This window comes from Strigops habroptila, chromosome 4, assembly GCF_004027225.2.
Source record: "Strigops habroptila isolate Jane chromosome 4, bStrHab1.2.pri, whole genome shotgun sequence".
NCBI classification, from domain to species: Eukaryota; Metazoa; Chordata; class Aves; order Psittaciformes; family Psittacidae; genus Strigops; species Strigops habroptila.
In genome coordinates this window covers 22306666-22377308 of record NC_046358.1, presented here as the reverse complement: position 1 = coordinate 22377308, position 70643 = coordinate 22306666, and the positions used below count along the sequence as shown (strand labels likewise).

The 70643-nt window shown below is 46.6% G+C and overlaps 2 protein-coding genes and 1 non-coding gene across 13 annotated transcripts; 2 read left to right on the top strand and 1 right to left on the bottom strand.

The window, feature by feature from the left end:
* Window positions 1-11254: 11254 nt before the first annotated feature.
* Window positions 11255-52820, bottom strand: LOC115607398 (exocyst complex component 3-like protein 2). 9 transcript variants are annotated; one of them, XM_030484648.1, is made up of 12 exons: window positions 33766-34092; window positions 31455-32049; window positions 29681-29798; window positions 25574-25648; window positions 23348-23448; window positions 22779-22871; window positions 21308-21440; window positions 19982-20092; window positions 18356-18514; window positions 15204-15325; window positions 13463-13648; window positions 11255-11452 (listed from the first exon to the last, which is right to left on the bottom strand). In XM_030484648.1, exons 1-11 carry the CDS (start codon window positions 34052-34054, stop codon window positions 13468-13470), a joined length of 1977 nt encoding a protein of 658 aa, XP_030340508.1. In that variant the 5' UTR covers window positions 34055-34092; the 3' UTR covers window positions 11255-11452; window positions 13463-13467. The 9 variants fall into 9 exon arrangements, with proteins under 9 accessions (XP_030340508.1, XP_030340512.1, XP_030340513.1 ...); XM_030484652.1 differs by having other exon boundaries at window positions 18356-18511; XM_030484653.1 differs by lacking the exon at window positions 11255-11452 and adding an exon at window positions 52750-52820 and having other exon boundaries at window positions 13143-13648.
* Window positions 45079-68355, top strand: EIF5 (eukaryotic translation initiation factor 5). 3 transcript variants are annotated; one of them, XM_030484658.1, is made up of 12 exons: window positions 60694-60923; window positions 61094-61286; window positions 63351-63630; window positions 63893-63974; window positions 64200-64372; window positions 64651-64762; window positions 65447-65586; window positions 66046-66204; window positions 66408-66569; window positions 66846-67010; window positions 67280-67414; window positions 67956-68355. In XM_030484658.1, exons 3-12 carry the CDS (start codon window positions 63559-63561, stop codon window positions 68046-68048), a joined length of 1293 nt encoding a protein of 430 aa, XP_030340518.1. In that variant the 5' UTR covers window positions 60694-60923; window positions 61094-61286; window positions 63351-63558; the 3' UTR covers window positions 68049-68355. The 3 variants fall into 3 exon arrangements, with proteins under 3 accessions (XP_030340520.1, XP_030340518.1, XP_030340519.1); XM_030484659.1 differs by having other exon boundaries at window positions 60905-60923; window positions 61052-61286; XM_030484660.1 differs by lacking the exons at window positions 60694-60923; window positions 61094-61286; window positions 63351-63630; window positions 63893-63974 and adding exons at window positions 45079-45084; window positions 60143-60145 and having other exon boundaries at window positions 64155-64372.
* On the top strand, window positions 65125-65248 carry LOC115607773. Its single transcript, XR_003991339.1, has one exon. It is a non-coding gene; the product is annotated as a small nucleolar RNA SNORA28 (small nucleolar RNA).
* Window positions 68356-70643: the final 2288 nt, after the last annotated feature.

Sequence of the window (70643 nt, the reverse complement as noted above, 5' to 3'; positions counted from 1 at the left end):
GCACTGCTCTGGCTCAGGGAATGTATAAGCTGCAAATTGTTAGTGTCTGGGACAGCATATGGGGGTGGATCGTACTTCTCCCGTCCCTTCTGCTTTCCCCAGGCATCTACTCAGGCCACTGTCATGGAGAGGACACTGAGCTGGAGGGACTTTTGGCTTGACCCATGTCATTTGAGGCTTGTGGATGGTGTCATTTGGCTCCATACTATCTGGATTTTGTTTTCATTTGAATAATTTTGATGTAATGCCCAGAGGTTCAGGAGAAGCAGTGAGTGTCTCTGTGAAAGGTCACCCTCAGACTCTGCCAAACCTCATTCGTGCTCATTTTCAATCCCAAAAGCAGTATGGGAGGTCAGTTGGTAAATCAGTTTCCTCATAGTTCTTCCCCAAAAATATCTCCCATGCTCTTTCTTCTTGTCACCCAGCAGAAAAACAAAGCAAGGCTGAAACTATGTTAACTGTAGAAAATGTCTTTACAAGAGGAACATCACTTATAAATTTAAATCAACTTTAGCTCACCAAAAACTCCCAAATTCTTTCCCTGTGGAGTTCTGGTTTCAAGGGAGTCTGGAGAGCTGCCTCATGTCTTTGTGTGCAGCTAGGACATGTGTTTATGCTCCAGTCACATCAACAAGAACAAACATCCCGAGCAAAAATCACTTCTTAGTTCAATGCCTTGAGAAAGCAGGGCTTTGGGGGAAATTCCACTGTTGCCACAGGCTCTTGGAAGGCCTTGCTTCCCAGGAAGTGATACAAAAATGTAGGTCCTCGGTGTCAACAGGCTGCAGACTGGGAAGGACCATCTAATGGCACAAGGAAATTCCTGTCCTTCCACTCTGCTTTTATCTGATACCTGGCAAAGACTTTGTCCCATCTGGTTCCATCCCGGTGTGGTGTGTGGTGAAGAAAACAGACTGCGGACTTTGAGGAGATGCAAACCCCTCTAGTCTACTTTCAGTTATGTTTTCCTTCTCTTTGTTTACCCTTTCTCTTAGTACAACAGGTCAATGTTTAAAACTGACAGATGGGTGTGTTCTTCACCCCAGCTCTCCACTCCACCAACCTCTTTGTTATACCATGCCTGGGAACAAACTCTTCAGACAAAGCCCACAAAGCTTTCACCTCCTATTTCTTTTCAGGCAGCTGAGAAGTGATCATTCATTAAAAATAAGCACTCAGACAAGCTGTAAGTAAGCTTGGTCTGGCCACAGGGCTGCCAGGATGACAGCTCTGCTTGAAGGGGACTCTGGGGGCCTCCAGCCCAATCTCCTCATCAAAGCAGGGCCACTGCCAGTACCAGCTCAGGTCATCCCATGGTTTTGCCTAACAAAGTCTTGGAAAACCTTTAAGTGGAGAGTCCACTATCCCTCTGGACTGCATCACTTCCTAGGGAAGAATTTTTTCCCTGATGTTGAACCTGAACTTTCCAAACCACAGCCTGTGCCCATTTCCTCTTGGTGTATCACCTGCTGCTAATGAGAACAGTTTGACTCTGTCACCGCTGTAACCGCTTTTCCTGTAGCTTGCTATCAAATTGTCCTTTATCTTCTTTTTTACCTCTGTATATCAGCCACACTGTCTAGACCCATCCACTAGACCCTCTTATTGACAACACATTCATTACTGGGGCAACTGTATGCTGTGTGTGTTTTCAGACATGGAGGACTTCATTGGAGATCCTTCTGGCCAACAACTGTGGCTTTCCAAAACTACTGGCTGTTAGAGGACAGGCTGCTGTCCCCAAGCCCCCTGACACTGGCTCCCAGCACAGCCCTGGAGGAGATGCTGGAGGCATCAGCCCAGGCTGGAGGACAACTCTTTGGTGTGGCTGTGCTGCCCTGCCTACACTGGCAGAGCCCTGCAGCTCCAGGAGCTCCAGCCCTCACTGGCAGCCACCAGAGAAATACCCAGCTGCATCTTACCTGAGGCAAAAGGGGAATTTCATCAATGCTGAAACTATAGGAGCCCAGCGTTTTGCAAAATACTTGAGGCTAACATAAGCATCTTTGCATTTATGAAAATGGAAATCAGATAATGAAAAAGAGCCCAGAATGTTATTGCTTTGGGGCAGTGCTCTGCCATTTCCCCACGGAGTGAGGAGCTGCTCTTCTGGAAAGATACAGCTTTTCCAAACAAATGATTCAAGCCACCCTCTGCCTTTGCTAGTAGCTACAGCCCTGCTTTGACACAGTCATTAAAGCATGCAGAAATATGAGCTTGCATCATGCCTGGCAGCCTTGAGTGCTTCCAAAAGCTTGGGGAGACGTGATTTCCCAGAATCTCTGCTTTTCCTTGCAACCTTCCAGCCATGCCAGCCATTAAATATAACCCCAGCATTCTGTCGGGATAGAGAGGGAAAGTCCCAAACACACTGCTTAACCCCAGGGGCTTTGTCAACTCAGCCTCCGCTGAAGATCAGGACACTCACGAGCCAGACAGCAGTTTGTGTTTGCCTGCATGGCCTTGCAGCAGGACAGGACAGACAAACCCCCTGCACCTTCCTACAGCTGGGACACACACGGCAAAACGCGGGAGGGCACCTAGCAGCGGTGCTGCAGCACAGAATGGAAACCGAGGCACAGTGTTGCTGTCTGACAGCTCTTCCCAGGGCTGTGTGCTGAGGTCTCCCGGGGCACCCGGAAGCCTTTTCAGCCAAAGCTCAGTGGCAGAAGTGATTTGTCTGGAGTTCACTCACTCAGGGCAGTTCCTGTTTCCCAAAACAGCCCTGTGGAGCCCCAGAGGCTGGCAGCATTGGAGGTACCTAGGTGCATGAGGCAGCCTGGCTGCTCTCACCCTCCGGGCTATCCTCCTTCTCAAACCTCTTATATCCACATATCCCCCAGACTGCTATTTCGGAGAGACTCCCTTTTCCTTCCAGGGCCCTCCACTCTGCTCTCCCCCTCCCCCCTGGCTTCCAGAAAGGCTCATGCCAGACGTTCCTGTGGGCTGCCCTACTTTGACCCCAGGGATGCGTCTTGTGAGCCTGAGCCTCCACGAAGGAGCCTTGGGAAGTGCTCCTCACTCCTGCACTGAGCACACAGGGCTCAGCATTGCTTTCCTGGTCCCCTTCTTCATGGAGAGAGGAAGGTAGACACGAGGGATGGGGAGACTAGGGAGAAGCCAATTCTCAGGACAGGAGGAGCTGGGAAAATTAGGTCACTAGGGGCAGGTTGCAGCAGACATAGATGTGGCAGGAGAGACCCCAGGGCAGGTAAGTCAAGCAGAAAGTGGAATTTGGAGGGGCAGGCAGCTCCTCAGAATATAGCATCAAAGGCATGAAGAAATCTCCAAGCGCAGAAGGAGGATGGGAGTTCTGAGGAGGAGCACTGCAATGGGAGTTCAGCTGAATCATAAATTCCTTAATCCCCTGAAATTCAAGAAGGAATTACAGAAAGAAAACAAGTTATTCAGATTCCAGGAGACTCATGTAAAACTGTGGCACAAGCATCTGGGGAGCAACTGGAAGCTAAAGCATAGAGCCAGTACCAAGGGATAAGAATCACAATTGCAAGAGCTCAGATGTGCAGCTGCTCCAGCAGCAGCCTTGGCTTATGCTGCCTCTGTCACCCCCATCACCACTGCTCCCCCCCCAATGCCCCACAGCCGCACTATAGCACCAGCAGGAGGGACACGCTGCTTATGCCAACAGCGCTGCCAAAAAATAAATGAAATAAGTTCATGCTAACAAACTGTGCATCCAACTGCAGGCTAAATAAACGCGAGGCTTCCAGAGGTGGATTTCATCCACCCAACTGTCCCAGCACAGCATGTTTGGAAAACTGGTCAAAGCAATCTCTCAGCAATCCACAGTGATGGCCAAGAGGGAGGTGGCTCCCTGTGCAAAAGCAAGCATTGCCAATCTTAAAAGAGGGGAGGAATAAGTCCTGGGCTTATTTACTAAGAAAATATTGGTAGAATTAAAGAGTTTTAAGCACGAGAAGGATACCAAGACAATACAGCAAGATTGTTTTAATCAAATCTGTTCTGCATAGATTTTTTTGCTTTCCCTCTGTGGCAGGAGCTTCTCCTCCCTGAAAGCAGAGCAGCTGTGGATGTTGGGACTCTTCAGTAAGGTTGTTGACACCATCTCAAATACCATTCATATAAATAAGGGGGGGTAGGAACCATGGTCTCTGCCGGTGCCAAGTGCTGCCCCTGACAGTGGGATGATGCAGCAGAGCTGGAGGGATGTCACTACTGGCCGTGGTGTGGTGCAGGTCTGGAGAGCACCACAAATCTCTGGGCATACAGACCTTGGGCTGGGGATCTGCTCCTGCAAAGCTTCTGGGAGGCAGACATGAAACTGGATGGAGGTCCATGATCAGAGCAAAACTTCATGGGGTGTTGAGTGTGAGTCCACAGGAGTCTAGTCTAAGCCAGGTTCATTCATGGTTTGGATGCCGAAATGCAGAGGGTGCTCACAACATATTCAAGAACTGCAAGTGCAGTGGCGACACGCAAGGGGTAGGCAACAGGATCTGATCTTGGAGTTATCTAGAAAAAAAATAAATGAATAGGATGCCATTCAACCAGGACAAGAAGAGCACACAGCAACAACACAGAAGTAAACTGCACAAATACAGGGAGGAAACTGTCTGTCCAGTAATGAGTCTGCAAAAACCCAAACACTCTGGATTAATGAAGGGTCATGAACAGGTTGTGTCAACACCTGTTGTGAAAAAGAAAACTTCTAGCTGGGACTTGCAAATAGGAGTGACACCTGGAAAACATGGAAAGAAACTCCCCTGCTCCAGCTGCCATCCTCAGAACTCAGTTACTGCACAGCGTCAGCTCCTGGCACTCAAGTCCAAAACACTAGAGAGAGAATGACTGATAGTCCAGAAACATGATGTCTGAGTAAACACTGAGGGAATCAACATAGTTTAATTTAGGAAAGACAGTGGGGCTAGACAAGATGTTGGCCCTCAAAAAATTAGGGGAAGACAAGACAAGGCAAGGCAAGGCTGCCATCAGGGAAATTCAGCTCCATGCTGGCTTTAATACCAAACCCTGGTTGCATGATGGCAGCTCTTCCCCGATCACTCTCAGGAAACCACTCGCTTGCTCAAGGATTCCTCGTATGTTGTGAATGCACAAACTTTGCTGCCAGCTCCACGCTCCTCCTGGGCCCTGGGTTTTGAGCAGGCAATAGGGGAAACCTATTCATCTCTCCTCTCTCACTGTGGCAAGTGTCTGGTACTCAGAGACATTTCCTGCTGTGCCCACACAGCAATCCTGGTCCATGTGGCTATCAGGCAGTCTCAGGAAAAAATTATGGTCTCATAGACTGAGGTCCACCTGCCCGGAAGCTGCTCTAAGGTCTCCCCTGAGCCTTCTCCAGGCTGAACAACCTCAGCTCTCTCAGCGTGTCTCCATAGGAGAGATGCTCCAGCCCTCGGAGCATCTTCGTGGCCTCCTCTGGACTCACTTCAACAGCTCAATGTCCTTCTTGTGTTGGGGGCGCCAGAGCTGAATGCAGGACTACAGGAGGGGTCTCATGAGAACAGAGTAGATGGGGAGAACCCCCTCTTTCGACCTGCTGCTCACGCTGCCGGGTTCCCGCAGGTTTTACCCCCATCTAGTGGCAGGTCCCAGCTTGACAAGGGCGACTCACCGGCGGAGGAAAGGCATCCCAAGGGGGTGCCAAGGCAGCCTTCGGCTTCAGGAGGCAATCAGACCCTCCTCCCCGGTTTGGGGGGCGAGGTGACTACATGTAGGGCTATGTCTGGGATCTGCCCTGAGAGCTGGCAGCAGCAAGCAGCCCCCCTGCCAGAGGACCCGCTGGCACAGGGTTAAGGGGTGAAAAAAAACCCTATTAAGAGCTGACATGAACTCCAGGGGAGGGAAGGTTGCAGCACTCCCAGCCCGGGGTCACACCTTGGCAGGGGGGTCTTTGGAATTCCCTTCCTGCTGCTGCTCCAAAGAGAACTGTCAGAGCCCATTACCCATGTGTCCTGTCAGCCAGCCCAGGGCCACATCCCAAGCACCTGGACAACCTGCAAAAGATGATTCATGATGAAAGGGTCACGAAACATGGTTACAATAAGGCCCCACCTCCACCAGCACATGGGTTATTGGCTGAGAGGGCCGCCGCAGGCACCAGTGCACATGCAGGGGGTGCAAACTGCCAAAGGGTGAGGGGACACCAGGACATGTCCAGCCGCCCCAGCAGCAAGCACCTGAGCCGTCTCCCAATGTAGGCAGGTCACAGTATGTAGGAGAGGGGTCGGCGCTTTCCCATCCCCTACCCCGAACAGGCCCAAGCTGCAGACAAGTGCTGCAGTTGTGGCTGTGTCCTGCCCGTTGCAGCCCATGCTTTAGCCTCGTGCCCAGGCATCACCACCGCTGCCTCCCCATCTCCACCGACAAGCAGCCCCAAGCCAGGCCCTGGCTGCCCTGACCAAACAGCCCTGCCTGGAGCCGCAGGGGGGAGATGGGTGGGTGAAACGAGCAGCTCAGACCTGGGACGACAAGGGTGCCCTTGGTGGCCACAGCCCAGAGCTGCAAGCACAGACGGGTGCTGTCACCCACACCAGGACATTTCTGGTGTGTAGTCACCCATGAAGCAAGGGCGAGGCTGCTAATATATGTGGCAGAAATGCGAAATGCAGCCTTATGCAACGACAAAGTTTTCTCCACACTGCTCTTTACATGGGTGCTTCACATCAGGCAGAGCGCAGCCTGTGCACAGAAGTGGTCTTCCCTTTCCACAAGCTTTTGACAAATAACTCATGTTTAGCAGCTATCCCAGCTCTTTTGTGGGCTGCAACAGCAGCTCAGCATGGGCTCATCCTTCCCCTTGCAGACTCGGCTCTCCCTCCCAAGTTTGGTTCTGCTGGATGAGACCCCAGCAGACAGGAGCAAATGGCCTATTGGACCACATGGTAGCATCAGCAGGAGCTGCAGCTTGTGTCTGGGAATGGAGATTCAGATCTTCCCCAGCACTGGGCAGTCAGGAGGGTAATAAAATTACATCATTCGGCATAGCACAAGCCCATTTTGTTAGGCACAAAAGATCAGTGTGGAGAAGTTTGGAGGGTATAATCCAGTGAAGCAAAAAAATCTGACAGTCGTCTGTGAACCAAGATTTGCTTTACATTTTTTTTCTAATACCCTGCAAGGATATGAGACAGCAAAACACTCAAAGCAGCCTGCTCTTGCAAAAGCCCTTGCAAATACTTTGCCCCAGCCATGAACACAGGGGTTTTCCCAACAGCTATATTAAACCCAACCCATTTATTTTAACTGCTGGCAGACTGGCATCCCTTTTAGAACAGCCCATCTGGGCAGTACGTAATGGCCCCACACAGGCTGCCTGAGGCAGACACAGGCTGTCACAGAAGTGGATCCAATCCCTAAGGCCAATGCAATGGAGGTGGTGGGGAGGCACCCGGGGTGAGGGCAGAAACCCATCTTCTGCTGCCAATATGGCCTTAAGTCAGATTGCCAAGTAAAACCTTCTCCTGAAGCCCTTCACTGCTGCAGGAACCCCGACTGCTGCGGAGAGGGAAGAAATCAGTTCCCTGGGGCCTAGCTCTGCAGTTCTGCCTCTCAACCTCTCCTCCATGCACCCACAAGCTCTTTTCACAAAGTACAGACACATCCTGACAATTCTGCTCACCACTTTCTTTCACAATGTACCCACAAAACTGCTAGTTATTTGGCTGGCAGAAATATCTACATGTCCTGTGCACCTTACTTTACACCAGAATTCCCAACTTTCCGTTTTCCTGCAAGTCTCACACCCCAGAAAGGGGCCACTCACAGCCCATACCATTGCTGTCCCACACAGGCATATATCCCGATAATACCCCATAATAATAATAATACAAATAATAAACACAGAAGAGCCACGGCCCTTTCCGTGTCCCAGTGCCACTAGATGGCACCAGGCGTGTACCCTTTCCAGCCCGGGGTGTCCCCGGGGCCACTGCGGAAACCGGGGGGCCCAGCCCAGCCCGCGGTGCAGAGCAGGAGATGCTGGTGCCTCCTCCTCTTTCTTCCCGCACGGACCATGGGGTGATGGGGTAAAGGCGGATATTCAAGCATCAAAATCAAACCTTCAGCGATGGTTTTGGGTGTTTCCCCATGGGGGAATTACCTGTGGTGGCTTTTGTCGTGCTGCCATTCCCACCCAGGGGTCGGGCATTGCTCCCAGCTGGGTGCTGGCAGAGCCCGAAGCAGGGGAAGAAAACCCCAAAGGTGGGTGCAAGTTATTCCGGTTAATACTGGGATCAATGTACGAGTTTCACACCATGGAAGGCTTCCCTTGGGAAGAGGGAGGAAAGGGAATAAAACACAATTTACTGTGTCATTTTGGAATCAGCAAGAGGCTTGCCCTCTCTGAGGTCTCAGGGTTTTAGGGATTGATTCTCCTCATGCTCATTTGCTATCCAACAGAGCTCAAGTGTGTTCCAGATCCTCAGTATTACCTGTTTATTCACCATTAAGCCCTCCATTCACTGTCACGCACCCTTGGCAAAGCCACTAAGCAAACCAGGGAAGCGCAGGTGGCAGCTCAGCAAATGTCAGGTCTTTCCTCAGACCTTGCAGCGTAATTAAGGAGCGTCTGTTTTCCTCTGTCCTCAGCACTGAGCACTGAAGGTGACCCTCCAAGATGGGAGCTCAGATGACGGGGTGGCTGGCAAGGCTTTGCGACACGCAGCACTTCAAAGCAAAGCCAAGCCAAGCCCGGCCCTGAGCAGTGTGGGGGACATGGGTGACAAATCATTGCTCATCATACAACCTGTTGGCCCAGTGCAGAGCCAGAGGGGTGATGGACAGAGAGCAGCTCCCAAAAAAGCCAGCACATCAAACCACCAGCAGCAGCGCATCACTCCTTGCTGCCCAGGGCACATCCAGCTGGTGGGTGAGCATGGCAGTGGCATGACCCTGATACCAAGGGGAACCCAGTGAAACCCGGGGTGCAGAGGGAGTGGGAGAGGGTCTTTGTGCAGTGAGCCTCTGGGTGCTGAGCTCTGGGGGATCCTGTCCTGCTCACAGCAGAGGAGCCGCTGGACATGAGGACAAGTGGGAGATGCTCAGCATGGCTCCATGGTGGCCCTGGCAGGCTGAGGGCAACAGCAGTGCTGCTCCTGTCCACATCCCAAGACCACAAGATAATCCTGCAGAAGGATCCTGAGTATGACCCTGCTTCTCAGTCCTCTGCAGAGAGCAGCACAAATCCCACCCAAGTGCTTTAACCCCAGCCTAGGGTGAAGGCTAGAAAGGAGGAGGCTGGGTTGCTTGGGAAGGTCAGGGCACACAGCGGAGTGGCTTAAAATGCCCCCAAACAAGGGAAATCCCTCATCCCCCTTCCTTGCAGCCTCCTTCTCCTCCCTTATCACCCCAGATACCTGAGGGAGTGACCCAGCATCCCCTCTGCCACTGCCTCCCCTCCCGGGGAGCCACCCGGACCCTCTCCCCACACCATCTGCTCTCCCCAGGCGACCTGCAGGTGGAGGAGGACATCCCTCCCACACCATCTGCCTCCACGCCAGGTGACATCTCCTCATCACCCCCCGTGCCCACCCCAGCCAATGTCCCTGGGCCCTCTGGCTCTGAAAACCTCATGTGTGCCACCAGTGCTAAACCTCCTGGGAAAATTCAATTCTTTACTCACCCTCTTCATCACTGGATGCTAACACACAGGGTGCAGAAACTTGCTGCTAAGAAACCTTACTGAAAACAGTGCTTCTCTGCACACACACAGGGCACAAGGTGCTGCCCGTCCCCTGCCCGCGCAGCGAGGACAGCCAGCACAGCAGCAGCCGTGATGGCACGGGGCTGGTCCTCATCCATCTCATCCCAGCATCAGTAGTGCCGAGCCCAGCACTCCCTATGGTTCCCAACCACTGCTTGCAAGCAGAACATACCCTCATCTGACCATGGATGTCATCTGGCAGAGATGTTACACAGACATCGATGTGTATGTGGCAGGAGCCATTCACATGCTGTGGGATTGTTTTTAGCCCAACCATGATTGAAATGCCAGAGGGGCTTTTATTTTCTCCGGAAGGTTCATTGTTTGAAATCCCACCAGCAGAAGTTGACTCTGAGCCCGCAGTCCCAGTGGAGTCTGTCATCCTTCCTGCTCTTGAATGTGCAATAGGTGGTAGAAGAGGGTGCATGGCAGGGCTGGCACCCTTGGAGGGCAGGGTCCGCCCAGCCCCACAGCCTGACCCACACCCCCAGCCAGGCTGCAGCTCCACCAGCTCCCCACGTCCTGGAAAGGTGTCACTGAAGCTGCAATGGCCATATCCTCATATAAACTGCAAGGGACACAGGAGAGGAGCCTTTGGGGCAGGCATGCAGTCAGGCCACAGGACAGCTCTTGCTGACCTTTAATGATGTGAGGGATGAAGTGCAACAATGTCTAGGCCTCATAGTGCCCCGAAAGCTCACAGAGGGCACCCTGGATATAGAGCACCCTGTTGCCCCTTTTCTTGTTGGGGAAGCAGATTTGAGGGGGAACGGCTGCTCAGAAAAGCAGTGGCACTTCTGAGGTAGGAGAGCTCTGTTACTTGTTTACATGGCCAAAGAGGAGCGGTAATGGCCTACATTAACACAATAGCAAAGGAGGGCCTTGAACCAAATCCAGCTTGGAGGTTGTGACCAGTCCATAGATAACTGGGAAGAAAAGTCAGTGTTTTCCCAGTAGAACTGCCTATTTACATCTGAAAACAGCACAGACCTTGCCCAGAGGCTGGGACAAACATCTCCTTTCACTGCCTGCTTCCCATGAGGCTTTCCCCTCCCTCTCCAAGAGGAAATTTCCAGTAACTGAGGTATAAAAATCAATGTAAGACTCTGCTCCAGAGCTGTAAAACTCATATGGGAAGACCCTACCCCACAGCCACAGCAAGCCGCCCCCAAAGCAGGTCACAGCCTTCGTGTATGGGAAGCGAGAGAAGAGGCAGCTCTGTCTGCACCCCTCCTGGTGCAGGGCTTTGGGGGTGTGGATCTAGGTGCCCAAACCTGCAGGCACCACCAGAACTATGGCCTAGGCAGGACTCCCTAACAGAGGGTCCCGGGTCCCTGGGGAAGTCTGTGATGCCATGTCATTTGCCATGATGCTATGTGCTGCAGCAGTCCCTGGTTTCATGTGAGAGCGCATGAAACAAGGGATGGAAGCAAGAGAGAAATTTGGCAAGGGGAGAGCTCCCTCCTTCTCCACACACCACCATGCCATATCCTGGGAATAACTACCAGGACTCAGCTAAGTGCCAATCTCTAGGTAATTTTGAAGGAATGTCTTTCCACCATATTCCATTCATCTTCCACCTGGACTCTGCATAGAAGATTAGGATTTGGGCCAGATGGTTTTCCTGCAGAAGTGCAGGAATTGTTCTTCCATAGCTGTCAGGTTTCTCCATGCATCATGCTGCATGAGCTGCTGAAGATTTCAAGGAGCTGTGACTGCAGACACTGCACATGGAGCGAGACAGCAGGCCTGAGGGAAAGTAAGAAAAAAGCTGGGTAAGTAAGTATCACTGAGCAGAACGTGCAAGAATCACCACTCCTTCTATGCACAGGCTCTTGCATGAAGCTGTATCAACATTTACCTGCCGAAAATCTCCAGTTCTTGGGCTACTCTGGCTAACATAGTCAATGGGCCCACAGCTGTGGGCAACATCCCTGCTGCTTCCTGTCCACTCCAGCCAAACTAGCTCACTCCTTTTCTGGGGGTCATTTCATGCTAACATGAAACAACCAAAGACAACACTTTTCCAAAGTTTTCCCACTTCCACATACAGAAGGGACAAATATGAGCAACTACTGTGTCCCTGGCTGGGAGAAAGCAGATGATCCCCGATGTACCTGCAGGTCACACCCCAGAGTGGAGCAGCAAAATCACAGGGCTGGGATGGAAGGAGGAAGGTGATCTTCCTTTGAGCACATCCCATAACTGCTTTCACCGCTACTGCTACCTCTGAGCTCGGGTGAAGCTGCCAACCTGTGCTACACACGTGCTTCCACTACACTGCAGACTCGGCCAGGCCTTCTGGGGTTGAGAGCCTATTTACCCAGGGGATTTCAGCAAATAGGAGATTATCTGACTTACAGTGTTTTAAAAACACATTCCTGAATATCTCTTCTAAAGCGAAGGTGATGCCATGGGTAATTCCTAGTTAAAGGAGGGTATAAAAGGGGGTAGCTCATAGCCAGTTCATTATATCCCAATCAGTCTTGATTAGGAAGGGAAAGCTGTGCCCTTATTAATCATTTCTCTAATTGCTTTCTCTCCGTGCTACCAGGGTAGCCCGCTGCCTCCTTGTGCCTGGAGGCCCCGAGGTCAGAGCTCAGCATAACTCATCCCTGATCTGCCAACATGGAGAACTATAAATAAATGGTGACACCGGAGAGCAGAGGAGGAGGTGGAAAGGGACTGTGCTTCTCAACCTGAGATACTCAGTCTAGTCAGCTTATCCAGCACAAGGTGACTGGTGACAATCTGTAAATATTAATCAAGGGGGGGATATTTCTGATAGCTGAGGGTTCTGGCCTAGCAAAGATAAAACAAAATTCTCTGGCTCTTAGCTGGAGCTGGACAAATTTGGACTAAAAAGAAGTTGCAGATTATTTAAAGTGATGCAAACAGCTGCATGTTCTCCACTAAGAAGTAGTTTTAAAACCTGAGGACCTACTTAGTTTCAAGATCTGCTGCAGCTTATCCCCTAACCTCCCTCTCCTCACCCCCAAAAAAGAGCCCAATTTGTGACTGCGAAGGAATCCCTTGGGAAACTGAGAGGCGATTGCAGGTGATCCGAATGAGCCCTGGCAATTCATGCCAGGGGATTAAAGACCTTATAGCAACAGTCATCCCTCTGACTTTGATCCCTCCTCCCTTCTGCTACCGGCTGCTGCTGGCAGCATGAAGGGAGTGTGCTCGCCTCTGGTGCTCACAGCACAGTCACCTAAACAGGACCAAACCCAGCTTAATTAATACAGCTCTCATGGAGAGGGCTGCAGTGGGGCTCACATATCCCGTCCCTTGGTACCAGGGAAGCAGGAGGACCACTGAGGAGAAAATCCCACAGCATGCCCTGCTAGGAGGCAGCAGCGTTTGCCTGGGAGACCATGTGTGCTTATGCATGTGCTTATGCATCTTATGCACACATGTAAGAGCTGGGAGGGAAGAGATACTGCAGAGATACCTTGCTGCAGGGACACACAGACGGAGCAAAGGACAGGAAGGAAGAGCCCTGTCTTCTCCTCTGTCCCTGCTGTAATCTGAATCATACATCTAAGCATTCAGCACCCTGCACTGCCTACAACACAATGTTTCATGACGCAGAAATCTGCAGGTGGAGAGAGGGAAGTAGAACCAGCGTATACAGCAACAAGAACCTCAGCAGGTGATGCTACAGCCACAGTCGTTCCACTTCCCTGTAAGCAGGAATGCCTATGCCTGCACAGGTTCACGTGTTACACACAAGCAGGCTCACACTCACACACCTACCTTTGCTAACAGCAGAGGCAGCCACAGAGTCTGTATTTTCCAGGTTTTACTTCTATATCTGCAAAAAGCAAGTTTACTTCTGGTTTTGACTCCCTGCAATTACTGTGAAATGCCTCCAAGAGAGCAGCTCTGTCTTCTCGGTTGAGCGAGCCTTTGATGTCCAGCACTGCACTCAGATGTTCCTCCCTTTCCAAAAGGATAAGAAGGCAGGTCAGTGAATGAGTCAAGGAAAAAATCTTGCTTCCTACCACTCAGTTTTGCTGGACCAGACCCAAGACTGGAAACTGCTGAGCTGCTTTTTGACACCCTCTGGACACCTAACAAGGAGGAGGCCATATCACAAAAGCTGTGTGGGATATGGCTGAGTTCATGGGTCCCGAGCCTAGTGCCCACAACATCCCCATGAAATTGAAGGAATCTTCAGTTCAGGTTTCTCCTAGAAAAAGGTTGCATTTGAAATCTCCATTTGACCATTTGGAAGCATTTTTTATATCTTTCCTTGCCTCAAATGGAGCTACTTTTTGTTCATCTGGAAGGTTCTAAGATTTTTATTCTACATAGCATTGCTTTGCCGAGTGTGGCCACACATTTTAGTTTGATTAACAAACAGGGCAATTATATCCAAGCCAAACAGTTTTAAACATACAGGAATCTGCTGAAATCAAGGACTGTGCATCTACTCACACCAGGATGACCTCCTCTGAGATCTGGACCAAAATAATCTTCTGAGTACTTCCTATGCCCACTTCCAATGCTATATAACTATATATAAATATATAGTGTTATATATGTGTGTATATATATGCAAGAGAATAAGAATTGCTATGCTCTATCAGATAAGCAGCTTTTACTCAATAGCATCTTCAAAAGTAGTAAACACTTAGGAAAAGAATATAGAAACCAGATGAAGCATAACATGATCTCTCTGTCTTTCTTGGGGTTTTGCTTCTGGCAGTTTGCACTTTAAGGACTTCCTTCACTGGAGGTTATACCATGCCTGTCATGTTGAATAGGTACTGAAATAATTATCTACCACAAATTGTCTGCTTCCCATTTGAAGCTATTCACACTTTTGACCTTCACAGCATCCTGTGACAGAGCGCCCTATGCTGTAATCATGTTAACTTGGAAAAACACAGTCAGTAGCACAAGACATCAGAACAACAAATAGATGTAAGAAACCACAGACTTTGGAACAAATGCAGTTACTTGAGATCTCACCTTCTCTAATAAAAATTGGGTTTTCTTTCTGTGAACAGCTTCCTGTGGGAAATTGAAGTGTATATTCATGCTAAATACACCTAGAATTTTGTGGTGTAGTTACATAGATTACACTCAGAAAAGGATTGGTGAAGTATCAAAGCCAAACACCAAGTGCTTGGAAGGTATGAAATGCCTGAGTTAAGGATGTTCTTGAAACCTATATGTGGCACACGTGCGCCTGTAAATCGTCCATTCAGGTAGTATTCTTCCACAGCACTCCTGCTTTGTTGACAGCCATTTCATCCACCCTTCACCTTTACAAAAGGACATCTCAACTCCACTGGTTAATGCCTGGCAACGTTATAAACCATGTTAATCAGCATCTGCAAATAGGCAGCACTGAGTACATTCAAAGGTAAACATTGTGCCTGGCCCAGCACACTGCTAAATGTATCACAGGACTAATATTGCTGTAGGTCTTCTGGTGGCAGGTAATCGTGCAAGGACCTACAGAAGCCAAACCAATAGAAGACCTTACCTTAGATCAGGAAATTCTTTGAGAATGGGCAGAAGGGCTATTTTCATCCCCTCAGCATCGGAAGTTTGAATAAGCTCTAAAATTGCTCTTATAGGGTCCTTGAGGTGACTAGCTGCAGGACCCTGGGGAGAGAAGCAAAGGTGTGTTCAGGGTAAGGGAAGCAGCACACGTGTTAAAAGGTGGACTCGTATCAGACTGAGGATCTCGCTGCGTGGGTTAGGAGCTTTGCAGGACTGTCTGTGCATGTATAGAAGTCTGATTTCCCTCTAGAGTAGGAGACAAGAAACTGAGCTGTAGGCACAGACTGCTTCCAGGGTGGCTGGGTGACTGCCCTCAGCAGCCCAGAATCCCCTCCTGCATTTCCTTTGGCAAAGTGAGCAAATATACCTTACTATTCCCTACATTGCCTGCCCTGTCAAGGCCATTTTGCCCTTTGGGAAGTGTTTTGCTTCCAGAAGAGGTAAGCATAGCCCTGTACCTTTGTGAAAACAAGCTCTGTTGGCCAGACACGCTGGCATTTCTGCTGCCCTGGAGCAAGCCCAGGGATGGAAAAATGACCTTGGGGAGAGGCTGAGGGGACACAGATCCTCTAACAGCAAAACAGAAAAAATGGGAAGCAGGGCTGGACACTGTAATATGACATGGCTGGTAGATGTGTATGGTCAGGTCCCTCTAAACTGGAGCACACAGGAGAAAGCCTCACCAAGAAACACACAGCATTTTTAGCAAAGCCGGATAAAGCAGAATGCAGATGAACTGCCAAGAGAGAGCTTCAGGTCTTGCTCACATTTTTCATTGGTGCAGTAATGCGATTAAATTGCTTCCCTGAATTATTGATGCCATCACGTCAACAGAGACTCTGTGACAAAGCAAACCTGGAGAACGGGCTGTCAAACTGGGGCAGGAGAAGCCCAGGCTTCCCTGATCTCCAAGGGGCATTAGAAACAGCAGACCAAATTCTCTGTGGGGCTCACCTCCGCACTGAATATAAATTGAAAATAATAATAAAAATATTCAAAGACAGTGTTCTCTCTCTTCCTCTGCACTGCAGACACACAGCACATCTAGCTCTGTGCACCGCACAAGCTGTACTCAGCTCCCAAGGCACCGATACCGCACAGCTTCATATTTGGCAAGCTCACTATTACAAAATGCTAATTAATTTGAAGTTGTCAGATTTAGTTAAGCACTATATAGACAGGCAAGGTCAGAAGTGAACAGCCTGCAATCTAAAAGGACAAAAAAGAGGTGTCTTGTCAGCAGTACTTAAGTGCCTCTGACATGTACTGCTCATCGGAGAGAAGCAACGTATTACCTAATGTGCTTTGAGGACAGAGGGGAAGGAAGAGCCTGAAGAGAGGGCAGAGCAGGGCAGGGAGCAGGTGCAGCCTGTGCAGCAACTGCACGATAAATTCAGTCCACAGCAGAGAACATATTTTGCATGCATAACCATGTACCTAATTTGATTGAGGATCAGGCTGTCCCCTGCAAATCAGTGCTCCCACTTCAAGTAAGAAAGCAAGCAGGCTGGGGATGCAAGGGAAGTAGTGCCAACTAGATGCAGACTTTTTCCACCCAAGCTGAATCTAGGGATTTAATAGATAATTAGATTCCCTGTATCTCCTTTACACTATAAAACCAGCTTTCCGTGCACATTACATCCAAAGCTGATGCTGAGCACAGCATTACTGGTAAACTTCAGAGTTAAGATTAGAGAATCCTGCTGCTATTCCCAGTGGCTCAGTTGCTCAAAGCATTGACTCATCTATGACTGATGACCCCAGGAGAGGTGGGTCTTCAGCTAAAACCACTGTCAGCTTCCAGCTTTCCACCACGAAACTAATGCATTAATTGTAATGAGTCTGACAGCTTTTTAAAGGAGCCTACAGACGATCATTTGGATTTCATTTTACTCATTGGACAAAGTAAGAATTGCTGACAAATGACTTGCAGGGGGACTCATCTGGGTGAAAATAGATTTCCAGTCCCTAGCACTTAAATGCACAAGTTGTGAAAATGGCTCAGAATTTTTGAAAGTATTAAAAACAGTAAAGCTGAGGTCTTTTATTTGCTATGTCACTTCTGAGTCCTGCTACCAGACTGACTTTGCAAGCATTAGCATGGTGCTCGGTCCAGCCTCTTACAAGGTGATATGCCTAGGCACTCTCAGCCTGTATTTACAAAAGAGCTGTGCCAGGGCACATTGCACTGCAGTGATTCTCCAGCTTGATTGAGTGGCAGCAGGGGGGGATGCTGCTGGCATTGCAGTCCTTGCCCTTGGGTAATCAAGGGACCGATGTGACAGCCTGGTGGCATCCGCAGATGCTGTGTGCAGCACTGCCAATTACACCAGATTATGAATTAAGCAGAGAGACTTTCTTAAGCTTCCAAAGTCGCTTCTGCAAATCAGACCTCACATTTTTCCACAATTTTCTTTGAAGGTGTGGCTCTGCTTTTACACCCCATCTATCCCTTCTGCAATACATCTTTACCTCCTAATGGTGAGTTTTCTCCTGCAGGAAGACTCACGCCTCCCTGTGCAGCCGTCACCAACCACAACAGCATCAGCATGTTTCCGCCCATGAGGAAATGCTGCAGCACAGGAAAATGGCTCATGCAGCAATCAGCCCAGCTCTGAGGGGCTGGGAAAGGCCTGTGGGGAGGGAGGAGGCTGGACGGAAGGGTAACAATGCACACACCATGTCCAGGGAGGAGCAGTCATACAGGGCAATCCACAGAGAAGGTGAAGATGTGGGGCAGTGGATTTGGTTTATCAGTCCAGAGGCTAAAGGGAAAGTACGGGGGGGAACACAGCTCTTCCTCATCTGCACCCCCATGGCATGTACCAAAGGCTTGCCTGGGGTTTCTGGCGGCTTTGGAGTTGTCACACCGACTCAGAGGAGCTCGCCTCATTCTTATGTCAGTGGCAGGAGTGCAAAACTTGTCTCCTCTAGTCACACATTTCAAAACTACAAACTAACAGCTTCTGGCAGATCAGAAGGGCCGTCAGCACATCTGATTGTCATTTCTGTGAAGCTGGATACCACTGTGGTAAGACCTCTTAAGCTTTTCTGTTGCTTTCAGAGCCTTTTCCTCTGCTGGTACTGTTCTTGATGACAGAGAGCAAAACTGTAACCATATCAAAGACTTACTAAGCATTCTTTAAAGATGGCTTGCAGCATCCTATGATCTTCTTCCATCTTGCTGACAATCGTCCTCCTCTGCGCAGAAGACGGTTTCCTGAAAGTGGTCAGGAGGGCCTGCACATACTCTGCAATAACAATGGCGTTGACAGCCTTGACGAGGGCCTGCTCCAGAGCAAAGACACACAGATTAACTTCCCTGTACTGAGCAAGGACCAAATCATACCTATATGGCTCTGACCAGCGTAGACAGTGGGTCCATGCAGATGGCTGTCCCATTTCTTTGCTTAAGTATCTCTTTAAAATGCCTGGTCTAACACATGGAATACCTCCAAGCTGTATGCGGATGACATAAACATTGATGATAAGTGTGGAGGCATCCAACCAAAAGTAATGCGACCAGTTAGCTGACCCAGAGGTCACTCACGCTCCAGAGCAGCAGCAACACTTGCCTTAGCTAACCAACACATCACCTGGGGACAGCTTGGACTACAAAGCCAGATCCAGCCTCCCTGGATCATCCCCACCAGACACGGCCCAGGGCCATACCCTTGGGCACACAGTTGTGGCTGGGCACAGAGAAATCACATGGGCAACTCTGAGCCACCCACTACCTGCTAAGAAACCTGGGTGCCAAGATCATGCAGTGCCCAAAAGGGAGAGGGAAATTTCTAAGGGGAGATGGGCCGCTGCACAGAAACCACATTTCATTAGCAATTGAAATCAGAGGAGTGTTAGGCTGCAGTCCAAAGGTACAGGAAATCCCCAGCCCTGTCCAAAACAGACAAAGCAAGAGACAGACAGCTCTGGCACAGTGCTCCACCACCAAGCTGCTGCTTGCCCCAGCACTAATGTGACATCATGGCCAGTGATCTGTCATAATCTGACATAATGTCAGGATCTGAACAACACCAGAATAGCTTCTATTTTTTTTTTTTTTTCTGTTCCATTAGTTTTTTCCACATTTCAAACTGTTAATTAAAATCAGCACTGACAAAGAGCCTGCAGACCTGGGAGTCCAGTGCTTAGGGGACATGTGTGGCACAGGTAGCAGCAGCAAATCCAACCTGCATGCAAAAGAGAGTACCCTGGGTACCAGTCTCATTACTGAAGAGATAGACTCAAGGGTCTTGTGGAGACTCTAGAAAAAATGTTAATGCTACTTTAAAGGTCAAAAAACTCAAGTACTCTGTGAGCTTGTTCTTTGCCAACTTTCTGCCTGAGAGACTGTGTCCTTTGGGGATCTGGACCTTTCCCTTCTCCTTGTGTCCGCTCTCCATCAAAGGCATGAATACTCCTTACAACTAATGTTGAAGCACATTAGAAGCTGAGAAGATTTCCAATACAATGGTATTTGGGAAATACATTCATTTTCCACATCTCTCCACTTGGTTTCTCTGCTGAGAGTACAGAAAGGTCCTAGTTGCCACAGTGAAGACAATATCCAACTCCGTTACATAGAGGAACTGGACTGAGACCACTACGTCTTAAAAAGCTCTTTTAACAACAGACAAAACTGTAGTTTAGATTAATTTTCAAATACTGTGCCATCCAGAGGTTCAAGGACTAGGTTCGAGGAAATTTTGGTAATTTCCTGGGTAATATCTTGTTCTTACTTTCTTACTTATTTCTTACCTCATACATGTCTGTCTTTTTCTTCCCAAATGCCAAAAAACTTTGCTTTAAGGATTCAACGATGTTGTCAAAAGTGCTGTCACACTTTCTGAAGTGCTCCTTCAGTGTTCCCTGAGGAAAAGGGACAGACAGAGTCAAAGGGTGCACATGTAGAGACACCACACAGACAACAGACATGGACTATTGTGCTTTTGCTTTTTCCGCACTCGGAAACAGACTCCTCCATGAGCTGCAGCATCCTGTGCCTTCATTTCAAAGAAAAGAAAACATTAAAGAAAGAAACAATTCAAACTCAAGAAGGATATATTAAGTTCTTAAGCCCAAACCTAGAACACTGAAAACTATAAAAAATGGGTGACAATAGCTGTAATCTGGGAACTATGTAAAATGTGCCCCTATGGATGGTGAATGCAGGAAGAGCCAGCCATTCTGCACCCTTCTGCTCTGGCATCCTGCTCCCAGCATGGCCATTGCCTCTTATTCAGTGAGAAAGTATAGGGATCATTTAGCAGGCAGGCAGGGAATGATTCAAAGCCGATGTCAACACAGCCAGAGAAGGACTGAAAACCTCATCCCTAGGTCTGCTGTTCCTCCCCAGGGTTGTCCACGCTCCCTGTCAGAACCACCTCCAGCTCCCACCTTGACACATGGGCCCATGGGACAGGCTGGCAATGAGCTCTGGAGACTAAAACTGCACAGTGTGGCCAGGGTTTCTTTTGTCATTTTCCTCTTGCTGCCATCAGCATGCTTGAGGGAGCCTGTGCAATCAGCCTGAAGATGCTCAGGGGAGCTTCCCAAGGAAGCGTACACAACCACATGATATTAGGAACCTGCAATTGTGTGTTGTCTAGACATGGAGCACCAGATATGAAGATGGGCGTCTGGGCCAATAGTCTAATATTAGAAAGTATGAAGGGAGGGGAACTTATCCCAAGGGAGGGATAGATTTCTGGTCAGCCTTCTCTATCTACATCCTGACTACCCACCACAGCCTCGGGCTCTGTGACTTACCACTGCCCTGGGAAGATGCCCGGCTGCTGGGGATGAGTAGATACCAGCTGAAGTTCAACCCTTAGGGTCTGGGTGCTCAGGAACACCATGAGGTGCCCATTTGTAGCACAACAGCAAATACTACCAATAGTGGAACTGGGACCCCAAAAAGTGGTAAAGATGAAGCTGTCAATATACAGCTCAGACAAGGCAGAGGAGCTACTGGGCCTGAAGATCAAACTATGGTTTGACTCTTTCCAAATGAGGACATGAGAGTGAAGTGCATGTCTGCCAAACAGTCTGAAAATATTCAGTGTTAACATGGGTTTCCCATACCTTGACTTTAGAAGCAACTGTCTGCAGAAAATGCTCTGTAATCTCATCTTCCATCCTGTCTAGAAATCCATTTACCTTAACATCCTGACCAGTGCTGGCACTGCAAATGTATGTTAGCTTACACCAGACAGCCCTGTCAAAAAAAGGATATGGAAAGTATTGATTATATGAAATCAATGAAATCAGGCTGTTCTCTCAGATCAAAACTCTTCCTACTGTAACCAACACATCATTAAATTGAACAGACACATGCTCAGGTCCAGGTCTAGCTCAGTGGCTTGCATATGTGCACCCCCATCTTTTGGATGGCTTTCATTAAGATACTGCCACAAGGACTCAAAAGCTCAATGCACACAGATGCCACTTGTACCCATCAGTAGTGAGATTAGGTAAAAATTCAGTATTTTCAGAAAGGAGTAGGCATGAAAGGGCCTTGACAAATGAGGCTGGGTGAACACCCTGTGTGCCTCTGGCACCCTACAAATACAAGACAAGCAATTATCTTCCATCAGAACAGCCCTCAAGTCAGAAAATCCTGGTTAAACTGGTCACCAGCTTGAAACTGGACATTTTGCTGTCTGGAAAAGCTCAGTGTATAACTTCACTCTCAGTATCACTGTAAAGAATTACATAAAAGAGCCTCATAAGTATTCAGCTTAGGATTCAGGATCAGCAACATGCAAATACAACAAGCAAAACTCAACACAAGGCTCTGATGTCAACTAAGCACTGTGCATATGCTGGATTTGGGCATTTTGCTGACTCCAGAGATCCCCAGATAATTTTACACAGGAGGAAGAGAAACAACCTTTTCTCCATCGCTGCAAGGAATTCTGAAATTAGCTCATAGGTGCAAACAGCCTCCCCCATCCTTCTGCTCTTTATTGCTTCCCTCCTTCCTAGCAACCCCAGGGAAAGCCTGTCATGTTCAACTGGGTTTCTTTCACTCAGCAAAGCACTTAAGCTTGGGCTTACCCTGAAGTGCGCTAGCACACGCATCTCAGTGCAACATTTAAGAGGCTTTCCTAATGAAGGAGAATGAGGCCAGGGAAAGGAACCACACCACAACACATGGCAGGGCTGGCCAGGATAATGTCCCCACATGCAACACAGCATTGCTGCCTGCCTCAGTGGCATGGGCACCAGGAAGAGTGAGATGGTGGACCACAGGCTATGGCCCCTGCAGCTGCAGGGCCTGGGAGCAGGCAAGATGCATGATGCTGCCAAGGCCCTGCAAGTCATGGCCCTGGCCACAGGCACAGCCCCTACCTGAGTCTCCTTCTTGCTGGGGCAGCACTGAGGGGTCTTGCTGACCACAGCTGGCTCCCTCCATGCTTAAGGGCTGGTGTGCATGGGGTTGGATGGCCAGCTCCTCCATGGAGGCAAGGCTGACCCCATAGCCGAGTTAGAAGAAGATCAGACAGCAGAAAATTCATTTCATTTCCCATGCCACTGGACTCTGCTTTCTAACCTGAGAATGCAGCAGTTCTCCAGGATCCATAAGCCACTGCAGATCCCTGAGCAGCCATCGAGCTGGAGAAAGTTTCTTACTTCATTTTCATAGCTAAATTAAAACAGGAAGATACACCTTTAACTGGCGTGCTTCATTACTCATCTGACAGCATTAGCCCAGCAGTAAACAGAAGAAATATTCCACGACTATTTGTCTTTTTAGCATGCACAGTTTCACTTCCCAAGATGGGATCTACAGCAGGACCAAGCCTGGACAGTGGCCACATGGCTGCCCTTCTTTCTGGTTGTTTTTAGGTCTGAGCCTTTCCAGAACATCCCTCAAGGCTTTAACCTGCCACAACAAGTCCAGGTGAACTTTGTTCCCTCAGTTTTACTCCAACAGCAAACGCTGAGCACATAAACAGCAATGAAGTGCTGTCTCTCCAGCAACAGCTGGATGAGAAACCACCATCAAACTAAAGAAGGGCAATGGCAGATCCAGGTGAACAGCGCATTGCCAGTTGCTTTATCAAGATTTCTTTTCAGCACTGAGGAAGTTGCCAAGGAGGAAAACAGCATCCTTCCTACCTCTCCAGGAACCTCAGGCACTCCTCCAGGCACACAGCTTCCACCTTCTCGCTCAGGCTCTCACTGACACGCCAGGCAGCCTCCATCTTCTCTGTTAGTATCTGTGAATTTCAAGGCATGAGAAGTGAGCAGAATAAAGCCATTTGTTCCCTATGCAGTGAACAGGAATACATCCCATCCCTCATGCTGCTGCACATCCCTCTGCCTTCTAGGCAACAACTTCGGTTTCAGTTTTGAGAGCCCTTGTGGAAATCAGAGTAATTTTTAGGAGCCTGATTTTAATGCCTGATCCTCCACCTTTGCTACCGTTGCTTTCATTGCAGCCAACAGGCTGGAGTCAAGTCCTGTGCTTGGGGGAAAAGCCTGTCCCTACAGATGTTCTCTGCTAGCCATGTCCAGCCTGGCAGCTCAGCTCATACGAAGACCTGCTATCTGTGGGAGCACCCGCACTTCTGTGTGACACCCTGACAGATAAACTTGGGTGCAGATGCTATAAAGAAGGTTAGGCAGCTCTCACTGCCCTGCTCCTCTGCCAGGGTCCCCACCAGGGGTGCCTGAAGAAGACAGGCATCATCTCCCCAGCCACCACCGCTCCCGCTTGACACAGAAATGCATGTTAAACCCTACAGCACCCATCTTACCGCACTGACCCCAACTGGGTGGCCCAGGTGCCTGTGGGAGGTGGGCTGTGCCAGACAGCCGAAAATCTACTCCATATTGGGCAGCCTGGAGCAGGTGGGAACATAATGCTGCCCATTAGTTGCTCCATGGAAACAAAAGCTTGCAAGGGGAGAAGAGCCAGATGGCTAAAAGGAGACAGATGGATTCATACACTTTGCTCTCCCAATGCTCTGGGAAGCGCCAGCCACAGACAAAGGGTGACTCACATCAGGAATGGGTTTTTCCACTGCTCGCAGCAGATGTAAAAGTTCACCCAAAAGGACGGGATAAAATAAGCCACCCCATAGTGTCAGGAAACCATGGCTGATGAGTTTCCATGAAACCTTGTTCATTTTCTATCCGATCTGTGTCAGCCTGAGAAAATTGAGGAGAAGGTAATTTCATAAGACTTTCCTATCTATCCAGGCTTTTCCATCACCTGCCCCAGAGCGTCCTAGCCTGTCAGTTACATACACAACAGAGCAAAGTCACTCATGCTGAAGCGTGGCCAGATGTTGTAGATATGAGGACCACAGCATTCAAACCAGGCTTTGGCCTGATCCCTGTTAGATACCTTTGCTCTGTCAGTCAGAAGCAGGAAATAAAAACCCTAGAGGCTACCCTAGCACAGGTACATCCCTGAGTGCATCACTGCTCTGCCACTCCAATGGGCATGGGGCAAGGTGAGGAGGGAGCAGTCCCCTCTGTGAGCTCTGCACTTGGTGCCTGGGTCTGAGTTGGGCCAGAAAAGCCTCTTTTTGCCAGACAAAGCTGTATCCTTACAAGGAAGGCCAGCTGCTCTTGATCTGCAACGCCTACCACCAGCCTCCAATGGGGTGCCTGAGGTTGTCTGCCATCCCAAAAGACCATGGGGTTACTTCCCTCTCTCGTGACCTGAAACAGGACTGCCACTGTGGTGGTGACAGCAGAGAAGAAGGATACAGTCACGGCAGCCACAGCCTGTGTCTGATCTCTAGCATCACTTGAGTCCACATGTAAACTCCAGGATTCATTTTAAGCCTTCTGAGAGTCTTGATCTGAATGCCCTCTGGCCATGGTATGTACTGCTCATACACCAGCAGAGCATGCTTCTGCGGTGCCCTTTGTGCACTCACCTTCACTGTGCTCTGCAGTAGTCCCTTGCACTGCCTAGCCCATCAGGGCAGCAGTCACATTTGCACTGCCAGGTATGGGGACCTGCCATCGGCTCAACAACTCTCACTGGTTTTATAGAAGTGCTCTGCAGAACATACACCATGACTTCCCAAAAGGTTATATGAAAATCCAGGTGAATATATGAAAGCGCGACTTCAGCTAGAATCAGCTCGTCTCAGACTCATCCTTTTTTACTTAGCTTAGCTTAGTTCTCTTTACATATGCACAAGACAAAAACAAGTCTGGGAGCAAAGAGATGCAATTTAAGTATGGCAGCTAACTCGCAAACTTCTAACACATCAAGCTCAGCCCAAGTCATGCAAGACTGGGTCTTGCCAAATACCTACACAGTTGTGTGCAAAACCATGACTGCCCCAAAGTACGAGAGCTTTTCAGTTCCCTCTCGTTTACCTGAATCACTGCAGCATCTGCACAAGGGGGTTTCCCAATATCAAAGGCTTCTTTCAGGGCTCTCCCTACTTCCTTCTAAATATTAAAAGAAAACAGAAAAGAACAGTTGAGATACAATGGCATTCATTACGAGTTAGGTTTCCCAGCTTCTCATTATGCACTTGGACTAGATGAATTTCTGCCTCTATTTTTTTGGCTGTCTCATTTAAACCAAAGCCTGGCTATTTTCCAGCTGACCTAATAACATTGTTCTGTTTTGTTCTACATTGTTTGTTTGAGTTTAAACAATTCGCAGCTTCCTTTCATCCCAGTGTCAGCTCGGGTTATCTACGGTCCTCCATAGTTAGCTTAGCTCAAATGAAGGCGCCCACACAGCAAAACAACACTTAGACACAACTCTGTGCTGCCAGATACTGTAGCTGAGATTTTCCACCCTTCCTAGCTCCAACCAGCACACACATAAACCAGCCAGCGTTAATTAAAAGCATTCCCTCACTTGAGCTAGGGACTTGTGAGTGCCAAGAGGAGTTGGGTTAGTGTTTAAAGCTACTGTCATGGTGAGATAAGCCCCATGAGAGTGCATGACGGGAAACTTCCCAAGACTTGGCTGGCTTATGTTAGTTTGAATGGGCTGTAAAACCAAAACTAACACTGCAGGGAAAGGGCTCATTGCTTAAAACATGATCTGACCTTTATAGAAGCTTTAAACTCATAAGTCTGGGTCACTTATTTCTTCTTTCATTTCTCCATCTTCCTCCAAGGAAATAGAAAGAATGTAAAGTCTGATCTTCCCTTTCTGTCTTTGATCTTTACTGGCTGATGAATTAGGAAATTTGTGGCTGTCACTTCAGAATTTCATCAAAAGTATATTCAAAAAACTGCTCTGCATTACTCACTGAAAAGTGTTAATCAAAGAACATAAGCAGTTGTAAACAACCCAAGAAGAATTCCTTTCTCCCCGAGTGCCATCACCTGACTGTGAGCAACTGTGTGAACACAACATGCTGAGACAACACATCCCAGCTGAGCTGCACAAACACTTCTAGCCTGCCCCACTTGCACAGTAAAATGTGTCAGCTTAAGCCAACACGAAGATCTTGCTCCCCACAGGACAAAGCACGCATTTAGTTAGTAACTGCAAGGCAATAACTTGCTGAGCCACAGTACTTAGACACATCAGATGATGCATCTGAATTAACACGAGCACCTCAGGCACCAAAGCTCCAACGTGGAGAGGACCAGAATTTCTGCTGTAACAGGCCCAGTTTCCTCCTTGTTCCTCCCTGTCTGACCAAGACACGGTACCCCATGTTGTGAAGCTGCAGATTCATGGATGGCCAGCTCACTTGTGCTGACTGCCTCACCAACCACTTCCTCTCGGAAAATGCAGAGGGCTGAGTTATAACTCGGGTCCCTCATCTGTTTTAACACGTGCAAGAATTTAACATCCTTGAGACCCCTACATCGTTATCAAGCATGGTCAAAATTGGCTAAGATGCTCAACACGAGTCGGAGTGCACTGCCAACACACCAGCAGGCAGGGGGGCAGAACAACCACACAGCCTTATTCATTTGGGCAGCAGCAGGGCCTTAGCCCAAACTCCAAAGCACATGAACTTCTCAGTCCTCCTTTTGTCTACTTGAAAAAATGGAGGGAGGGAAAAAGACACAAACTCAAGTGATCCTTTGCAGGCCAGTGTAAACCCGCCTTGAGTTTTTGGCCAGGTGTGCATGTCTGGTCCTGTCATCTTCGTTTCTGGCCAAAGAGCCAGTTTTTAGCTGAGGCTGCAGAAGCAGGGGACAGAAAGTTCGTTTTCCACCTCTCAGTACCAGAACGAAGCCTGACATCATGCTGGAGGGTTTCCCTTATGCTCATGTCAAATTCCCCAGTACAGCAAGGGCACAGGTGACAGATCAGCACGCAATCAATGGCACCATCATTTCCAGTTCACCAACCTTGCAACCTCAGGAGGTGCAAAGCCCTCTGACCCTAGATATGTATGGGTTGAGGGAATGCCACCTGCATGCAGCACTGGCTGCATGTGAGTTCCCGACAGTGGTGTTTGGAAGTGGTTTTGAACCCCACGTGGCATCTGAGCTCTCAGCACCTTCAGATGCAGTCACAGTTCTCATCGCTCATTTCCGCTTAAAGCGCTTGTAGTTTGCACAGGTATCAGGCTGGCACTCCCAGTGACAAGCCAGGTATTCACAGGCAAAGCAAACCATAGCTTGTTTTGGTTAGTCTCTTTTCATTTAGAAAAACTTAGTCATCCACTGAAGTGACAAAACACACACCATGTGATTTACAGTCATGATTATACACTACAATCATGGAGAGATAACTGGATATTTGCTCAATAGCAGCTTCCTGTATATTTGGAATAATAAAGGGCTGGAGTATCCTGGAAGAAGAAAAAGAGGGATAAAACAGGTTTTATCAGCTATTCCACTGAGCTGAGTAAAGAGACATACATCATTTTTCCGTATGGAGTCAGCTCATCTCTACTTAATCTCATTAGCTTGAACCTGGAGCTGGCCAGGTTCAGCTGCCCAGGTTTGAAGCAAGCTGAGACTCTGCTGTGCTACACACTCCAGCAATTCCAGCTCTGTTTTCTATGCACAGCGTGGCACTGTGTAGAGCTGCAATGCTCTACATTCAAGGGGGCACAAAAAAAACGCGGCCACCTCAGGGCAGCATGGTACAACCATGGCCAGATCGAGGTGAGCCTGCTCCATGCATGGTGTATCAGGAGAACAGAAAGCCCATGGTTAAACAAAAGCTTTCTCCAACTGTTATATTGGAGTGAACTAAAAATATATATATATATATATATATAAAAAATTAAATTCCCCATCACAGTTAGTCAGCATCTTTGAGGGCTTGTCAATGACTCAGTGACTTGCTCTAAGGTAACCTTAGCACTACCCTGAGTAGTCATTTCCTTCAATGAAATATGTTCTAAAAACAGACCTTAAGAACATATGGTCTTCCTCAGGGTAATGATTAGAAACAGGCCATAGGGATGCTCAGTATTAAACCCTGAATTCAGCAGGTTTTAAGCATCCTGTCACCAGCCGGCACCTCTGTTTCCATGTTTTGTGACTACCTTCATGTTCTCCTTCAGGGAGTAGGTCTTGAGGAAAATCTCTGCAATTTAGAGTACTTTCCCTTGGGTGATTCAGCAGTTTGCCATGGAATTTCCCCTCCTCTGCTCCCCAGGGGCTGGTGGAAAGGGAAAGCAAGTGACACAAGTGTGGTAACTCCTGCTGCTGCATTTTGGCTTTAGCTGAATCTAAAAGGCCACGCTGAGTTTTCCAAATAGCATCGTTTCCCCTGGAGTTCTCCGTTGCTACAACACATCTTTCCTGCTTCATTTGTATTCCATGCACCTCAACAGCATTCTTCAAAGGGGGAGCTTTGCTGAGAAAAGAGATAGATCCTGCAGCCTTGGAGCTGAGGTCAGCAGAGAGATCACAAGGCAGGATGCCCTGCTCTGACCTTACTCGAGGGCTGTGCCGGGTGTGCAACAGCAGCACAATTGCTTGTGCTGGGCTCTAGAAATAATTGCTATAACCTCAGCAGTGTCAGTCCAGCAGGTTGGAGAGGGCTGTGAGGGGTCCACACACAGACAAAGCCTGCAGCCCCAATATCCTGCATAGCTGAGGCAAAGGGGATATAAAAAACCCAACCGTTGCACACTCTGGGCTCATTAACAGCTGGAGAGATGATGAATAGCATCTTGAAATGGCCCTCAACAAGGAAGTGGACTTCACCCATAGCCTCCCTTTCCTCCAGATACATTAGCTTCTGAGCAGAGTAGATTGCAGCAGTATGAAGGTGCATCAGCAGGATGAAGAGAGATTTGCAAATGTCCTACCATTTCTTTGCTAAGGAGCAATGTCAGGGCAGCATCTCTTTGGCAGAAGACAGTCATGGAGCTTCATTCTGGGCTCTGCAATGAAACTCGGCCAAGATGGAGAGCTTGGGCTCAAACACACCTGAGTCGAGCTAGCTCATTTAGCAAGGGAGCAGCTAATTTAACAATGGGAGTTTTAAAACCCTGGGAATAAATCAGGCAGATTGAGGTAAAACTCCTCAGTTCTTACCTGGGCAGCTGCAAGTAACTTTTCCTCAGTCTTCAAAACAATCCACAGGAGACACTCTACACCAAAGGAAAGGCTGTGCTGGGGGGTCTGCCTGGGTCCCAGACATGTCTCGCTGCCACTGCGTACAGAAACAAGAGCTCAGCCAGAGGGGCAGCTTCCCACTGGTCCACAGCCCATCACCCACTGGGCACCCCCTGCTTGGCACCACGCCAAGCAAATGGGGTGCCCTGCAAGCACCCAGTGGTGTTTGCAGTGTCAGGGCAGTTGCAACACGGTGTTTATCATAACCTTTTGCCAGCTACTCTTCTGCTGTTTCTTTTCCTTCTTCCTGTATTTGCTGCTGAATTACACCTTTTGCTCATTGTTTCCCTCTCCCCTTCCCTCATTGCTGCTGCTGAATTCCTCCATGGGCTTGGGCGGAGTCACCCAAGCACACTTTCATGGATGCACCATTTTACAAGTGTTACATATTCTCTCTGAATGGAGTAAGAAGCAGCTATATACCAGGACAACTGCAACTACACATGAGCTTTCATTAGGGTTACAACTGTACTCAAAGAGGAAAACCCAAATAGTTAAGTTTGGCATCTCTGTTGTTTTCAGTTCCACTCTCTTCACTACCTTTTGACCCTAATACAGTCATGGGCTGTTCTTCTTTTTTTTTCTTGAGGGAATTCAGCATTCGAATAACACATTTGTTCCTATCTTAGAGCTTTTCTTTATATATTTAAATTACATAATTATCCACCTCCAATTTCATGCAAGTTTTTAATATTTCATCAATCCATCAGTCTAAAATTTCACCATTTTAAAAGCAGCAGTAGAATGGATGCATCCTGGCCACACAACTCCCATGTTTCTGAGGACAGCACGCACCAGCATGTACCCACCACCCCGCCTCCCTCCTTCTGGAGCTGGTGAGGGGAAGACCCCACCTGATGAACTGCTAATCAAGCATTTATAAGTGTAATCAATACCAGGAACAAAGGATGGAATCTTGCATGGAAGCAATCAAATAACCCAAAAGGGCTGAAAACTATTAGGACATAAGTAGATTGGAGCTGTAAAATACTAAAGTAACCACGGACACAGAGAATCAAACACCTCATCTACCACTGTCAGTCAAAAAGACATCACAAGAAATCTTCAGGCTTTGATGACACCCACAGGCTTTGAATTCACATTAAGCCAAAAGGTCCCAGATGTGCCGCTCTTCAGATTATGGGGAAAGCCACATCCATTTTCCCAATCTTGGGCAGGAATTTAATGATCTGCTATATGTTTTTCCTGTGATCTGAGCACTAATGCAGGAAATGTGAAAACAACTGGTCAAACTACAAGCCAGATGATAAAGCTGCAAGAGAACCATGAAGCCAACAAGAAAAGTCCGCAGAGCACCATGCTGACATAAAGGCAAGAGAAAATTATTCTGTGGTAGCTAAAGCATCATGGACCTTGCTAAAAAAGGCTTAATGTGAGAACAGAAACTGTTGAAGAAAGCAGGACACTGTGCATGTCCAACAGGAGTCCAGCGGAGAAATAACTGCCTACCTCTGGTAAGCCCCTAAACCTGATACAAGGACTTAGAAAAAGGCAGTACTGCAATATAAGAAGGCTCTGATTCTGAGAGCACAGAAGATAAAAAAGGCAATGGGCAAGCCTAAATTCAGCAAGAGTCCTGAACATCACTGGCTTAACAGGAAGCAGGGATCATGCTCAGAACTGAATAGAGACATAGAAAAAATGTACTGAAAAGGAAGTCCTTCAAACATACCTTTTGTACATTTTAAGGCCCCATTCGTAAACTAAAAGGCATTGGCTGAAGCTGAAACAGCTACTGTCAGTAAGTGTGGCAAGGTGAGAAGTCCAAGAAGCACGACAGCAGTGTGTGTAGGTGCTGAGCAGTCCTGCGTCCTCAAAGACACCACTTCTGTGCTCCAGGATGGGGAGAAACGACGTTTCCAGCTGACTCAGATGCTGTTTTAATGCAGTCTCATTTGTGTTAGCAGAGGAACCCAGAGGGGGAATCTGGGCTGTCATGTACTGTATTAGTTGTTCCTCCAGATCTTTCCTCCAGAAGTTTGGACTCCAGGTGGAAACGGGCCCAGTCTCTTGGCTGCTGCCAAGCCACTCTGCTTCCTTCTGCTTCTCCCACTTCAGTGATTCCCCCACTGACTGCAATGACTCCAGAAACATCCTACCACTTCCACTGAGCGCTTCGCCCACCACAGTCCACATTCGTTCAGCCAGTAGCTTGTAAAGTGATTCAGACTTTCCCACCTCATCGTTTCCAGAATGCTCCAGATAATAAATATGGTCACAAGCTTCAAGAAATTTTCCTTGTTCAATGAACCCACAGATGGCTTCCTCTGCAACACAGAGAGTAACAAGACAACTTAATGTTTGTTCAATCCTCTATAGGACCCATTACTTTAATTTCTGAGTACTGAAGTTAGTAGTTTATAAGCATCCCAAAATTCCTCAGGATCTACTGAAGATCACCTCTCATAAGGTCTAGCACTAGCACCTCTCAGTTTCCTTGGGGCAAGCAGTTTCTTTCCTCTTGCTTTCGTCTTTTCTCCTGCAGACTAACTAAGCCTGCAGACTAGTCTTCTGCAGCTTTCTGTCATCATCCCAGTAGACCTCCTCATGTGGGCAATGCAGGTTCATTAATGACAATGAATACCTTTTGTGCAGAAGAAAAGCATTAGAGAAAAAACATCTTCTGAAAGAGCCAACAGGTGAAAGTCAAGCCTATAAGGAATTCTTTGTCTTCTCTGCAGAAAGCCTGGCAAGACCAAAGTGCTGCAGGCTGTCTTGTGAGGTCCCTCCTGCCTGTTCACAGTCTGGTAGGGTGTCACTCCTGCCAGCGAGCTCTTGGCTTAGACTGAGATTGCACAGCACAGTCCAGCGCCCTTTCCTTGCCAGGGCTTTTTAACCAGGCCAAATGGCCGATGTGCTATTTCACCCAAAGGTGAAAATCGGAAGGTGGGCTACCTACCTGCACTGTCTCAGCAATGGGAATTCACATAACTCCCATGACTTCCATGTCTGCAAGAAGCTGTGGTGACTGAGCCACTGTCCTGATCACCAGACACCCCGCCAAGACAGGTACGAAATCTTTGAAGTTTGATAGTTGGAAGAAGTTTTTCACCAGTGCTTGTTTCTGAAGTATTTTACCCCCCATAGCCAGCCCACCACTAACAGTTAAATGTAATTTCATAACAGCTGCACAGAGTTGCGGATTCTGTCCTGTGCATTTTACAGATGACAAAATTGAGCAACAAAGGGTTAAGATTTGTCCAAAGGTATCTGGAGCAGAGCCCAGAGGAAAAATCAAACTTGATGAGAACCCAGGAAAGTTAAGCAAGGCCAGAAGCAGTGGGACTCTGAAATCCATTCAGGATACAGCTTTGGGTATAGAGTGAAGAATGAGAAGAGTATGAGCTTCCATTATCAGAATCATAGAATAGGAGGTTGGAAGGGACCTCAAGGATCATCTGATCAAACCCTTCTTGGCAAAAAGCTATCACCCATACCCTAACTTTCATCTATAAAAACACCTCGTCTGTGTAGTAAGAATTAAATCAAACAGGACTGGAGGGAGGAATGTGACACAAAATAGAGAAGGATTGATGCAAGGATCTTCAGCAAAGCAATGAGCAAGCTGCTCAGGAGGGGTCTAGCAGGCTGCACTTTCCTACCTCAATACAGACAACACAGAGGAAATGTTTACTTCGAACAATTAGCCCATGTACAACCTACCTCCCCCTTCCCACCTGTGGAAGAACAGCACAGTCACACCCAACTGTGTGTCAGTCACAAGTACATTGTTTTTTTCACAGGACACATCAGGAGTCTTTGCAGGGATAAAAATAAGAACAGCAAAGAGAAGTACTTGTGAGGCAAAGGGCAAGTGAAATACAGAGCAAGCCCACAGTTCAGAAAGACAAGAACTCAGGTGAAGGACAGGGAGGAGGAAAGCGTAAAGCACCTACTCCAGACACTAACAAAACCAAGAGCCTGCAGGGCTGGCAGAGGCAGAGAAGGTCCACGACTGGACCCAGAGATAACTTCAAGGTTACCTGCAGGCATCCCACCCTCCGCTCCCTTCCTACTGGTTGCCATCTTCAGCAAATTTCCTGCAATCTCCACACCACCAGTCTTCTCCTCCGCTGCCTCTTTTCCACTGGCCACCGCCTTTAGCAATTTGCCTGCCATGGTTTTCAGCTTCCCTCTCCTCTTCACTTCCTGCTTCTTCCTCTCCTCATGCGTGGCCTTGGGCAGCATCCTTGCATTTTCCCCGGCCGCTTTCTCCCACTTGCTCCCTCTTCCTGCAAAGGCTCCCCAGAAATACTTTGTCTTCCTCATCATCCAAGAAGATTCAGACACCTTCTGTCCAACTAAGAACACTATCAGAAAACAAGAGTTAGAAATGTGAGAAAATTATGCAAGGTGGTCTTAGTAGCTGTAAGAAGTAACTTCTCACAGATTTCTTTCTTTTCTGTGCAGCTACAGACTTCAGCTGCCTTCAAAGAAGTGTAACCTGGTTCCTGCCCATGTTGGGTGAGGACATTTTTATAAGTTGCCTGCCCTTTTATATAATCTCTCTCTCTCTTCTAGGAAAATCATGTCAAAACCACGAGCACTGGGGGAAAGCCAGCGGGATTTTCAGTGTTTTCTAAATGACTAAAACACCCCTGTGTGCTGCCAGTTCTTTCAGTGATAATCTTTTCAGTTTAAGGGAGTTGATTATTAATAGTTTCTATGAAGGACATATCACTTTCCACCCATGCGCCCCAGCTGCACCTGAGCTCTTCCTTGGCAAGGAGATCATGCCTGGCTTTGTAGCCAAATTTTTCCTCACCTCCCAGCAAGCCTGGTGTTAGTCAACAGGGAAGTAATACCCCAGAGAACAAGCATTGGTCTTCATGTTTTAGCAGCACCATTCAGAGGAGGTAAGAGCAATCTCAGCCTTCTGGATTCTGCAATTTCACAGCAACTATATACACTATTTCATATTATTTTATATTTATAAACACACACATATATAAATGGCATAACATTGCAGCAATCTGCCATAAATGTGTGCGTGTGCGTCCATATGTGCATGCACACATATAGGTCTATTCACCAGCCGTCCACAGTGAAGAGAAAGAAGTATGCCCACTGAGTTCAAGGACCCTGTTGGCGAGTCCAGGGCTGCTAAAGGTTCTGACCACAAACCTCAGAACACACAGAAAACCTTTCCTACACAAGAATGTATTATTTAACTCAGGAGCATATATTTAAAATAGATTTTCAAAAAGCCTCTGCACTGCTGTTAGAAAGACACTACACTTGGAGATAAGCTGAACTGCTGCCCTTACTATGCTCTCTTTGCTAGGCAGTTACAAACTGGTTTTTATTTCTCCATTCCATTATTATAAAAATGAAATCAAGAACTTGAGGATTTTCATGTGCTGAGGACAGAGTCTTGCATTAGCCGTTACAAGCTGTACCGATTCAAAACCATACACTATTCAAGAATGATTTTGAGGGGTATGAATTTAAGAAGCATTTTTTCCACACAGCATCTAGGTTATTCTAAATACGTGCATTCACCTTTCTGGGTTTAACGCCTGCTGTTTCTTCCAGGATTTTCTACATTTTCGTGACGGTAAAATTTCACTAGTTTCCTACTTGGAAAACACATAAATGTTATGTTGTTCTGGCTCTTTTACTGAATGTTTAATTCCACCAGCATGTTATCGTGGAGCCATTTGATTCATTAGTAACGATAGGGAGGAGGAAATAAATACATTTCATTTGGAAGAACGAACAGAAATTCCAGCAGTGGTCATACATTTGAGCTGTTGCCAGTGGGAAATACTGAGGTTGCACAACAGTGTTTTCGCAGCTTGTGAAAAGAGTTGAAAGTTGAGAGGATTTATGTACATTCCATTTTGACCTTAGTTTTTAATCGGCTGAAGTTAAAATATTTCTTTTGGAATATTGTAACTGCACTGTGTATGAATACAAGACAGAGCAGGAGGGTTAGTACTGCAAAGATGCATTCCAGGCATGCCGAAATCCTTCACCAATATTTTCCCATGAAAATTCCAACACAATGTGTTTATGTTTCACTTCATCAGCATTTTTCCAACAAGCCCAGCTCTAACAAAAACCATTTCCCTAGGCTTCTCTGTGGAAGGAAATTGGATGTCAAAGCGCCAGTCCTGCAGGCTAAATTCTCTGCAGTATACAGATTTTGAACACGCTACAACTGCAGATCATGCCCTAAACTGGGGCAACATGATGTATGGGAATTGCTGCATTTTCCCAGAAAACTTCTTTCAAGGGAATACAATATGAGCCTGTGGGGAGTGACTGAGCAGAGATGGACAGACTTCTTGAGGCAAGGACCACCTCTTACTCTGTGGCCCACTTGTTCTTCTCAATCTAAGCCATGGTAGACACTCCCCAAGATGAGAGTGCCCTCAGGGTACACCCCTGAGTACTGCCACACCAACAACCAGATGGCCTGCTCTACCTTCGCTTCCTCCACAAACCTGTGGCAATGTGTGTGTGTGGGCAAAACAGGCAGCTGCCTAGGGGAGCAGCTATGAAGGGACAGTTGGGGCTGGACTTTCTGACCATGGGCGCTGAGCCCATCACCAGCATAAGGTGATGCCACATCCCTCCTGTGGCAGTGGGAGCAACAATCCATCGTCGCCCACTCTGCATACCTCTACTCACAACCACTTTCCAAAGGCAAGGGTTGAAGGATGGCAACAGCGAGGGGGAATGCACTGTATCAGGAGAGGACAAAGGAGCTGCCAAAAGGCCACCAGCAGCCTGCTCGTCTTGGTCTATGTGCCTTAACAGCACATGCAGGGTGCACAGGTCTCTCCCCCCTGTCTCTAATGCTATTTTACTGCCCAGGTTCTGCCATTAAACATGGGGTTGGTCTGATCTCCAGGAACACCTTCTACCACAGTGCTCCCACAAATGGTTTTATGCCTAGACAAGCAAAGTCCCCAGGGAAGCTACACCCTTACAGCAAGGGAGCTGAAAAGGGTCATGATCAAACTAGAACAAAGGTTTTTCACAAAGCGTTAACACAACGCAAAGGGATTGTTTGCTGTCCAAAACCATCATCTTGGGGAGGGAAATTGGGACACTGCTACATTTTGCCTGCCTCTTCCATGGGCTCCTGAGCTGCTCACCCAAGGGGAGTCCTTGCAAGCAGAAAGAAGGGCAGTAGGAAACCACAAAGACACAGCACCGTGACAAACATAGTTCTGCTTCCGAACAATCTCTTTTGTCAGGTGTACCTGGCAAAGCTTCCTCTTCCTCAAAAGGCACTTCTTGGAAGCCTGACCCTGCCCCTCCTTCTTCCTGGTGCTTCAATGGCTCTATTTATCCTCAGCGCAAGGTTCTGCAGGGGGTTCATTCTCCTTCCTGCCCTGACTCATGCTATGCTTACTGCAAAAGAGCAGTTTGTCTTCTGGGAACATCCCCAGTGTTCAGGAGTTTCCCTCCTTGCTTGGAGCTCCTGGAAAAGCCCACAGCCTCCCCACATCACTGAGGCTGTGTTTCTATCTCTGAAAAACTGTAATTCCTTTGTCTGTGGGATGCTTCACTCAACCAGTGAATATCTCAGATAAATTTTTATATTGTTTCTCTGTTGGCTTAACTCTTTATCTTGCTGCTTCCCGTTTCTTTTGCCTTTATAGATAAAATCTCTTCATAATAATTGGATGGTGTGCCTGACCTGAACAATAGCTGTTTGGTCTGGATGCTAATCGGATGAAGTCAGACTATTAGCACTTCAAATTAAATGACTTTGCAAGAGTCCAATTACACTAATATTCCAATTCCAGCAATGCACTGATGTCCCTGCTTGCTTTGCAGGGACTCTGCATGAACACAGTCAGGCATATACAATGGAAACTTTGTGCTCAGTAGCATCTATTATATGAAATACACTTAGGCCTAGCAGGCGAGCTGGATCTGCAGGATCTGGGGGTGTTTTCAACTCCCTCCTTGTTTCCAGAACATGCTGGCACTCTCCACAACTTTGAACCAAAGGCATAAATGACGGCAGAAAGGAATATTAATTATGATAATAAAACACGCAGAGTATGGCACAGAAACATGGTGGTTCCCTAGGATATAAATTCGTGCAAAACCACTTTGTGAAGCTATGCTCTAGTCTGACAATGCATTCCTCCACCCACACGCAGCATCTTTGATTTCGTCAGTAATCAAAAACCAGCCAGTCCATATTATAAGCAAGGAAGGCTTTTTGGAGAGAGAGAAAACAAACAAACAGAACAAAAATACCTTCCCCTCCAGTCTGAAATTGCAGCTGGCATTGCCATAGTGGTCATATGCAAGAAATGACTTTGTTAATTGTGCAAAATTAGCTGTTGACCATTCTGTGGAAAGCATATATTTATTTTTATTTCTTATAGAAATGCGACAATGCAGCCACAGGTTGCATGGATCTCTCTGTTCATCTGATCCCCTAACACACTTTGAGTGGCTTTTAAGTCAGGTCTAACCAATTTTAAAGCTAGTTTTAACCAAACTGACAGAGAGTGTCTGGCAGAAAATAGTACATCGTTACACACCTCATGAAAACATATGGCTGAGGAGAGAAAATAGACCTTCACTGCTCCTGCTGAGAAACAAAACACGGCACAAATAGCCTTTATCAGACATCAGAGACTCCACCCAGCAGCTCAGTCCTAAGGTACACAGACATGGTTTTCTCGCCTCTGTTCCTCGCCAAATCCCCTGTTGACTCTCCAGATAACTTCTGTGTGTGCAAGAGTAAATAAAGCAGCACAAATATTTAATACAAGCAACCTTTCTCATAGCAACAGCTAAAACAAAGCTGCTTCCTTATGGCATCTCCTCACCCCAGGCTGCACCCCCTCACCCCTGAGACCTATGCTACCCCAAACAGGCCAAAGAGCTAAGAGTTTTGAGCTAATCTGGAGCTGCCACTGCTGCCCAATGGCCATGGTTGGAGCAAAGGGGAAAGAAGGAAGTTTCTTCTTTCTGTTACTAAGTGTGTTCACTTGAGTAGCTCTTCTCCGCTCAGTCAGTGATTACCATCCCGTTTTGCAAAAGTTGATCTGACACTTCTGTCCTGCTCTGGATTTGTCTGAAACCAATGGATTTCAGTTTATGAGGAGGGGACAGACAGATGGATTGATGGACAGACAGGCTGCATGGTCCCAGCAGTTTCACAAACCACACTAAAATCCTAAGAATAAGTTCCCCTGCCCCTGCCCTGAATACTGAAATGAAACGCATTTGGATGTGATGTGCAATTTGCAATGCCTCTGTTTTCCTCCTGATTGTGAGGACCCTATTCCAAACTGACCTCAATTTTCACTTAATTGGTAACCTACTTTGCCATTCCTTTGGAACATTTTTAGCTAATTCCTGGGGATTTTGCCTAATTCTGGTCTTGGTTTGTTTTGGGGTTGGGGGTGGGGATTTTTTTCAGAATGAAACAAGCATTGCTTTAAGATGTTTCCCCTTTTGACAACAACCTCCTTGAGCCCATCACCTCCATCCCCTTGCCCCATGTACCTCGATTTGGTGTATGCCTGCCGCTGCTTGCTGCAGCATGGGCTGGGCAGGACGTAAATCTTCTGTAAAGGTTTGAGGGCTGTATTCCAATTTCTCCATGGGCAAGAAGTTACCAGGGAAAGCAGCCTACACGGAAAACATCAGGTCTGCAAAGTCAGACAGGCTGATGAAATCTGTTTGCCCAGGGGCACCGGAGTTCTGCATGGGCAGCAGCTGAAGAAGAGATACTACCTGACCTAGTTCTCCTACCATATATACCTCCACATAAACAATATAGGGTTTGTGCCAAACTGCAAGTATATTGTGCCAAGGAGGGGTTTGAAGGACAGGCGACCTGGCCTCTCTGCCTCAAGAGATCAGGAAAACATGAAGGCAAGATATTCCAGGGGTAGTTTTTGACACCTTATCTCCTATCGCTCAGGCTCCACCCTGGTCACTTCAGTGGTCAGAAAGCCCAAGTCCTGAACAGCAGCTAGGGGAAGTGTTTCTGTCACAGAAAGCACTACACTGCTACTGGTTGTCAGTCTGGTCACACCCCTAGAAAAGCAGCCACCCAACAGCTTGGTTTCTACTTCTACAAACTGCCTGAAGAGTTATCCAAGGAAGATCCCAGGGGCAGGTCCGGTAGAGGAAAACTACGAGTCAAACGCTGCTTGCTATCCTTGGGATGGAAAGAGCTCTCTTAAAAAATAAATTATGGATATTGTTTGCTAGTGTGGTAAAGAATGCATTACCTCCACCACCACCATGTCTCTTCTCAAGATGATCCATGATTTTATCCAGAGGGTTGTTGTTGGTTTTTTGGGGTTTGTTGGTTTTTCTTTTGAAAGCTTGTGTTATGAATATTCTATCTCCATTTGGACAGACAAGCCTAATACGGTTTTATTTGAGTCATTTAATTTGGCTTAGATTAACAGGATTCCTCTATGCATTTTTACATACATTCTTTTCAGCAGTAAAAATTTTATGTTCAGCTTTGCAGGAAACTTCCTACACACATCTGTACCCACAGCCCTACATGGAGCAGCATATGCAGAGATTTGGGACTGAAAATCCACATTACATCATTTGTATGTTTTTCCTGTGGCCACAAGAGGCCAGATATTTCCAGTCTCCCGTGTTTCACCCCCACTGTACTGACATGGCTCCACAGGCACATCTGCTGGACACCATCTGCAGGCTAAAAATCACAACTACAGATTGGCTTCCAAGAAATCCTGAGACTTCTCAGACAGGAGCTGGGCTCATTGAAATATTAACACAAGACCGAAACTCAACCATTTCTCCATTCCCGGCAGGTATCTCAGTGGCAGGAACGCCCCACACACCTGCACTGCCAAACGAGTTGTTATATGGGATGGGATACATTGGCAACACACCTCAGAGCCCTTATCCTGCTTGCTGAACACTCTGACACAGCAGGCAGGTTATTTAAGAGAGGGTGTAGGAGAACAGAGAACAGCTTTCATACAGACACCTAAATAAATCACATTTTCAGAAACACTCAGCACCTAGCATCTCCCATCGTCACTTCTGGACAGTTTGAGTAAGAACTCCATCCCCACTCCATAGTGAGTGGGCAGCTGGTTTAGCCACTAGCCCTGGTAAAGCTCAGGAGATCCAAGAAGATACCATTTCACATGTAAAAGGTCCCTTTTAAAAGATTTTTGCAATCTCTAAGTACTGGAGCTAGCTAGCTACAGTGAGGGGTTTGCTGCAGGAAAAGCAACCCAAAAGGATCCTAGGAGAGAGGTAATCATCCTTTGAAACTATTACAGAAAAACACTCCGGGGAGGAACTAGGCATGAACACAAAGAGAAGCATTATTTTTTTATCAGCATGAGTTCAGGCTGAATAAAGCAGGCCTCCGAAATACACAGTGATAAAACAATTTACACTGCACCACTGCGCTTTAGAGGAGATATCCCACTAGAAAATTCAGCACTGCTGCATGATGTGGAAGCTCCCTGAGACTCTTCACATTTTTCTGGCCCATTCTTATAGGAATTAAAGAAATGCCAACAAAGCAAGAGGTGAGCAAAACCTGGGGAGGATGGGGGGAGGCATCAGGTAAAGAAAAGGGAAGAGTATTTGTAATGTATTCATCTGCTGCCAGTATCAGGATGTAACTCATCTTCCTGCTCTTCCCACTTCTCAGCAATGTGGAGGGAGTGCTATATAAAGATTTAGAGACACTAACCCAGCTCCCGAGAGCTGCACAGCACCAATTGCCAGCACATTGGCAGTGTTCCTCTGCCGCCTTCATCGCAGCAATTCTGCCGGCGTTCATCACGCACAGCAAGTTTTTCCCTGCAAAGGAGAAAGATGTGGTCCTCGAGGAACTAAAATTAGGTAGTTTGTAAGGATGTTTCTAAATTATCAAGCAAATTAAAAAGGGAACCACTAATTTTTCCCATCCTGAACAAGTTATCTGTACTGTTATGACCTTAGATCTCCAGCAAATGTTATCTACTGGCCGTCAAGAGCTGAGACTCTTGAAACTCAGTTAATAAAGGAGCATTAAGGCCACATTCCAACAAAGAGTTTAAGTAAGTGACTATTTCCTTTAGTTTCAAAGAGAATATTAGCCTCTTAGCTGTTTAGTGAGCAGGAAATAGTGGTGTGAAGTGGTGTTTGTATGCTCCATGGCTACACAGCAACAAATGCCTTGGAGTCAATAGCGTCTGAAAATCACACAAACTGCAAACCAATTCAGTACAGCTGATCTTGACACAGCACAGAATCATAGGATTTTAAGGTGGCTGCCTTGGAGCTTGTTTGTTTGAACGAATGGGGTTTTAATGGTATTTTCTGCACAGGGTTTTAATGGGAAGCTTCCAGGCCCAATTATGGTTACATGTTCACTGAGGTCCCCTTGGCTGTTAACACACTCTTCACAGTTAAATATACCTTAGGTGGGCAAAATGGGTAAGATGGCAGGAAAATATAAGCTTTCATGCTCAAAGCCTGTTTTACATCAGGAAAAAGACTGCCCTGATTTTGTTGATGAGGATAAGAAGATGAACTGGGCACTCCCTAGCCCTGATTCCTACTAACCTTACCCTGGGTAACTGTTTAGGTCTATGCAAAGGGAAAGCCAAAGAGCTGTAAAATATCTTCTGGATCAAAATGGCTATGGGTCCCACTCTGTACAAGTGGGACCTGAGTCCTTTATGTCTGCAATTGCCTTCCCCCACCCTTTGCATGTGTAAATACAACTGAGAAAAAGCATATTAATATTTTCTTTCCTCTAGCTACCCAGTCTCAGAGGCCCATCACACACAGATAAATCAAGAACTCCAAGATGGACCATAGTCTTAACTAAAATATATAACACAACAGATGTGCTGTGGTACAGTTAGTTCCAAGAAGAAGCAGATGTACCTTGTGATATTAATTTATCCTAGCATTTTTTGAAGGGAAGAGATGGGGAGAGATATTGATATGTATGGCAGGTACTGACTGATATTTAAAACCTTTGGCATTACCATATGTGCCTGGAAATAACTGCCAGTGCTATTAGTTGCTGGCATTGATGACAGCATGTAAATGACTACCTAATCTGCATATACAATTAAATAATTAGATGCCATATGTAAAAGCAGTTATTTATAGGTGTGGAATCAGAGTTAAAATTTAAGCCCCATCTTCATAATGTATCGTCTCACAAATCAGATCCTCTTGAACAGAGGAACAGATCTTCATTACTCAGTGCTCCATCTTATGTTAAAAAAAATTCTAAAAGCCATAATCAATGTTTCATGTTATTGATTTTCCCCTGTGACGCACTGAATCAGTAATGCCTTCACCCAGCCTGCTGGCAGGAAGCTACAGCTGCCATCCAGAAAACGCCTGTCAACTTTCAGAGCTCACTATGAACAAAACAAGCTGGGGAAAAAAACCTGCCCTGCAGAAGGCCCATCCACTGCGTTCAATGAAGGCTTGCTCTATTCTTACCAACAGCTGACCTAGATTCTCTGCCTGAATGAGAGCATTTCCCAGCATCGAGGCTGTTCGGAGAGTCAGAAATTCATGTCATGGTGGGGGAAGAAAGAAGATATAATCTTAAGGGAAAGTGATGGCATCCATTAGTCATAAAAAAGCTTTATCCAAATCTGCACAAAGCACTCCCCAATATGCTTCTGTTCCCATTTCAGGGCCTGGAAAGGACTGTAGCCCTCATTTCAGCACACACAGCAGGCCAGGAAGCCAGTCTCCATGGGGAGGCTGAGATGTGCCAAAGCCACGGAGGACATGACCACACAACAGGGTGGCCAGCTTGCTGCTCCAGGGCCACCCGTAGCTTTCCAGCAGCTCAGAGGCAGCTCCTGCCCCTGGGCTGCCAGCAGCAAGGCTGTGCTGGATCGCAAACTGCCAGTTCACATCATGCCAAGAGGAAATGAGCCGGCGAGGTCTGCTGAGCCCTACACTGCCAGGTCGCAATGGGATCCAACTGCAGACACAGTGCACATCCATCACCCCTGAGACACAAAGGAGGCCTTGACAAGGCAATGCCATGTCCTGCTGGTGAACCACACAGGACACTTCTCCATCTGCCAGTTCTTCAAGAGATGGGAACTGCATCCTGTGGCACTCAGTAATGCATTTATGGTGGTATGTGGCTCAGAGGGACTGAAAGGCTGGTCAGCCCTGGAGTAAGGACCTACAAGTCCTTTTCTTCCTGCCTCTGCTACTGATCCATTTTGTCTACAATCATATTCCTCATCTCCTCAAGATCCCAGCAGGCCTCTTCATAAGCCAGGCCCAGTAATCTTTCATATTAACCAATAATATTCACCAGACCAGCGATCAGAAGACCCTGAGTGTGTCCATTGCTGTGAGGGAATGCTACCTTGATGCTAGCCCTTGATGGCTGCTGTCACCGTTGTCACTGACGCTGAGCTGCCCACAGGGAGCAGCTCCAGGCAAGCACTTGAGCAACATCCTCTTGGGTGGACTGAGAAGGAACTGGCAAGCAGGGGCTAGTGCAAGACACTCTTTGTATCCCCAAAGGTAAAGCTCCCACCCAGAGCTATGCTGGAGTGCTGGCCACTAGGGACAAACACAGGAGCACTGTCCGAGCCCCTGGGGTGGGCAGGAGCTGGGCAGTCAATACCAAAACATTTTGATCTGCATCACAGATGGAGCCAGAAAGCTAAATTCACATACATAAACTGAGGTCCTCTGACCACAGAGATATTTCACCCTTTCTCCAGACATGGACTAAGTCTACAGAAGAGACTTCTGCTCACGCAGACCCTCACTGACTGCACCACACAGGCGCAACCCACATGTCCAGCCCAACCAGAAGGCAAGTGACTGCTGAGGCCATGCTGCCAGAGAGCACCCCCCCTTCTCCTCTTCTCTAAAACCTCCAGAGGGGCCACCGAGAGGAGAATATGAGATCTAAATAACCACCTCTCAATTCAGATCTGGTTCAGCAGATGCAAATACCAGATCACGCAGTTGGGTTTTCCTCACCAACTTATTTTTCGCATGTGGGCAACATGCAAACTAGGTCAGTATTATTCCTACCGAACACTCGCTCTGGGTGTTATTTTTAGAAAACCATGTGATTGTCTGACTTTTATTTATGAGAGCACAGAAAGATCCACTGTATATTTTCCTGTCTGTCTTGTTTGGGGTGGTTTGTTTTTTTAGGTTTTTGGGTGGGTGACTGAGATCTCAGGCCTCTTTTTAAAAGGCAAAGTCAGACTCAATCAAGAGACCTTGCAGGTTGCATGCCTTGGCAGTCAACAAAACAAACCACATGCAGCAGTGAGCAAACCAAACCACACAGGAGCACAGAGAGGGTATGAAAAGCAAGACAGTGACCTGGTAACAAAGGACAAGGATATGGGGCAGAAAAGATGTGAGGAGAGTATGAGAGGTGGGGAATTAAGCAGAGTTTGAAGGATGATAGAAAACACTGCATGTATTTCTTCAGAACTCCCGAAAGAGTAAAACCAAAGTCTTGGCAAAAGTCCGCAGGAGAGCCAAGTTCAGCAACAGAAATCTTCCACCGAGATTCAAGTTTATTTTCTGAGACCTCTTCTTCCCTTCTTGCCACAAACAAAACAACTTGAGGCAACAAAATCCTGTACTAGCTTTTCATCCAGCAGGTTAGAGGTCACAACCCTGATGGATAGCCATCAGACAACCAAGCCAGGATGGATCCCCTCAAAGAGAAAAGGGCCCCTATGGCTGGAACCTAGCAGGGACCCTCCGTGTACAGGTCTTTACCTGCCTAGTTTTCATCTGGCCTGTCTGGAGAACCCGGAGACTTTGCCAAGTGTGTGAGTTAACAGGTGATTCAAGTTCTGGGGATGTGAATACTTTTACTAACTTTGCATGGCCATTGCGAAGAAGTGTACATCTCTGCTGATAATCCAGACTGCTTTTATAAACAGACAAAAAAGACACAGGCATAGGCAGTGCCCTTCCTTTCAAGCAGAAGCAGACATCGAAAACAGGCCAGTCAAACAGCATACCAGCACTGCCTAATTCTCTCCATCAACAACAGAAGAAATTCAGAGTGAGTAGCTCAGATGCCGATGTATGTATTTCAGAGCAGATGAACCGCAGGTTAAATTTCCAAAAATTAACCACCACAAAAAATGCCAGAAACTAGTCTCCAGGCCCACAGGTCTTCTGACTTTCCACTCACATGAAACAATTCACATGTATATGATCTGCAGGGTCAGCTGGATGGCTAATGAGCCACTTTATGGGCTGCACATCTGACAAGGGCCCCAGTTGCTGGGGCAAGTCACCTCGGCAGGAGGGAAGCCCTGTGTGGAAATCCTGCATGCCCACCTCCCAGGACACCACCACTAGCCCAGGGCTTCTGCACAGCTGGGAGGCACTGCTGGCTCTTGGCTTCAAAACTGGCTGCTTCGCAAGCAACATCAGATCTTGCAGATCTGGTGGATGAGAGATGGGCAACAGAGAGGATGAGAGCACGGGCACATGCTGGTCCTGCGACAGGGGAAAGGAAAGGGGTTGAGCTGGCTGGGAGGGTCTGGTGCTCACTGACACCCTTCCTGCCTCTGCCCAGGAAATGCTAACCCAGGAACTAGGGCCTTTTGAGGTTCCAATTGCCTCCCTGGCAATCCACCAACACGCTGCATACACTCAAATTCAGAAAAGCTGTTTTCATCTGTTGTTTGTAATTGATCTCAAGCCCTGAAGCTCCCATCCCAGGCAGCCCTCCTCCCTGAGTTAACTGCTTGTACCACCTAGAAAAAGGTGGTAAAAAGAAAAAAGAAAAAAGAACTAAAAAGAAAAGAAACTAAAAAAGAAAAAAAGAACTTCTAAAGAAACAACATAGGCAGAGACAGAGACAACAGGACCAGAGCCAACTCAGCTTCCAAACTACAAACAGCGTTTCTTTCTCCAGCAAAGACCATGCTGCCACAGAGCATTAGGAATGCACTGTAGGTAACGCTACACAAACTACGGCCTCCACGCACCACAGGCAACTGCAGACCTTCCTGCAAACAGAAACAGCACAAATGAATGGGGAAGGGGTAGGCCCTCTTCCAGGTGGCACAGCATGGGAACTAAGCTCTGTGCTTCAGGGGCGGTGAGTGAGAATTATACGCAGGGATGCTCAGGGGTGTTTTAGGAACATGGGAAGCATCCTGCAAACTTGCTGGCATGGCCTGAGAGTTAGCCATGCATCACTGTGCGGTCATCTAATGCTGCAGTGCCACATGATTTTAACATTGCTTCTAGGAAAACCAGCATTTGAGATAAACATCATGAAGACAACTTCTTATAACCCCAACTTTCCATTTTTTCCCCATTCCTCACAAGACTCTCACATGGGTCACTTCTGCTACCTATCACCTGCAATACATTATATGTGATGTTGCACTGTATTTTCTGTAAATATACTTTTTTTGGACCAATTCATATAAAAACAAAACGTACTTTATCAGTCACTGAGACATGCGTTCTTTATCTTATTGTTAAAACCAGCAAGTTAATGCTGCCTTAAAAAAGAACCAAAGGCAGCAATTATTCACCACACTCATTAGTAGCAAAAATTGGTTTCCAGCCATTTCAGTCACCCTCCCGAAATTACACAGTTAGTTCTCGGTGCCAGATTCCCATTTATCTCAAGAGCCTTTTGTAAGAACAACAAACAACATCTTCTTCATTTATCAGGCTTCCCATAAGAGGAAGAACTCAGGTTACAAAGGAAGGGCCACATAATCATGCCCTACTAGCTCAAGGGACATGGGACTTTCACAAGTCCCTTAGAAATTTCAGTATACGCAACACCTGGGAGAGTTATGAAAGGCCCAAGGAAAACAGTCTGATCTCGGTAACAGAAGAACTACTAATGAGTGCACAACAACAGGCACAAGCAGGCAGGCAAATAAAAAGCAGAAGGAGAAGTGTAATGAGAGCCAGGTTATCAGCTGTCCCGTAACAAGAGAGCGGGCGCGGTCTGCTCTGTTGCCCACCAGCTCCATGCTCTGTGTCACTGAAGCTCACGGAGCCACCCCAGAAGCTGAAGCTGTTGCAGAGGTAAGAAATGCAACTCCCCTGTTTCTGCTAACCAGAACACACGACTCCTCTCCTCCTCTATCTGAAGTGATGTTCCCCTCACTGCTGTTTCCTCACAGGCAACATGCATGCGTCATTCCAGTGCAAAGCTGCTGTGAGAGATTCAGGGTCACAACAGCCAGGCACACACACGACAGTCCTGAATTCCCTCACTCTTTAAACATCCCTTGTTAGATTTTTATTCTTTACACGCATGAAGACTTTGTGTCTTTTTCAGGGAGGGTAATGTTTTATTTATGATGGCCTGCTAGCACCATGAATTTTATATGACAGAAGATCCATTCTACAACATTCTTAAACCTCTCCATTAGTCAGCAGTGCCCTGATCCATCAGCCAGGAGATGTGGCATCTCCCACCGGGAGCCCTGGCATGGGGGCTGGCTCAAGTTGTTCAGAAGTGTATCAGTTCTCTCTACTGACCACCACTGAAAACACAGCCTGCCCTGAAGCATCATCACCTTAGAGACTGCCCCGGGAGACAGATCTGCTGCATCAGCTCCCCCTCCCAAGACTTCCCACAGAATTCCCCCCTACACAGGCTGTTTGGAGATACACAGACGAGCAGAGGGTGGGCAGGTCCAGCAGAGCATCCTATCTCCTGCAAGGCCTCTGGAGGTTGGAGATAAGCAAACACAGGCAAGAGCAATGCTAAGGGCATAGATCTATAAGCAAAACAAGCCAGGCAGCAGATCAGACATACTTTGCCACGATTTTGAGTCTAGTGCAAGACTCCGTTGATGTCTGTGGAGCTATGCCTGGTAATAAGTGTTCAGAAAGGCCAGCTTTTACAGTAAATCAGCCATATACAACTCTCAATTAGCTACAGAAGTTTAGCTAGGTTGGGGATTACCTGGACACTTCCTCCCCACAGCAACCATGGCTACATGACCATGCCACTTGCACACATAACACAGGGCACACCAGCTTGGACCCCAGAAGGTTAGAGCTGTCCCTGCTCAACACAGAAACTGGCAGGCTTATTACAAACCTTTCACAGGTGGAAGACCCAAGTATGTTCTTATCCCCTAACTAACATATAGCTTGGACTAGCCAGGATCTGGTTTTATCTAGGTTACCCATCCCACATTGTCTGCAATGGCTGAAAGCTGACAATATCTAAGCGAACCAGCCAACGCTGAAACAAGAACATGCTGCATAGCCTGCAAAAGCTGTCCCAAGTGTTAGGCAGCTGGTGTGCTGACATCGTTGCCTATGTGCTGAGTAATGATGTCTCACTGTTTCTTTGTGCTCCCTTACCATCTCTTTCCATCTGTTCTTCCTTGTCTTCCACTTGGATCGTATGCTGTTCATAGCAGGGCATTCTGTTAGCACCTAGCAGATAATCTGTGACAGGGCACCACAAAATCAGTCTGATTGATTTGTGTGAGAAATCAGTGAGTTAGAGTTGATGTTGTACAGGAATGTGTATATGTCATATGAATGGGTTAAGCATGGTGTGTCTGGATGGGAAACGTGACTCAGAAGTGTTACTAACGGTATTTTTTCTCATGTCCATAAACCTACGTAGGAAATGGAAGAAATGGAGTGGGTAGAAAAAGGCAGGAAGGCAAAAAGACAGCAGGCTGGTGGGCAAGCATCCTCAAATACAAATGCACTAAATTACAGGTACACAGATCAGACGCTGAGAAGACTGAGCATTTGCAACTCCTACACACACTCCCATTTCTTCTTTTATAGCTATTAACTTTGCATGCTTTTCCATTTTGTTTTTGCTTCATCTTTCACATAGATAGACCAAGACTTGGATCTTATCTTCATGACTTACTGGCATATCACGTGCACACACAGCTACACCCACAGGTTGAGGCATCTCTTTTGCTGCCTTCTGTACACGATGATAGTGCAACTATGCTGGTCACCAGGACAACAGTCACAGCCTGTCAAACTGATAAGAAGTTGGTCAGCTGGGTTCATGCTCTGAGAGAGAGAAGACTGAGGCAATAAATGTAATACACAGCAGTGAACTGCAAATGGCATTTGGTTTTCCCCTTAGGGAGTTGGAATGAGAACAAACATGAAAGCAACAAAGAAAGAAGAGGGTCTGAAGAGGCTTGCTGTTTAACTTTTAAAGCTCCACAGTTAATGGGAAATTGAAAACATTCAAATAAGACACAGGGCTGGAGCTCAGACATGGGGCTTATCTCAGCCCTCCTGTGCAAAGGGTGCAGTTTTGAGCCCACATAGTCCCAAATTTCCAAAAGTGACCAAAGCTACTGTCATGCCAATGGGCTCAGAGGTTGTCTCTGCTGGACACCAAAGCAGGAGCAACTAAAAGAAATAAGCATTATATTCTAGACATTCTTTGCTGCTAGAATTGCCTCTCCCTAGCAGCAGCCAGGACTACCCCATGCCAGCACCCAAGGTGTCTCCTGGCTAGATCCTCCCTGCTACAGGAGGAGGAAGCTACCTCTTCCAACAAAACAGCCCCACCAAACAGCACTGAACCAAATCCAGAACTGGGGCATGCCATTCAAGAAAACTATTTTGCCAAACAGGCGTGTGGTAAATATGGAGGTCAAGCTGTAAATCCAATCTTTTCAATGCTGCCAAAGTTCAGTGAAACACAGAACTGATATCTCTCATGTTCAGCCTTATGACTTCAAGGCCCACAGTCCACAGACCATTTCGCCAGTGCAGAAGTAGATATGAAAGACAGTCTGAAAAGAAAACCAGTCGTAACTGGAAGTCAAGTCCATTTTATCACGTTATCTATAGCCTATGGCAGGGGGGATGTTATAGACTGAATTTATCAAAGTGGTAAAGCCTTGTCAGAACAAGAAAGAATTGTGCATATGCAAGTGAAGTCCAAGAACTCTGACAAGGGCATTCCTTGTAAAACTGTATCCCTGTCTCTTTAAGGGATACTCACAGACACAGCAGGGCTTCTGCCAGAGCAAAGCTTGCATTAGCTAGGTTCAAAATGAGGTCTGGAAATGCAGGTCACACTGGTCAAGCTCTAATCTAAACGGGAACAAGGGAGCAATACAAATGTTGTCATGCTGTATGACATGGGATCAGGCAGACAGGCCAGCCAGTGCTGAAGGAGTAGGTGATAGTTAAAGGTCTCCTCCCTACCTCTGCTCCCCAGTCCTCCCTAGACACAGAGGAAGAACTTCAGCCTCCTTTTTTCTGTCTCCCAGATGTGATTCAGCAGTGAATTCTCTTGTTAGAAAGGCGCTTCAGCGCTCAGCTACTCTTCTCTACCCCCTAGCCTGCACATTAGGGAAAAGGCAACTGCATAGCCAGATGCACAAACATCTCTGCTTGGCTGGGGCTGATATAGATACAATGGTCCAACACATTCAAGGCCTTTCTGAGCACAACAAAGCAACGTCACAAAACAGAAAAATGTTGTCAAGGCCATATAGGTGGGTTCCTTGCATTTGTTCTGCATCTCAGTCACAACAGGCAGGCATAATGCAGGGAGACAAAGAGGCCTTTCTTGGTAAGCAGTGTGGCATTGCACTTCTGGGTCACCTCAGGCGGCTGTCTGTCTGCCCAGTCCCCTTTCCCCTGTTTTGAGTGTAGCTACATCCTTTCTGTATCAAGATGTGGATACTTAATGCACGCTCACCTTTGCCCTCAGCTACAAGCTGTTTCTGCTTAGCTAATGCTTTTCTTGGCAAGCTCAGCCAGGCAAGCCAGAGTTCAGTCTGCACCCTGATCAGCTGAAGCACAGATGACTGGCTCTGGCAAATGCTGCAGAGATATGGCCAAAATGAACTGAAGTCACTTAAATGGAGCTGCAAATTGCTCTGTGTTGGTACTTGGCCAGCTTGATTCCAGCCCATGACTGGGCATCCTGCCACAGCCAAAGGACAAATAAAATAAATAAACCAGGTGTTTCTTCTAAGCACATATTATGAAGAGATTTTCAAAGCAGGATTTAAGAACACAATCCTGCCTGTCCTCAGTGCCTTAGCATGGTCTGTGCACAATGACAGACCCTCTAAAAAGCTTTAAACACCTTTAGTGTAAGTAGGTAAGAGCAAGAGTGAAGACATACGGGGCTTTTCACAGTTCTGGCACAGCTCTCCCATGCAAGTGATGCATGCCAAGCTTTCAAAAGTGGTCAGAGAAAATGGCTAAAGCTTAGCTGGTCCTGAGTAAAGGCTTAAGAATTTTACTTCATTTTATCTAATAATTTTATTTATTCATTGGGAAGCAGCCATTAGTCAGTGCTCCATGAAAGAAACTGCCATGGGAAACCCATGACTAATAACTCCCCTTTGATTCACTCATTCTCATTAGCAGGTTTTTGGAAGAATATGTTTGGAAAAATATGTTGCACAGCCTCTTGTGCAACAGCCCTGTGCAGAGTCCACAGATGTAGGGAGACAAACCTCTCCAACACTGACCATGTCTTCGAAAGATCTCCCAGCAGAAATACATAGGTTGGAATCACGATGCCAAACACAACCCTGTTTGCAGACCTGGAGCACGGTAAGTAAACAGGCAAAACCAGCCAAATCTGCCACAACATGAAGGAAGTTACGGAACTGCCTCTTTAAGACCTTTGCTAGGGAAAGAAGAGACATTACTGAGCGGTTTACTCCATAGCAGGGGATAAGGAGGTTTGTGCTGACTCTCAAGCAACCCAGCTAGCAGGCTGTGACTTGGCAGCCCACCGCTGCTTTGCCCACTTCCCTGCTGCTCCAGGGATTGAGTAAGCTGTGAGTGATCTGCCTGCACACGTCACAGCATACGCCTCCCCGTGCACCAGAATTAGCGCGCTGCTGGACAAGGTGCGGGGCCAAGTTGTTCACCCTCCTGCCCACCCAAACGTTTTGCAGGGTGCAGAACACAGTAGCTCAGGACTTTCTGCAGAGGAAGCAATGGGACACCCTCACATCTGCGAGGGGAGACATTTCAGGCTGCATCTGTATGACTCAGCTATTCACCACAAGTCTCTCTGGGAGCAGCAGTGGCGCTGAGATTCCCAAATCGTTACTTGTAAAATGAAAAGAAGTTTTATCAAACATGTACTAGTAAACATCTTCCAGAGCACGCAGACTCACACAGAGACTTACCCTCGCAGCAGATAGACTAAACTATCAAAACCCCTTGTTGCAGCACTCCTTGTCTTAGTGCACCAGCAAAAAAAAAAAAGCAGGGAAAACAAGTCCCTTCTTTAGCCACAGTAGCTGCTACTAATTAAAAGAACTGGATATCTACAAATTAAAACCAACCATTTATAAGCATACATCTTTGAAGACAAAAGTATTATATCCATATGGCATCATCAGGGATAAGTGCACAAAGGTACTACCAAGAAAGACATCCCAGAAGTAAAGTCTCCAAGTTAAACTGGCACATTATCCACTGGTGTAAAATGGTGCATCTCCATGGACTTGAATGAGCTCCCAAGCATTTGCTTACGACTTTCGAGATCCCACCTGCATGCACACGCTCTCCCTAATTTCATCTAGAACAGAGAATTCATCCATCACCTAGTCATCCATTAATCTGTCCACTGTGTAAACAATCAGAAATAAGAGGACCTGTGTATTTATTACACATTCCTGAATAAGTCATGCCCAATATCTAGGACAAACAATATACTAAACCCTAAAGAACCCTTTGAAAGTTTTTTGCCTGCTGGAGACAACAGTGAAAGAGTAACATGATAGAAAGGGAACAGTAAATCATTCATGAGAATGGTTAAAAACAAACTGTGGGGAGGTACAGCAAAACAACACTGAAAACAGCCAGTGTAACTCTTCTCGAGTATCTCGTCTTTCAGAGGCTGGTGTGGTTGTGAGCAGCTTTAAAAGTCCTACTTTGTGAACTTTAGTGCAGAGAAGACATACCACATACAAAATCCATGGAGAACTGCACAGCCGTAAGTTACAGCTTATTCAGATGCCCCATGTCTACATCAGGCACTGAAGCAAAAATGTTACTGTGCTTAAAAGTATTTGTGCAAATAAGGCTTAACTTAACAAAAAGGCATGTTAAGGACATGAGTGAAGTCAGTATAAATTAGACTCCCAAGGGCCGAATAATGCTTTATACCAGTCATCTCACTTAAATGCACACAATGACTTTGGAATCCTAAAATCAAGTTCTGAAAGACTCACATTGTCAAAATGTTCACAGCTACCACCTAATGTAATCCAGTGGTTGGTACCATAGTTTCCTAGATGAGTGTCATAGCCACAAATCATGTTATTAGCATTTATTTTAGATCCCTTCAACTCTGTGAAAATGCCTGTTTCAGGAAAGCTTGTTTCCCAAAACTATCTCAGGTAAAAGGCTCAAAACCAATCAATGCAGACAAGATTTGTTCTTAAAGATCCTTGCACTTCAAGGCAAAATTCAGCCTCCATTATGCATTTGAGCATTCACTGACCCAACTGTGTATCTTAAGGCCTTTCAAACACTGATTTTAAAAGCAGTTCAAGGTGGTACTATCCTTGTGAGAAATTTCTGCCTTCAGTGTGTCTCCTGGGTTGATCTCAAAAAGAAAAAATCTACATTATAAAACCATGCTAGGCTACAGTCAACACTATGTTTGACCTGGATTCACATTTGAGGGTATTTTTAGCCTTGTTTCTTAAACAAGCAAGATTCATGCGATCGTGGTGTATGTATCTATGTGTATGTATGCACCTGCCTGTCTCTTCAGCCCCATCTACCTGTTCCTGAACCGCCTGGATAATTCCAAATACACTGACTGACAGGTACATGAGGCATGGGTAGATGGGTAGAGTGAGTCACTATTAGTGCTTTGAGTCAGCTCTTATTAGCCATGACAGAACCCCCATAGGCCAAAACCACACTTAACTGATTACACCACTCTTGGAAACCATGCGTGTTATCAGCTATTTTAATATTGCTACTAGTCTATGTAACATGCTAAGCATACTTAACACTTGGCATGTGCAAACCATAGAACAAAGTTTCTGCCTCTATTTTCTTATTTTAAGTACCACTCTTTTTTTTTTTTTTTTTTCTGTTTGGCAAATAATTTGCTTTAGTAACATAAATATTTGAGCTGCAAACCACCAGAGCATTCAAAGACTTTGGCACTGCACTTCTGTCATGTATTATTTGCTTCATTACAAAAGGTAATCCCTGTATTTTTATTGAGGCCTGCACCAGCTGTACTCAAGCTCAAGGCAGAACATATGAAACAAGCAGCAAATTATGAATTACAACATACAAATTCACATTATCCACTACAAAACCTATAGTGCCCTGCAAAATACCTTTAGTGTTTCAAGAGAGGCAACTCTGTAGCGGGTATAAAATCAGACTTTGGAAACAAAACTTTTCCTGCTGTATGTGTAGCTGTCTGTTTCTAAATGTATGGTTCTGCCCTCCAGGACAAGCAGCACCTTCGAAGGTTTCGTTCTGGAGAATATGAAGATCTTCCTTTGACTTCAAAACAGACTTTTCCTTTGCTTTCAGCACAAGCATCAGGGATACCTTTTCATCTACTAGAGCTGCCAGCAGAAGCACAAATGTAATCCCTAGCTGGGCCTCAGTACTGCCTCCAGACCCCAGCTCTCACAGCAATGCTCTCATATTATTCTAAAGCAAAGAAACTCCTCCATACTAAAATGAGCACGACAGAAGAGCAAAACATGCTGTAACCAGCAGTGCGGGCACCTAGAAACCAGCTCTGCAGCCACACTGGTTCTGCCCACAGGAGAAGGACTTTGAGAGCATTTAAGATCTCCAAGGTCTCCCTAGCCTTGGTGGAGGTTCTGGAGACAGGCTTTCAAAACCAGGGGCTACCACACCTTCCTCTTAGGAAAAGTAGAAAGCCAATAGGTAACTAAGCACTCATTTCTACCTTTTTTACTACTTAGAGTTAACATCTGCTGGGAAATCAATACTGATACTCACAGCATTATCAGAGGCCAAAGAAAATGGATGAGAGAGAACATACGTATACGTGAAGGTGCTGGAAAAGCACATGATAGCTGCTGAGGACCTGAGCAATTTTTTTAATGAAATGGAAATCAAAGCTTAAGTCACTAAAACGATACTGGAAAAGAGATTTAACTTAAGGCACAAGCAGACAGATTTTGATGTCTGAAGCCTGGCTGTGACAAGTAGCAGGGAAATGTAAATGCAGTGGTTGCTAATGGGCATAATGAACAGGCAGGCAGCTTTGACAGCATGTTCTCAGCTGGAAGCTATATGCTCCAGGGACTCCTTATCTTCTACATCCACTTCTTTCAGCAGCCATACAAATGTAGCAGGCAGATTCGCCAACCACAAGCATGCAACTGCTGGATAATGCTAGTGGTTGCCAGTTAGGCCCAAAGCCAAAACTGCTACCTGGACAAACTGAGGAAACCTGGCTTCTTCAATTCCTGCCACCAACACTTCCACATACTGCTGAGACACACAGAGAAAAGACAGCTCTCCAAGCTGGGGGCATCCCTCTTTCACAGGGGATGTGAAATGTGGTCCAAACTGTGATGTGCTGACTTAGCCTCCCGACTGAACTTCCACCCCATCTGCACTCTTCATTTGTTTCTGTGAGTTTGCCTTGTTTATGTGCCTCTTTAATCACAGACAGCTTGGTTTTATTTGCTCAAAAGGATGTTTTGTCTTTTCATCCAAACAACAACTGCCTGCAAAACTCCCAACAGACTCCTCCCACAAAGAACCAGCCAAGCACAATGCCAAATGTAAAGGTACACTATTGAAAAATTACCAGCACAGAAAAATACACACAAAGCAAATCGATGCGTTCATGTTAAAAAAATAAACACCATGATGAAAATCCATGGTATACTAGCAGACACAGCGAGACCACTCAAATGGCCATTGAGTACATGCAGCCTGATAGCCCAAACACCACCTTTTCTAATGCACTGCTGAATATATGCACTGCTTAAAATTCAGCGATTCACACAACCTTTAGCCCTTCTCTCAGCCCATGTGGTCAGGCATTACTCAACTGCTCAGAAAGCTTGCTCGTCCTTCCAGATATACCAGTTGGTGTAAGAAAATATACATTACTCCTATGATTTGAAAAGGGTATTCCAGCAAACACACATCCAGAAGCTCCCACACTAAGCAGCACTAACTGGAAAGCCAGGCCCAGCACCCCCTCAGCACTGCTCCCCAACCCAGCCAGCCTCTACTCATCTCCCATACTGCATCCCAACAGGGAACCCTGGGATACAGAAAAAGCATCCTTTTCCCTTAGCATTTACAGCAATCAAACGCTAGTTTAGGTTCTGCAGAGAAAGCTGGTTGCTTCTCCTTGCTGAGGCGCCTCCCTTACATAGGCAGACACACACTGGAGAGCAGGAGGGAGGGTAGGAGGGAGCCTCACCTTGTCTACTAGGATGATAACAACAGATTTGGGGCAGGGCCTGCCTCGTGCTGCCAGCTGAACACTGAGCCCTTTCAGGGCACTCACACCCAAACAATAGCTGGGAGATTTTAGCATTTCTGCACAGTAATAGAAGCCACAAAAATAACTACCATAAATAATGCCCATATGTGTATCTAACATCATGCACTTGCTCTCCTTTTTTCCCTGTTTACTAACTCCTGAACTAATAATACTAGCCAACAAGAACCATAATGTTACAGAGCATGGAAAGTAAGGCATTTGACCAGGTGAGTCTCCCCAAAATGAATACTGGCAGACAGCAGTGAACGTGGAGTTCCTGAACAGCAAACCCAGAATTAACCTCTGCTCTTGCTACTGATCAGTGTCTAGTGTCAATCCTGATGGATTTTGGACTCATGCTTCCCAAAGGTCGCATACTCAAACTTGGCATGTAAATAATTAAGCTTTCTTTACACATTGCCAAGATAGCAAGAAGAAAGGCTATTGCTAGTCAGGGTTCGGTGCAACTGTCCATGACCTTGGCCCTCCTTCTACCTTCTTAAATTACTGAAATTACAGCCAAAGCGTGAAGATGGCACAATGAGAATCAGTTACTCAGATGCTAAAGGTCCCTGCCTGCACCGGACAAAACAACAGCTCTGAACCAGGCACTGGGAGATAACATGTACAGCTTACAGCAGAGAAAAAACATTCTTCAAGGGCAAGGTTATCAAGTGGGTATTGAAATAGGGTCATGTTTATAGTCAACCACATCACTAATAGACAACAAGCTTGCTGAAGAATAAATCACAGACAGGACACAAAGTTGTCTATCAGAGAATATAAACACACGTAACTACAATGCCCAGTTTTGAAGATTTACATCTTAAATATAGACATATATTAAGACTTTCAATAAAATTCTTGTTCTCCTGCATTATCACAGGCATTGACTCTTTGTTATTTTTAATAAAAACTGACCAAGGCAACATAGAACAAACTTGAATTGTTCAAGGCTGAACTAATGATAATAAAGTATTCCTGTGATAAGGAAACGTGCCCTAAGGTCCACCGGGGAAAACTTCCTATTCTCAGACACGAAACCACTTCCAAAATGTGACTTGCTAATGCCATTCAAAATGCCTTAACTACAAAAGTATATCTAAAACCTGCTTAGCTCTTACCAATGAAATGCAAAGCACACAAGCAGTCTGTATTTTGAAGGTCACACAAACAATGTGAACGATGAACTTCAGGATTTGTGAAACCATGACATTTTAAAGTGGGAGGAGAGGAAATATTTTTCTGCCTTGTCCAAGCCACAAAACACTAAAATGAACAAACTATAAATATTAAGAATTAGTGAAACTATTTGGGATCCAACATTTAATATTAACTATTCTGGTGAGAAAAAATCAACAAATAGGCACCAAGAAGACAATAATCCACGATTTTAGTTTGTTTTGTATAAACCAGGAAAATATCATACAATTTCATCTGGATGGGACCGGCTTTTTTGCAGAAGGAACACTACCTTAAAAGGTAACTCTTTAACTTAATGATGTCGATTTATATACTACATAAACTACATATACTATATAGTTACTCATTATGTCGAACAGCAGCAAATCCAGGGTCTCATTTCCCTTTTGCTGCTCAATAAAGTGCTGTTGGCAGCAGTATGCTTTAACACTTGTGATTTATTAACCTCATAGGTGCTGTAGCATGGAACTAAAGCCACAGAAGGCATTTAGCAAGCCATACATGCTGTGGATTTTCAGAGGAAAGGAGTTCCTGCGGTGCTTTTCTTGCCTCCCACATTTTTATGACTTTTTTCCCCTCATGGTAAATGCCAAAGCCTCACATATTTTGGAGAAGGGTCCTTATTTTGCCCTAACCCTCTTTCTCATGTTTTACAAAGCGTTGCCATGTATTTATGACAGAGACATTTAACATATACTGCAGAATTTTTAACTTTTTCAAATGCAGACAGTGGAGTCCAAGACAGAGTCACATGATGTTTTAGAGGATGGTGTCCTGGCCACAAAGACTTGCTGTTCCATAGGCTGGAAAGAGACTATAACTGGGGCAGCAGTCCTCACACAGGAGGGCCTTGTTAGACAGCACCGAGACGTGCACATTTACCTCTGGTTGCTCCAGCTGAGAGAACAAGATTTTTATTGTCACTTGTCACAGTAAGTGTTCATAATGATAGCTCAGCTTTTATGATTTCTAGAAAACCTCATTTATCAGTCACCTTCATATCTGAATGCAGTACTTTTGCATGTCACACCAGAAATGTTCAAGATGTACTTAAAGGTTCAAGAGGAGGGGTGCTTCCTTTGACCACATCACATTAACAAAGTCAGCCGGGAAACCTGTTTCAAAACTAACTTCAGGCAGGAAGAGATTTCAAATGTATGACATTATTTCATTTCACTACTAGTTTTCTCTTCCTTCCCTCTCTTTTCCTCTATACACCCACACAGCCATCAAGCTTTACATTATTCAGTAAGACACAGTGATAGGAATTGAGGAGTTCCTGTTGGGGAGTGCTTATAGGGGTAAGACAGTTGGCTCATCACTCAATTGATGAAGTCAGAAAAAGTTCTTTGCCACTTGAACAGTATTCGCACTCTAAAATGTCCAAAATACATAACTCCTGTGATACTGGAAGAGTTAAGACGGAATAAGATGGGAAAGAATAGAGCAAAGGGAAAAAAGGAGCAAATTTTTCTGCTTTTTAATTGAATGTAAATCCAAATATGTATTTCATCCAGGGTCCCAATTTAGCAAAAGAGGGCTGGCAACATGTTACATTAAGAATAGAGAGGATATACACATGGTGATTGCATCATCCTTCACACAGTAACCCAAGCACCCAGAGCTACCCGAAGCTGAGTCTTTATGAAACTAAATTTCCATTAATAGGCTCTTTTCTGCACCCTGAAATCAGGCTGTACAGGAAGAACGCAGCTTATTCACCAACGTAATTGATTTTAATTATTCTTAATGCAGTCGCTCCGATGTCCCGCATTCAGTCATTGCCGACCTCTTCCGAGGTGAAACCCACTCGGACTTGCATCCCTACAGCACTGCAGGCTCTGCCTCCATCAGGAGCGCGGCTTCCTACGCCTCGCCCCAGCCCCGGCCGGCCGCGGGCTGATGAGCTCCCCGGCTTACTCCGCGCCGCCTGCGTGCTGTAAGCGAGGCAGGGAGCGGGACTCGGGCCCGGCCCGCACGGGAGGGCCCCTCGAGACCGCGGGGCGCCCTGCTCGCCTCCCCAGGAAGGACAGCGGCCCTGCGGGGAAGCGGCGGGGCCCCGCCGTGCCGCAGGGGCGAAGCGGCGCTGACCGCAGTGGGGTCGGGCCGGCCGCAGGGATAGATGGAAGCGGAATGCGAACAGGTGAAGCGCGATACGAACTGCCCCGCACCCGGCCCCGGCCGCACTGACTCAGCCACCGCCGCCCCTCCCCCCGCCCCGCGCTCTCTCGCGAGACTCGGCCGCTGTAGACGCGATGTCCTTTGGGGCACTGCCGGGGGGAGGGCAGAGGGGGAGGGAGGCGAAGCCAGGGGCGTCCTGATTGATAGCGGTCGCCGCCAGTGGGTGGAGGGGACGGCGAGGCCTCAGCCAATAGTTTCGCCCCAAGGCGAGCAGTGAGTCAATGGTGGGGCTGGGGGGCGGGGCGCGCCGCTGGCTGATTGATCCCAGCTTTGGCGTTGTTCAGTCAGAGCGAGAACATTCTAGAGGTGAGTACGGGGCAGCCATTGCTGGGGTCCCATCAGCCGCCCCCTTCTGCCTGAGCTGCGCGCTGCCCGCAGCCTCTCCCTCCCCCCTTCCCTCTTATCCCCCCTCCTCCTCCTCCCTCTCCTCACAGGTGCCGCCACTAACGATGCCCCTGATTGTGTCTTGCCCGCAGATTGCCCGGCATTGCTGTCCCTGCTGATACCGCCCGCCTCAGGACGCCGGGACCCGGAGGCTGCGGCGTCCGCCTCCGCCTCCCTCTTCGTCTGGATATAAGCGCCCCAACGGCCTCGTTCTCCTCGCACACTCGGCTTCGTCGCAGCCCGGGGCGAGCAGCGTTGGGTTTATGTCTTTATTGGACGAAAACGGTAAGTATCGGCGCTGGGCTTAGGGCGGAGTAGGGTGGCTAGGATTGTGAGGAGGATTTGGGTGCTGGGAAAGGGGGGCCGGGTGGGTGCCTTAGGTTAGTCTGGGGCGTCGGGTTGTCGGTTAAACGGTGGCTGGTGGGAGAGACTGTTTGCAGCGAATGGTCCGGGACCTTGCTGGGAGGGGAAGAGAAAGTGGGGGGGGTGAAGCGAGAAATCTGAAAGCCCCAAAGTTTCAGTTGCACCCGTTGGCTGGATTTTTTTGTTGGGATTTTTTACATTTCTTTAAATTATTTTCCTCCTCCCGCCCGCCCCACCTCTCCCCCCCCCCCCCCCCGCCATGCGATGAGACAAGATGGCGGCGGCCGGGCCGCACCTCCCCGCGCTGTGGGCGGGCGGGGAGGGGGCGCGGGGGGGGCTGTGGCGCAGTTAGACGCGCGGCGCGGGGGGGGAAGGAGGGGTGCTGCTCTGCCAAGGGTTAGCCCCGGGGATTGGGGGGGGCAGCCGCGGAGCGTCCCCCTCTGCCGCTGGAGAGCGCATGTGTGGCTGGGGGTGACTTCCCCCAGCTCTTCCAGGGCTGACTCAGTGCTTAATTGCTGCATTTATGACTCATCACAGGGCAGAATGGGGCGGGGAAATGGTGCTTTGAAGCAAGGAGTCTGTCTGCTTTCCCGCTTTTTCCTCTGTGCGTAGCATATGGGGGGGTGGTGCTTGGGATGAGGTGTCCTAGGGACCAGGAGAGGGAGCTTTAGTCGACAACAGACAAAAGCTGTAATCTGGAAGGAGGGGAAACGGCATGTTCTTTCTGAAAGCTCATGCTTGGTCACCGAGATACCTGCTTCCTTCATGCTTATTGCAAGCACGTGGTCTGGTTATATGGTGGCTCTTTTTAGACATCTTGGGAAAGGAAACCTCGTGCTTGAAAGGAAGCTTGCAGTGTACTTTTTGCTGAGGAAGGGCAAAAATGCATCTGGACTAACGTAGAACACCAGGCACGTACAAATCTGCTTGCTTCTTGTGTACAAGAAGCTGTAAATCTGACCAGAGGCGCTTGGATCACGTGGTGCCAATAGATGTGCTCTTATGTGTAAATACCAAGAAGGCTGTTTTAATGTGTCAGCGCTTCTGTCATTAATGATAACACGATGATGTGTCAGAATAGCCATGCTGGGGTCAGAGTTGCCTGTGTAGTCAACCAGTTGTGGCTTAAGTGCTCTTGGATCTGATTATAGAGACACATGTTAATTTAAAAATGTGAATACTGCTTAAGGCAACTTTAATAATAGGATTCATTCTCCTTCCCCTTCCTCCCCCTCCTTCCTTTCCCTAAGAAATCAACTGGAAAAGCTGCTGCACTGCTCTGTACCTCTGCATTGCTAGGCTTTCTGCAGTGAGACAACTTATGTCAGACTTTATCAGGCTTATTGTTAAGTCAAAACTCAGCAGAAGCTGCTATGAGAATCCATGAGTGAGAGGGAGAATTACCTAATTTTCAACTCTTTTCCACTTTAAAAAAAAAAAAAAAAAAAAGCCATGTAAAAACTTTGTTGGGTTACAGATGCTGCTCCTTCATCTTACTGTATTTATCAACATTCTGATAGACTGGTTTATGTGATTCATGCTATGATGTGGAATTTGGAACAGTTTTCCAGATGTTTCTTGTGTTTTCCTTATGCCTTGCAGCCTGAAATGTATCACATGACCCTTTTGGTGCAAGAGCTGTTGGTCTCTGTAATAAACCAAGCAGTGTTCCTTTCCCTTCCTTATTGATTGCAGCACTCCTTCAGGAGTTAATTGTACAGAAAATAGTCTTTAGCTTTTCAGTGCTTTTTGAGTAGTAAGAAAGGAAAGGGTGGAAAGCTCTGTTGTAGGTGAGGACAAGTTCTTAGCAGTGTAATTCAAGGCTGCTGTTTTCAGTTCCACAAATTGAAGACAGCCATAGCATAAATAATGTATTTTTTCTCTCTAGTTTTCACCCTAAATGTAGTCCCTTACATAGCTCTCTAGCAATATCAGGTTGGTGCGTATTAAGGAAAACATTTCTTTTCTGTTTGTTAACACTTGCAGAGCTGTTGCGCAGCCACTGGTACCTGTATTGGGGAAACATAGCATACAAGCAAGAACCTTACAGCCTCAGTGGCGAAAATTTTTTCATGTCAGAGACCGAGAACTCTTGCAGTCGTTTATGTCATCCCGTCTTCTCCAGACAGAAGATACCAAAAAACTGCAATCAAAGATCTCTTCATCTTATTGATAAAGCTACTAATAAGGCAAAATGTCTGTCAACGTCAACCGCAGTGTTTCAGATCAGTTCTATCGCTACAAAATGCCCCGTCTGATTGCCAAGGTAACTCACTGTTAGTGGTAAGTAGGTAGTGTTTCACACTGTCCCTTGGTAGAGGAGAGGTAGGCGTGAGGTAATGATGATGTTCAGCCAGTCAGAGGGCAGCGAGGATGCTTGCTCCTTTCTGTCCAGACTAAGCATACATTAGCTCTGCTAAGAAGACACACTTCAAAGTAGTATTTCAATGTAGTGAATTGGGGCATAGGTGCTGGGTTTGGCTGCTGCAGTCACTTACAACACCTTTATTTTTTTTGTCCCCTTACAGGTGGAGGGCAAAGGAAATGGAATAAAGACTGTTATAGTCAACATGGTTGACGTTGCAAAGGCGCTTAATCGGCCTCCAACGTGTAAGTAGCTTGGAGTGACACCGCATATTTTTTTCATTCTTTATGTTTGAAGTGGCAGTGCTTGGTGGCTGTTAAAGCATTAATACCATTCTTCCACGACTCATAAGAAATAAATGTGGTCATCTCAGGATGAAATAATGAGCAGAAAGAAACTATGTACTTGATGTTTAAAAAGCACAGTGAAAATGGAAGGGCAGTGCTTGATTAACTATACTTTCTTTACAGATCCTACCAAATTTTTTGGTTGTGAGCTGGGAGCACAGACCCAGTTTGATGTTAAGAATGACCGTTACATTGTCAATGGATCTCATGAGGCGAATAAGCTGCAAGACATGTTGGATGGATTCATAAAAAAATTTGTTCTCTGTCCTGAGTGTGAGAATCCTGAAACTGATCTGGTGAGTGCTCTGTCTGTATTAGTGATAGCACTGTGGAAATGCTCTGTTAGATGTTTATGGAAGTGAAGTTGATAGCTGACTTGAGTATCTATGCCCCCTTTGTAAAAGTCTTACATTTATAGCAGTTCAAAACTTCCCAGCTAAATGGCTATTTCACATACTTCGTGTCACTTCCAACAGAGCGAGTTTAAAACCTCTGGTGTTGAAATCAGATTTAGGCTTTAAATCATAATTGTTCTGTAAGTGGTGTGTTAACTGGAAGATGTTCTTTCTTGCAGCATGTCAATCCTAAGAAACAAACTATAGGTAACTCTTGCAAAGCCTGTGGCTATCGAGGCATGCTTGACACAAACCATAAACTCTGCACGTTCATTCTCAAAAACCCACCTGGTAAGTGTGTATCCTTATTTGTTGGGGGTAAAGGGAACCTCTTCAGTGTGAGTGCTGCTAATGAAGCAAAAAACCAAATTGCTTATGTGTAATTCAAATCTAAAAATACCAGTATGCTCCTAGAGTATGTTTAGGTCAGGATGAAGTATCTATGCTCATAGTTTCAGCATGAGCAGTGTCTTCCCTTGTGATCCTGTAGCCTTCCCAAGTAGGAGTATTTGTGAGGAGTTGGGTTTGCCTATGCAGAACAGATCTGAGGAGGAGGAGAGCTAGTCAACAGGAGCACATGGCAGTTTTGCCTTAATGTCAGAGTTAAGTAGGAAGCAAAAGTGAATGCTTACTGCAATGTTCTTGAACTGTGCAAGCAACACTCTGTAGCAAGCATCTAGTTGCCTGCTGCAATTTAAGCTTGCTAGAATAGAAGAGTCTAACCTATTCCAGGGGTCTCTGCTATGTGAGGTCACCTGTTATATAGACTTAGACAACCTTATGTCTTGATGATAAACAAGACTCACTGAAACTGGGTTTCCCAGTAGACACACAGCTGCCCGGAGTGTATGTGGGTATGAGTACTATATATAACTTGCTGCTGAACTTACTTGGAGATTTGGTAGAGGTGTGGTAGTGCAGGGACTTGTTTGCTTTCTCTAATTCATAGAATAAAACATTAAAATTGACTTGCAGAAAGTGGCGACACTGGTACAGGAAAGAAAGAAAAGGAGAAGAAGAATAGAAAAGGCAAGGATAAAGAAAATGGCTCTGTGTCCAGCAATGAGACGCTTCCACCACCACCACCAGAGGAGATAACTCCTCCACAGGTTGTGGTAAGTAGGAGGGAAAGCAGGGAGATAAAGGTGTGTGGTGTCTTGCTCTGATATAGAACTTTGGTGCAATGCTGACTAGCAGGGAGCAGCACTCATCTAGAAGTTCTTATTGTATCCAGAACTTCGCTGCTGGAATAGAAGTATCTTTGTGTTTCCTCTGTAGCAGCTTTATCAACTTTTCAGAAACAACCTTTGTGCTGCTTGTCAAGTGAAAGCTGCATATCCTTTAACAATCCGGCTCCCTGAACAGGAGCATCTAATGAGTGTGTTAGATAATGGTAGAACTGCTTGAGGTAACCCTGCAGATGGCTACAAACTCATGTCTAGCTTCCATTTGAAAACTGTAGTGTAGCACTTTCCCTAGGAAAAAATAAATACTTGTTTAAAAATGCTCCTCAGCTATTACTAAGCTTGTTGTAATGTTATATGAATCTCATGGTTTGATAATTATTTTTTTAGGAGGAGGAGGATGATGATGACTGGGGTGAAGACACAACAGAAGAAGCCCAGAGGCGTAGAATGGATGAAATCAGTGACCATGCAAAGAACCTCACACTTAGTGAAGACCTGGAAAGAACAGTGGAGGAAAGAGTCAACATACTGTTCGATTTTGTGAAGGTGAATAGTCTTGCGTGGTTTACTTAGCGTAGCAGCACAGCTGTAGGTGCATAAGATGTTAGTAAGGAGACTGCAAGCAAGCTGCATAAGCTTCTACCAAAGTACTGGCTCCACCACTGATGAAGGAGGAAGCAGTGCAGTGGAGTATTGATGCAGAGCATTTAAAGCTACCTCAGTAGATTTAAAGTGTTCCTGTCTTGCAGAAAAAGAAGGAAGAAGGTGTCATTGATACTTCTGACAAAGACATTGTAGCAGAAGCAGAGAGACTGGATGTGAAGGCCATGGGCCCGCTGGTTCTCACTGAAGTCCTTTTTGACGAAAAGATTCGGGAACAGATAAGGAAATACAGGCGTCACTTCCTTCGTGTAAGCACTCCTTCCTTGTGCACCCAGGGTAACAGCTGTTGGGTTGAGGTTTTGGTAGCAGCAGCTTGGCTTGTCTGGATTATTTGGTACTGTAGGGACAAAGGTTTTTTGTAGTTGCTTAGTTCTAAGCCACCCCTTAAGCTGGGGAGAACTGCTGAGAGGGATAGCAGGGCTGCTGTAAATGTTATGTCGTTGAGATGAGCAGAAGCCACAGCTGTGACTGGAGAGGGGGGGGAAAAAGGCTAATGACATCACTTGTTTTTATTGTAATTCTAGTTCTGCCACAACAACAAGAAAGCTCAGAGGTACCTTCTCCATGGCTTTGAGTGTGTGGTAGCCATGCATCAGGCTCAGCTTATTTCTAAAATACCACATATTTTGAAGGAAATGTATGATGCAGATCTTCTGGAAGAAGAAGTCATCCTTGGCTGGGCAGAAAAGGTAAGGGGTAGTATCTCACATACTATACCAGCTAAATACCTGACTGTAGCATATTGCATCTGGTTTCTCCTTTATGTGTAATAGCTTGTGCAGATGTCTTCAAACAGCTAATCTGAGGTAAGTTATTGTCTGGGAGAAACCTTTTCAGAACTGGCTGCTCAAGGCAGTGGACTGAGTTTACAGTTCTAAGTTAGGCTCTTGCTGTATGTGGGTATGACCTGATGTAAATTCCTTCAGTCTTCAGGCAGAGCCTGTCCTCTGTCTTTCAGGCCTCAAAGAAATATGTTGCAAAGGAGCTTGCCAAAGAAATCCGTGTCAAAGCAGAACCATTTATTAAATGGCTAAAGGAAGCTGAAGAAGAATCTTCCGGTAATGAAGAAGAGGATGAAGATGAAAACATAGAGGTAGGAAAGGCTCGCTTACTGCAAACTGCTCCAAGGTTGCACTGCTCTCTTTTTGTCTTGTTCCTGGGCTTACTGCATGTTTAACTGAAAGAACGCCTTGTTTCTAATGCTTTGTCAGTGTTTGTTAGAACAGCTGATTAAGAACAAGTGACTGTCTTCCTCACAGTTCAGGCCCTGGTAACAGCTTTTAGCTGTGCTCCAGCTGATTGGGGCTGGGAGTTCTTTTTGTATGTAGGATGTTTTCTCCCAGTAGTACTTACTCTTGTTCCTGGGCATGAGATCCTGCTTCCTACAGATACACATGTATGCCTCTGCCTTCCAAAGACAGACTAGTTGTTGTTTTCAGCTTGCTTGAACTTGGGTTTCCTACACAGTATTCATTCTTGTGCTGGAAGGTGCTGTGCAGTGCATTTCGGAGTGTGTTAAACAGCTCATGGCAATAGACAGGAGGGCTGTTGTACAGGCGGGTGTTGCAGCTCCTCATGTTAAAATTAGTGCTCATGTCAGTACGTGCCGTAGTAAAAGTGTCTTGTCTCCACAGGTGGTGTACTCTACAACTGCCAGTGTACCTAAAGTTGAAACTGTGAAGCCTGCAAACAATAAAGATGACGATATTGATATTGATGCCATTTGAAGTGATGCAGCATAGCTTCCAGCATAGTAATGCAAACTTCTCTGCGTTTTCTGCCAGAAGTGTGACTTGTATGTTCACAAGCTGAAATGGCTTAACATCCTGCTACTCTTTGTACTCTAAAATGTATCTTTTTACTGTGACTGGTCATGTGTAACTAAGCCTAATACCAAGGAGTCAGCACGTCAGTGGACTGATCTAGTTTGCAACTGGCATGTTCTATTTTGTTTTTCTAACTTGTGTTGGACACATACTTGGAGCACATTTATACCGTTGTGGAAATAAAGGATTTGGTTTTGGTCAATCTTCATTTGTGACTCTGAACGCCCTTATTTCTCTTCCAAGTAAGTATTTGCACAACTTGGTGAGATGTGCAAAGTTGGGGGGGAAATGATAAACGTCAAGACAATCTCTTGAATGAGACAAAAAATAAAAATAGCCTTAGCTTGAGGCTGTTGCAAATGTTGAGATTTGAAACCTGGGCAAGAAGCAGGTGTTGGGTAATGTACAGAGCTACAAGGGCCAGCTCCTTAAACAGAAGCCAACTCTCTCTGGATTCTGATCTTTGCAGGGTTTGTTTTTGTTTGGGTTTTTTAACAAGGATTTCCACAGGTTTTTACTACATGAGTTGTTGGTTTTTTCTCTGAGGTTTTTGACAGTTCCTGTGGCAGCCTCATTTGGGGTGGGGAGGGGAAGGGCATGATCTGGTGCTTTGAGCACAAGAGTCCCTGAAGCTGACCTGCCGAACTCTGGAAGTGAGTCTTGTAGAACATAAATGGCAGCATGAGGTAGCAGAGTCCTTTAGAAACCGCAAAAAGGCAGACTGAGCCCATCTAAATGGGGAAACTGGTGTGACATGGTGAGTGAGCAGCAGGGGTTGGCTCAGGAATGTGGGTCAGTATGTGGGTTTGCGGAGGGTGTTATTTGCCCTTCGCACCACCTGCTCTGGAAAACCGGGGGTGGTAAGGGTGACACTGGGTTTTTTCATTGTTGTGAGGTTTGGCATTAGAAGTTTTGAGAGATGGAGGCTTCAGTATGCAGGGAGCTGTGTTTTCTGGCCAGGCTGTTTGACATACAGTTGGATGAAGAAGATTGTGTTTGCTAGTTACAATAGTGATGGTGACTTGAAGTTGGTGAGTACAGCAGGGGTGTCAGTCTGTGAAAGTGCAGTTGTGTTGTAGGTGACCCTGGTGTGAAACCGTCACTTGGCACTAGCAGATGTGGCAAATGGCCTTAGATGGGGTGAAGCCATGAAGCATTTGAAAGTGTTCCTTTAGTTTAATTGGTGGTCACTGCAGAAGTACAGAACAATGGTTTTTAATTTAAATACAGCTTTATTCCTGACTTCTTTTAAAGAAAATTTGCTCTCCTTTCTCCTTCAATTTCAAAAGTAATTGTCAATTTTCATGCTTGTTGAGAACCCGGAAGATGGATTAATAATCCCTGTGTGACCTCCCAGGAAGGCTCCTCTTGTGGTGCAGGCACATGCCTCTCTCTGTAGCAATTCTGAGCATACCATTACAGGCACCTGCCTGCGAGGCTGGAATGTTGAGATCCTATCGAAAAAACCCAGTGTAGTACAGATGGAGCTGCTGACTTTTGCCTGGTACTGCTGTGGAAAACTGGGCAGCATTTAGTTCATGTGGAGACTAGAACCTGTGGAGCTTTCTTAAAGCAAAAGGCTAGAACTTGAGGGGTGGTGTCAAGCTCAACAGGGAAGGGAAGGGTTAAAAACACCATCTAGTAGGAGGCATAGTTTCAGCCCTGGGTGTTCTGTCTGTGTGTATCAGCTGTTTGGGCATTGGTGATAGCCAGAAAGTGAAGTCATTCACCAGTGTCACCCATGGACTGGGAAACAAGACTTACCAAATAGTGCCTTCCTGCTAGTTGCCTGTTGCAGTGGGAGGTGGGTGCTTGTACCTTGGGTGAGTTCTCTGGGCAGGTGGTTGAGTTGGCTTTGCCTTTCTGAGCAGAATTCCTGTTTGCAGAGGGGTTAATGAGAAGCTGTGCTCAGCTGCTGTGTGGAATGCTGTGGCTCCTTAACCGTTGCTCTGGCGTGTTCTCTGCAGGGTGGGCAGCACCCTCTACTGATCCTTTGAGCCTGGTTCTTAGCTGGTGTAGGTTGCTGGTGTAGGTCAGCATCATTCACCAGAATAATCATTTGCCCTGTGCTGAAAGTCTGCAAATGCAGCCTTGCAGATCCGGCTCATAGCTTCTGGTCACACCCTAGAGATGGCTTCTGTCTGAATCATGTTTTGCATGGTGTTGGCTGCTACCAGCTATGACACATGGTGATGTTCCATTTGGTGTGTAGTTTCATTTTAGAGCAGACTTGATCATAATTGCAGGGTGCCAGCAGAGGGGATAATCTCTTTTCCTACCCCAAGACCTAGTGATGAGCAGGACAGACCTGTTCCTCCCAGGAGGGAGCAAGGAAACAAAACCACCAAAGAAAAATCTGTAGGCTCAGTGAACTGATGATGTCAGCAAAGCTGTATGATGGTGGTGGGAACGTGCAGGGAGTGAAAATACTCTTGTAGGTAGTAGCTCACAGGTGGATTAAGTATTATAAAGTGGTACCCTAATATTCAGATGGGG

Coding starts and splice junctions, on each gene's coding strand:
- LOC115607398 (XM_030484649.1), bottom strand. Junction 32,050..33,765: donor GGAGGGTGGGATGCCTGCAG/GTAACCTTGAAG, acceptor TCTGTGTTGCAG/AGGAAGCCATCTGTGGGTTC. Junction 23,449..25,573: donor CAGATGCTGCAGTGATTCAG/GTAAACGAGAGG, acceptor TGAAATTCACAG/ATACTAACAGAGAAGATGGA.
- EIF5 (XM_030484658.1), top strand. CDS start 63,559: ATGTCTGTCAACGTCAACCGCAGTGTTTCAGATCAGTTCTATCGCTAC. Junction 63,975..64,199: donor GCTTAATCGGCCTCCAACGT/GTAAGTAGCTTG, acceptor CTTTCTTTACAG/ATCCTACCAAATTTTTTGGT. Junction 65,587..66,045: donor TAACTCCTCCACAGGTTGTG/GTAAGTAGGAGG, acceptor TTATTTTTTTAG/GAGGAGGAGGATGATGATGA.